Source organism: Eupeodes corollae, chromosome 3 (genome assembly GCF_945859685.1).
Source record: "Eupeodes corollae chromosome 3, idEupCoro1.1, whole genome shotgun sequence".
NCBI classification, from domain to species: Eukaryota; Metazoa; Arthropoda; class Insecta; order Diptera; family Syrphidae; genus Eupeodes; species Eupeodes corollae.
In genome coordinates, this window is record NC_079149.1 from 77,661,155 (window position 1) to 77,727,014 (window position 65,860).

A 65,860-nucleotide genomic window follows, 5' to 3' on the forward strand; every position below is an offset into this window, starting at 1 on the left:
TCAGTGGAGTTGCAAAATTCTTGCGAACAGTTTTCAAAAAAATACCATAGAGATGTTAATGCAGAAGAACCAGAGGTAGAATGCCTACACCTCGTACAGTTTGTAAAAGAATTCAATAAAGATGTAAATGAAGATCTTATTACAATATCAAAATTGTGCAGTCTAATTACAGAAGATGAAATTGGGAACACATTTCCAAATGTAGAAACTGCCTGTAGAATTGTCTTATCTTTGATGGTTTCAAACTGCAGTGGGGTTCATTTTCGAAATTGAACTGGATACAAAATGAACTTAAAAGAACAATGCTACAAGATAGACTAAACAGCTTGTCAGATTTATCAAAATAAATTACTCCAGGAAATTGAATTTGATGAATTCATAATTTTGCAACTGACAAAGTCAGTAAAGTATCCCCAATAATATTTTATTTTATATTAAAACTTACATATTATGTATATCTAAACTTAAAGAAATTAACACGTTCATAAACGAAAATAATTGGGATCACTTTATATTTCGATTGTTTATTATTCCAAAATTTGATAAGTTGATGAGCAAACATAAAGAAAAACAGCATCAAGAATTTTCTTGATAAGTTGTTGATGCCGACGCGATTTGGAGCAAAAATGACAGAAAAAGAAAATTAAAAGTATTAAAAAAAATGTTTAAAAATTAATTGATTTGATGAATTTCAGGGAATACTTTACCAGCGCACAAATTAAATTATTAAAAGAAACCAGATTAAAATATGAAAGTGAATTTATTTCCGGCAGAAAATTCAAGGGAGATAAAATGTGTGTCACCAGATTTTAATTACAATGAAAGTTTTATTAGTATCACACCCAAATGTTGTTTTTAGAGGTAAAACTTTTTGTCAATCAGCATCACATCGTAATTAGCTGAACAACAATCAGAATCGCAAAAAACAGTGATGTAAAAACACTAATAACAAATATGACCTTTGTGAATTTACCCTAATTTTATCGAATATAAAACATTGTTTTTGGCATTAATTGAAATTTTCAATTCACAATTTGTTGAAAATAATAATCTACAAAAAATACTACACAAAATTGGTGAGCACTGATTTTCGACTAGAATGTGTCGAGAATGAATGAAGGTACTCACTTCAAAATTATTTCATTCTATACGAAATATTATTGTTAACATAAGGAAATTTTATTGGAAAAAATCAAATCATAATTTTTTTTGAAAAATCAAATCATCATAATAATCCACCAAGAGTATCACTTCTTTGTATCCAAAATTAGCCACTTTTCATTTATGTGTTCGATATGTTTTGTTGTTTTGTAAGAATTGGATACCTCACTCTAACTTTAATCTCAAATTTGCCACCAACAGTTGTTCGTCCTTCCATTAGATCATATGAAATTCGTATTAAGTTTCGAGTGGCTGTAGTTTAACACTGACCGTTCCGATAAGTATGTCCGAGCGCAGAAAATCGCCTCTTGAATAGACTTCAAATTTAACGGCTTGTCGTTTGAATATCCTCTGACATTGTCTATTGGAACGTTGAATATCTACATTGAATCTTGCATTACATTCCGGACTATCTGTGTCTCGGACAATTGCACTTTTAGCTTTGAAAAGATCTTCCTGAGGATATGGGAACTCAGTTTTAATATTAGTATCGACATCTTTTGAATTTGGTACATTATAGTTTGTCATGGTCAGATATATCCGTATTGCAGTCTCTTTTGTTCATAGTGGAATTTTGGAAACGGGAAATTCTTCCTCTTCGAATATCTAAGTAAATCTAAATCCTTCTGAACAGTCAGAGCTAAATTTTCAAACCTATTCATCCCGGCAACATCACCTTGTGATGATCTCTAGTGTTCTTGCACATCATTAATTGCTTATCCAATTGCTTTTCTAGTCGAACACTTATATCGGATATATCATCATTTGGATCACAGTCTCCTTGGTTGACAATTGCAAAAGATGCTTCTAGGTTTTCTCGTTGTGACGGTGGCAAAGGTAGCGCATGTAAATCCAATGGCAGTCCGGTGCTAGCAGCATTAAGTAAACCCTCAAAACCTTCGTAGATTTTAAGATATTCTTTAGCTTGATCGATTTCTCCAACCTTCTTAGCCTCAATAGCAGCAACTTTGAATTTCTTTTGTTGTTCCAATAGAATTTTCATTTGTTGTTCAGCCCCATTCGTGCTATGTTGATTTCCAGACATTCGTGTAGTCAATTCCTTTTTGGGTGAAGATTTCTGCGTCGGTTTCGAAGTTCCTTCAGTTACTTCTGAATCTCCCTCGGGAGTGACAACTGGCACTGCCGGTTTTGGGGACAGTAGGTACTGGCGAAGTAGCAGCAGGTGCATCACCACTGCTAGGCAGAGTACTAAACCCAAGTGGAGTAGGTAGTTCGTCAAAGGCAACCAGCCTGCCAGCTTTGTAGCTCTTTATGGCATCCTCGTATTGTTTGACTATACGACCAAAACGTCTGGCTTTGCTCAAGTTGTTTTCCCCTTCAACAGTTGTATTCCTCCCCTTAAACAATTCAACCGTAATACCTGTACTGTTAGGAATGCCTATCAGTTTACCCTAGAGCCCAATTTCGGACGTACTGTTAAGTACAGAGATTCTTTCTTTAGCCGCACTACCAATGTGCATCTGTTTCTCCTTTCTAATCCTATCCTCCTTTCCTGAGTACTCGCACTCTCTTTATTTATTATAAGGGTATTTATAACCCCTTTAGTGCGCGCATAATATAAACAAAAACAAATTCTAAAGTGGTGTTATTTTCGATTACCCACTTTTAAAACCTGTCAAATAGAACTCCACTAAATATAACATAATCAACGGAATGACACGGTAGTTTTTATAAACGTTTAAATCAGGTTTTTATTTATTGGAGCTTCAACACTTATTTGAATTTTGTTACTGGTGAGGAATTTAAAAAGTTTTTCCATGTTTTGCTTTTTAACAAGCTTAGAATATTATCTCATATGCATTAATGGTTCGAGGTACGAAAACGAGATATGATGATCTTGTTAAGAGTACTTGAGGTTTGATTATGTCCTCCATTCATAGCTAAAGAACAAAACAGCTTATTTTTAAAATAGACAACTATGTTATATATGTGTGTGTATATGTACGTACAATGTAAAAGTATCAAATATCTGTAATGTGTACGTAGGTTGCATACATATAGAATTGTGTGATATAGGAAAACTTTTATATATTTAATGTGCACTCAAAGTTTTCTATAATCGAAAAAGTATAATTTTGTTTCATGTACATTGTCCCTTGTCCATGTGCAATATGCATGCTGTATTAAAATATTAAGGCATTAAGCTTTTGTATTGCAAAATGAAAATAAACAACAACTATACCTACCTATAAAAAAGGGCCATTTAGAATGTTTCGAATGCGTTTACACAGAGTTTAATCTTGAATCTTGATGGCGTCATTTTATATTTTCGGGAACTTAACTATGTGGGGTTTTATTGGTGTCTGTAACGGGAGAGTACGATAACAAGGTGGCGAAAAATTGATAACGATACCAAATACTTAAAATGCCATCAAATTATACTGAAAGCCAAAGATCTGTTCTATAATATTAAATATTAGTAACTTTTGAAAAACCCAAAGTTTTGATAAAACAAAATGTTTCAAAAAGAATAAATTTTCATGATTGTAAAATGAAGCCGCGAATTCTAACTATTATATCTGAAGAGAACACGAATGTCATCTTCCTTAGTGTTAATGTCACGTTTGTTGAGTTCTTCGACTTTTTTTGCCATCGATAGATTATGGGTATACACTTTGTACATCTATTTAAAATTTGCTTTGTGAATGTACAAATACATACAAATAAGATACAAACTTACATATTAAAAAGCATATACAATTTAGAATTTCAGAAAAAATAAGGGTTTCAATTCGCACTGAGAGTTGGTTAGCTGGATATTCTTCTTTTTAGTTTTCTTAAAATTGTGTAAGAATTCTCGTAAGGTCTCGTGGTCGCGTTGTTGGTTATGAAAAGTTGCGAAAATGAAAAACAAAAAGTGTAAGGTAAGGTTGCACTCTTTTTAAGGAAAAATTTTTAGCAAACTTGATGCTTGATAACTTTGATAAGGGTGTTAACATCATTGTACTAATAAAAGCACAGATAATCCCGAAAAATCGGTTCTCACGTCCATAACACCAAATTATACCGATTTATATATCTCATTCCGAAATAGACCTAATTTTGCCTTCTTTTACTTGACAACAAGCATACAGGGCAATTTAGGCCTTCATTTCATAATTTTGAAAACAAAAAAACTATTGAAACTTTTTTTCTTTTTTTAAAGTAGATGGATAGATAGACACACATTTTACAAGACTACCAAATAGATCTTTTTTACAATAAATAACATAACTTTTTTTATTAAAATTGCCCTAAATACTTAATAGGGTAAAATAGTCCTCTCCTCCGTAGTTATTGTGCTCGTGATACGTATGTATGGCGTAGCCAATTTTAATTTTTTTTTTTCAATTATCATTATTAAATATCATATTCTCACTGTAGGTACTACCTAGCAAAAAATATATGTGTATTCTGTATTATGTACATATATATGTTCAAAACGTACGCATGAATAATAATGCCTATAAAATATCACCACAAACAAACCAATTTTCTGAAAGCCAATTCGTTGTATTTGGTCATAATCATTTTGAATTCCATAAAAAAGGAATATCGTTGGCATCATATACTGGTCATCAAAAGTATCTCTTTCAATTTCCATAAAAAAGATTACACACAAAATAAATCGGTTCGTTTATTCCATACCAAGTTCCATGATAACTCAAGATATGGATCATCCCTTGGAAGCTCTTAAATTTTGTTCATATAAAAACATAAAGCTTGTTTTCGTTAAACATCTCCCCACTCCATTAATAAACTAAAGTTACTTACAACATTGTGGAGTAAATTTTTGATAAAATATTTAGGTTGTTTTTTAGCATACCTTCTGGTTTATAATCCATTTATATTTAAAATTGAAGTAGAGTTAATCCTGTATGATTTAATTACGGCATCCGTAACTTTTTTACTTTTAATGCTAATTTAAGCACTCATAATGATAAGAATTTGCACAGCTTTTCTTGATATTAGCACTTTCATAAGGAGTAAATAAAATTTCAATTACTTTTTTTTTTTGAACACTAGCAAACACTTACAGTTGAATTTTAAATTTGAAAAAAAGTCGATGCGATTTATATTTTTTGCGTAAGATTGAATTTCGAATTTTTAAAACACTTCAGCTGCCGTCATTAACATTTATTATTAAAGGCTGAAAATATTAGTTTCTCCCCAATCACAGAGTTCAATATACCGAATGTTTATTTTGAATCTCAGTAATTTTTTAACACCAATGAATAGATAAACAAAATCGTCGATGGTGACGGTGACGGAACAATACTATGAGTTGGAATTTACAAGGTCATCGTTCCAATACCATTGCCGTTTGGAGATCTGCTTAAGGGAGGAAAAAACCGTTTTCCCGATAGTCAATCTATAGCCAAATAATGATTTACAGTTAGGATCTTATTTAAATGGATGAACATAAGCTTAGTAAACAGAAAAACAGATTTTTCGCGAGATTATGTCAACACTCCCGTCAGTCCTAAGATGACAAAGACCATAGATATAGGACAATTTGATGATGGAAAATTCCATAAAAGAAAAAAAATCTCAAACCACATCAACTAGTATTGTGCTCTACTTCTTTAATGGCATTTTGCTAAAACTTACGAACACATCATAACACCATAAGCCAATAAACTTCGACCGAAAAATACGAATATATCTTATGATAGATACTTTTTCAAAGACCAACACTGCGAACCACGTTTCGACACGATAAACGTTAAATTTCAACTGCTCTTGATTTTCTACTTAATAGTCACAGCATCCATCTGAATGCCGGCAAAACCATTTTTATTAAAGCCAAAGACTTTGTTCGTATGTATGTTAATGTTATACTCTCAGGAGTAAGGGATTCATAACTTTTTTACGTTAGGCGAAACCCAGTTTCCATTTTCCTTACTCTTTTAGAATTGAGTTTTGTTTCTCTTAAACTTTGAAACACATTTTATCCTTACACGGATAAAAGCTCTTTCGGAACTTCACGCAATATTACACTCATTTATTTATAACGCTACAAGTATTAAAGTAGAATTTCAGAAGAAATAAGGTAAAAAATCAGCTTGAAAACGATTGTACTGTAATTGATTGTATTGTAATGTTTAAAAACGTACGATCAAAATTTAAAAAAATATATTGTGATGCGACCTACACTTATAACTTCACATCCTGTTTGTCTATTTGTCTTGTTTAAGCGTTTAGCAAAAATATTCTTGATAATATTTTGTGTGAGATAAATAATATTTGAAGTCACCCATTTTTATTAGTTTTTTCTTGTTTTTGTAGATTTTCGTGTTTTTTTTTTGTCAACTATACACTACCAACTATATTTATTTTAAATAAGATAAAATGGATTAATTTCAAAATCTATTTTTGTCAACGAGATTTCTGTCGAAAACCACTTTAAGTAGAATTTCCTGAAAGTTTTTATTTCTTATATAAAAAAATACAGATTGAATTTTTCTAAGAGCAATTTTGACAGAATGAAATAATTTTGAAGTCAATAACTTTATTTATTCACGAGATACGAGTATCTGTTTTATATATTAGTTTGTATGAACAAAATTGATTTTTGAATTTTAAATTTTAAATTTCGAAAACAATATTTTGTATAAGATAAAATTAGTGTGTAGCAAATATTTTTAATTTGTATTAAGATACTAGCTGACTCAACAAACGTTGTTTTGTCATATAAATAATTTCTAGAATATTTCGCTAGAAACTTATTGTGTGTAAGGATGTGGTATATAAGTGGGAGAGGTATAGAGCACTGTAAACGGTGACAAAAAATTAAAATAACTAATCACCAAATAATTTGTTTTGATTAACACATTCCAATCTAATTCGAAATTAAACGCGTTTGAAGTGAATTGGCAGACCTGTGGGTATAAAAGAGATTCGCGGTAGTAAATTTCACCTCGGAATTTGCCATTTAGAATTATGGCTTCGATAACATTTTTCTTCAATTTTTAACTTCCCATAGAAATTATTGCAATGGGTCCGATTTGTTAAATTGAAAATTTTGACATTTATCGACGTTTCAAGGTCCCTAGAGTCAAAATAAAAGATTTTTAGAGAGATGTCTGTGCGTGAGTGTGTATGTGTACGTACGGAACGTTTTTTTCGTCGTCCATAGCTCAAGAACCAGAAGAGATATCGACTTCAAATAGATTTTGTTATACAGATAATAAGGCAGAGAGACGCAAAAAGGGCTCTCAAGAGAATTGCCTGGGTGGTTTTTTTTTACCATAGCAGTTTAAAAAAAGGTAAACATTTTGGTAAACCCTAAATAACTTATGAACCAATGACGCTAGAGACTTCAATTAAATTTTATATTATATATTGTAACGTGATACTAAATCAGTATATTTAAAAAAAAAAAAAACAAATCAACGGTTTTTTTATAAATAAAAAAAAATAAAAAAAAATTTGTCATTTAAAGAATAAAAAATGATTTTATCTTTGAAACAGTTTTGTTCAACGAAAAAAAAGTTTTTAACATTTGGTAAAATTTAGAGAAAAATCGAATTTATAGTATTTTTTATAAAAAATAAAAACCTAAAAAAAGTTGGTAAAAATTCAATTTCGACTCAATTACCTTTTCAAAACTGCTTTAAGCTAATTTAATCTTTTAAAAAAAATATTGTTGTCAAAATTCAGTAAACTTTTGTGAAATTTTTTTATTTAATTCGTTGACATAAACATTTTTTGCTGCTAAAATTCCTCTTTCTGCCAGTCACTCATGATTTGTATATTATCTGTGTACATCAGGAAATATCTGGTCAATGAATGCATCTTTCGAATCAATAATCGGGCAGAAATCGACCGGTAATTTTATGCATGCTGTTTCATCTGTGGTAACTTTTCCGTCGCCTTTATCTAACAGTTGTTTTGAGAATGTTTCAGCGGATGTATCTTGAAGCATTTTACTCTTTCAACATTACGCCACAGTGGCGATGATTTTAAGCACACGTTGATCTCATTCCGGAATTACGGGAAGTATTTGCCTAAAATCACCTGAAGGAAGTAACAGAATGCCTCCAAATAGTCTGTCATTGTTTTTATATTTTTCAATGTCCTATTCAAAGTCTCAAGTGAATGTTTGTGTGCTATGGATGACTGTTTTTTTATATTGCACACCGAGTTATTTTGAATATTTAGTGTCAGTTTAAATATTAATTGAGCTGTTCTGACATCCAATAAAGTTGACGCAATCCCAAGAAATGCAACAGCCAATGCGGTACCATTATATGATCGTATTTCAGCAAGAAATAACGAAATATGGAATGTTTTGCTGGTGGTCCATTATGACAAAAAAAAAATCCACCTTGTGCCGAAACTGCGAGCATAATGTGGTCATAAATGATTCTTTGTTCTTCATTCATTAGTGGGACATTGTAAGCAACAATAGCTGCTGTTTCTACAGTATTGTGTTGTAGTTCACGATTCAATTCAGTGTCTATTAAATCAGATGCATTTCGATTTGGTGAAAGCATACCGAAATTACTGAGTGATAAGTTAGCAATGATAATGCAAAGATCCTCAATAGCAATCAATGCTTCATTGTACATAGCGCCACTGAATACCTTTGTGAGATCGTTGCACAGTGTACGATGTTAATGCAATTAAACCATAGCACTTAGAAATATAAAAAAAAAAGAAGCTGGGAACGACCCACACTGATAACTTCCCATCCCGTCTGTCGATTTGTCTTGCTTAAAAGTTTGTCTATATGTACTTGTATCGATTTTACCAAATTTGCGTACTATTTTTTATAGATTTTATTTTTTATGAAAAAACGGACTGTTGGATTTTTATATAAAAATCACTGAATATTGAAAACAATATTTTCTGTAAAATAAAATAAGTTTGAAGATAATATTTTGAATTTTTGAAAAGCTATTTGAGTCGAAAGTAAATGTTTACCAAGTTTTAGTATTGTTTTTTTTAGAGTTTTATTTTTTGTAAAAACAACAGTCAATTCGATTTTCTTCAAAATTCTACCGAATGTCTAACTTTCAAGTTTTTGAAAAGATATTTGAATCCATATTCAATTTTTGCCAACTTTTGTTAATTTTTGTTCGGTTTTTAATTTTTTATAAAAAAAATTGTCAATTCGATTTTGTTCAAAATTTTACTGAATGTTGACAACAATATTTTTTGAAAGATAAAAGTAAATTAAAGCCAATATCTCAGAGTTTTGAAAAGATATTTGAGTCGAAAATCAATTTTTACCAACTTTTATTAATTTTTTTTTTTAGGTTTTTATTTTTTGTAAAAAAAACTGTCTATTCGATTTTTCTCAAAATTTTATTGAATGTTGAAAACAATAATTTTTATAAGATAAAATAAGCTTGAAGCCTAAATTTCAAGTTTTTGAAAAGATATTTGAATCGATATTTAATTTTTACGAACTTTGAGTTATGTGTTTTTAAGATTTTTATTTTTTATAAAAAAAACTGTCAATTCGATTTTTCTCAAAATTTTATCAGATTTTTAAAACATTATTTTTCGTTGCTCAAAATTGTTTTGAAGATGAAATCATATGTTAGTCGTTAAATTAATGAGGTGACAATTTTTTTTTCAGTTTTTTTGATTTAGAAAAAAAACCGTTAGATAGATTTTTTTCAAAAAATATACTTCTTTGAGATCACGTTACAGTTTATTATATACAATTTAATTCAAGTCTCTAGCGTTTTTGGTTCGTACGATATTAAGTGTTAACCAAAATTTTCACCTTTTTTTTAAACTGCTATGGTAAAAAAACCACCCACGCAATTTTCTTGAGAGCCCTTTCTGCGTCTTTCTGCCTTATTATCTGTATAACAAAATTTATTTGAAGTCGATATCTCTTCTGGTTCTTGAGCTATGGACGACGAAAAAAACGTCGCGAACGTACGGACGTACGAACGTACGTACACACGCACGCACAGACATCTTTCTAAAAATCTTTTATTTCGACTCTAGGGACCTTGAAACGTCGAGAAACGTCAAACTTTTCAATTTGACAAATCGGACCCATTACAATAACTTCCTATGGGAAGTTAAAAAAGATAAAAACCTATTCTCATTTTTTGTTCGTAAAATATTCAAGGTTGCAATTTTTTATTCCGTTTTTTGTTTGTATTTATTAAAAAAACGCTATTTTCGTCACAATATATAATATTAAATTTAATTCAAGTCGCTAAAATTTAAATTGCTATGGTGACCAAACCACTTTCTCAATTTTTATTGAAAAAATTTTTCTGCATTATTATCTTTTTAAAAAAATTATTTGAAGTCGAAATTGCCACTGGTTCTTGTGATGAGGACGACGAACGGACGGATGCGACGTACGAACGTACGTACTCAGTACACACGCACGCACAGACATCTCTCACAAGTACAAAACTTTGAAATGCATGCATCAGCCATTCAAAACGATACAATTTATTCAATTGTGCAATGCGAAATGTTTGACTTAAGTTGATGTAAATCCTATTAAATTGCCATATGAGAAGGCACTCACACAATGATGTATGTTTTTTAAACAAATATTTTTATTTCGTGACGTGGCATATTATAGCTTATAATTGCAACAGGTTACCCAAGGAACAGGGAAATTACTCATGGACTTGTATTAAACTTTTAATTTTTAATAGCTATATTAAGTCCTTCACTTTGATCAATCATTATTATGCATTGTGCTTCTCACATCAGTTTTTTGATTTGTTGATTTGATTTTGAATCTCTTGATTCTAGCAATAGCTTTAGCTATATGAATATAACAATAACTATAGTTCCATTCAATACGATTTACAATATTAATTGATTTTTCACAAGTTTCAATTATTATTTCTGTTGATAAGTTGTTGCATTTGTTGTATTTGTGATCAAGTAATTAAAAAAAAAACAGTTGTTTTTTTTCTACTTGATTGAATCTTAACAGCATATAATTAAAAGGTTGTAGTCTTAACAGCAGTCAACGTGAAAGAAGAGCAGGTTCTGAAGTTCTGATTGTCTATAACATCTTGTTCAGTTGGTTTCGACAATATTGATACAGTTTATTTTTAAAGTCAACTCTTTCCCATATATTGAAACCCATTACACACCTCGTCTTTCCGGTGAATTGGAAGCGAGCTAAAACCATTTTTATACCGTCCTATAGCTATTTTAAGATTGTAATCGAGTGTTTGAAAAAAATTTTAACATGTAAATATGATAATACTTGAATCACAATGACCTGAAAGTCCAAAACAGTCTGGATTTTGTCTAGGTCATAGCTGTCATAGAACTTATGAATACAATCGTAAAAATAAGGGAGTATGTAGAGAAAAGGAATGTTACTTTCTATTTATTTATTTATTTATTTATTTATCATCAAGCAGAGAGCTAACTCTTATTGGCTCATTAAGTCCATAATTTGTGCGATGAAAATATTCATATAAAAGGTTAGATTCACGAACATACCTCTGAGGAACACGAAGTTTTATAAGATTTAATAAATTAGGACATTTTATGTGATACGTTAAAATATCTCTGATGAATATAACAGAGAAGCAAGTACGCCGAATAGTATCGAATAGTGAGCACCTTGTTTTGTAGGTTGGCATATCAATTCGCCAATGTAGTTTAAAGATTAAATATCGAGTAAAGTTTCTTTGAACTTTTTCAATTCTATTACAGGAGTTTCTATAAAAAGGATTCCAAACCACACTAGAAAACTCCAACACAGATCTTACCAGAGAATTAAAAAGTGACTTAAGAGAATATGGATCTTTGAACTCTCTTGTGTTTCTCTTTAAAAACCCGAGCATTTGATTAGCCTTGTTAACCGTATAGTCAATGTGTGGCAGGAATGAAATTTTAAAGTCTAAAACGACTCCAAGGTACTTTTTACATTCAACGCGTTCTAAATTAACATGATTAAGTTCATAATTGAATAGAATAGGGGTAATATGTCTAAAACACGACATAACTTGACATTTAGAAACATTAAGATGGAGGACATTAGACTAACACCATTCTGTTAATCTAAGTACATCTTCCAGAAGTAAATGACAATCAGATAGACATTTAATTCCACGATACAACTTAAGGTCATCGGCAAATAAGAGACAAGGAGAAGATTCAAAAATTGACCGAATATCGTTTATGAATAGTAAAAATAACAATGGGCCCAAATGACTTCCTTGAGGAACACCTGATGGGATATAAATATTTTCATATTTTAACCAGCTCAGAAGTGTAGAGTGAAAACCGAGAGAATACAATTTATGCAGAAGCACCCTGTGGTTAACACGTTCGAATGCTTTAGCAAAGTCAGTAAATATAATATCTGTTTGTATATGATCTTCAAATTTATTTATGATGTAATTAGTCATTAGAGACAGATTTGTTGTTGTTGATTTACCAGAAATAAAACCGTGTTGATATTCGGATATATAGTTACGTAATTGAAAAGATAACCTGTTGTAAACAATTTTTTCAAATAGTTTTGGCATTGCAGAAATCTTCCTAATAGGCCGGTTATTGGTAATATCCTGCTTAGATCCAGATTTAAAAACTGGGGTAAGAAATGATAGTTTCCAACTATCAAGAAATTTACCCTCGGATAGAGATGCATTAAAAATGTCCGTAAGTGGTTTATGAAAAATAATAGGTGGAATCCCATCCGGACCCTCCTTTTTACTTGCATCAAGCTCAAGCAACGCTTGTTCTACTTCGGAGACATCCAAAATCATACAACCTATTTCAAAAACCTTAGAAACACTTGGTAGTTCCTGGTTTGAAAATAATTCCGAGGAGTAAACCGGATTGGAAATATCTAGCAAAAAGGTTGCAAATTATTTGAACATCACTAGTTGTAGAATCATTGAATTTCATGCAGCTTGTATAACCAATGGTCTTACGTTTAGAATTAATAAAGTTCCAGAAACATTTACTGTTATTCCTCATATTACATTCAATCGTAAACATGTAGGAATTATAACAAAATGTATTTAATATGTCAAATTCGCGTTGAATAGCCTTATATTTAGATCGAAGTTCAAGATTATTATAATTTTGTTTATGTAATTTGAAAGCTTTATTCTTTCTATTTTTAAGATTAATTAATCTCTTATTAAACCATACAGAGTTTGAGCTCAATTTCGAGTATTTACTTGGAATAAATCGATGTATTGCTTCTTTGATGGCTGTCAGTAGATTTTTATTGGCGATTTCTAATTGAATTTTGCTATCAAATAAAAAAACAGAATCCCAATTAAAGTTAAGAAAATACTCATTAATTGCATCAAAATTTGCTTTGCTGAAATTTGGAACATATGTATTATAAACATTATTTTTTTTAATATAATCATAAAAATGAAAGGTACCTTCTAACGCAACATGGTGTATAGAATTTTGTATAAGCGGCAAATCAGACTTTTCAATACTTACTTACTTACTTACTTAAGGTGGCGCTACAGTCCGGGGCGGACCTGGGCCTCAACCAACAAGCGTCTCCAGCCAGCTCGGTCCCTAGCTAGCTGTCTCCAGTTTCGCACGCCAAGTTGGTTGAGGTCCTCTCCCACCTGGGTGCGCCACCTGAGTCGCGGTCTTCCTCTACTGCGCCGTCCCTCGGGATTGGATTCGAAGACCTTCCGGGCTGGAGCGTTGATGTCCATCCGCTCTACATGACCTAGCCATCTAAGCCGTTGGACTTTGATTCTGCTAACTAGGTCAGTGTCGCTGTACAGCCCGTACAGCTCGTCGTTATACCTTCTCCTCCATTCTCCATCTATGCGTACGGGACCAAAAATCGCCCGAAGAATTTTTCTCTCGAAGCATCCTAAGACGCTCTCATCTTTCTTTGACAGGGTCCAGGCCTCAGCGCCATAAATGAGAACCGGGATGATGAGTGTCTTATAGATGGTGATTTTACATGTTCGAGAGAGGACTTTACTTCTCAATTGCCTTCTAAGTCCAAAGAAGCAGCGATTTGCAAGAGTTATTCTTCGTTTGATTTCAGCGCTGGTGTCGTTGTCTGCATTAATAGCGGTGCCTAGGTAGACAAAGTCCTTAACTACCTCAAAGTTATAGCTGTCCATGGTGACGTTTTGTCCAAGACAGCGTTGTTCATTGTCCTTTTTTGATGACAGCATTTACTTGGTCTTGCCCTCATGGACCACTAAACCCATCTTCTTCGCTTCCGTCGCAATGCTCAAAAACGCTCCACTGACATCACGCTTTGATCTTCCAATTATGTCAATATCATCTACGTATCCGAGTAATTGGATGGATCTTTGGAAGATTGTGCCTCTAGTGTTGACGGTTGAGTTTTGCACAATTCTTTCCAGAACGATGTTGAAGAAGTCGCATGACAGTGCATCGCCTTGTCTAAAACCTTTTTTGACATCAAATGCATCGGTAAGATCTTTTCCGACCTTGATAGAGCAGCGTGCATTCTCCATCGTCATTCTGCACAAACGGATAAGTTTGACAGGGATGCCAAAACTAGACATTGCTCGGTAGAGCTCTTCCCTATAGATGCTGTCATACGCGGCTTTGAAATCGATAAAAAGATGGTGAGTATCGATTTGAAGCTCCTGGGTTTTTTCCAAGATCTGCCGTAGTGTGAATATTTGGGAGGTTTTTTTTACCTTTTGGTAAAATTTACGAACCTCATTCCTGTTGTGACATCCCTCTATCTCCTCGATCGCGCGCTTCTCATGCTCTCTTTTTTTCCGTCTAAGAAGCCGGTGTTCCTCTCTCCTCTTCTGCTCGTAGAGCTCGCGAGCAGCTCTCGTCCTTTTGTGCAGCGCCGTTTTGTATGCCTCTTGTTTCGCTGCGTGAGCTTGCCGGCATTCGTCGTCAAACCAGGGGTTTCGCTGTGGTGGCCGTGTGAAACCTAGCACTTCAGAGGCGGCATCTCTGATGGCTGCAACTTTTCAATAACAATACAAAATTCTTTATCAACAAAAACCAAGTCAAGAAGTCTTAAATTATCATTTACAAAAGAGTTGATTTGAATTAAGTCAAATTGACTGTAAAAATCTATGATACTTTCTTCAATTTCGGAATTGACATTGTAAGGAACAAAATATTTTTCATCTAAGTCTAGAATCCAATTTATATTTCCTTGATTAAAATCTCCAATACATATAACATGTTGAAAATTATAAAGATTTTCTAAAATATTTTTACAATTATTAAAATGTATATTATACACCTCAAGAGAACTCCTAGGAGGAATGTAGCTTAACATAACAAAAACTTCAATATTATTATTAAATAAAAGTGCTACAATTAACTGATCAATATAAATCTTTGCTTCACTGATGTTATTATTAGATAGTAAATTTACTTGTTTACATGATAATGAAGAGCGTATGGCAATCAAAATACCTCCTCCTTTTTCCATACCTGTTAATAAATTACATCTATCTTTCCTAAATACAGTATAGTTACTTAAATCAAATAATTCAGATGTAAATTGATTAGATGTCAACCAAGTTTCAGTTAACATTATTAAATCATATTCAGAAGATGCAAAGATGATGTATTTATAAATAATCTAGTTTAGATCTTATGCCTCCTACATTTTGATAATAAAAAGAAATTTTACTTGGAAATTGTAAGGTTTTTAAAGATGAAGCAGCAACATTGTCTGGAGTTCTTGAATATGATGAAGAATTCTTATAATCTGGATTGTTGATTAAGCCAACTGAAGTTATGTTACATCTGCCGATTGACGATCACCTTCGTTTTTTGGCCTGTTTACAAATGGTTTTACTTTCTCAGACCTAGGCCATATAGTTGCGTCATTAAGTAATTGATTAAGACAGTCTGCAGGAACACTCAGTTTAAAGTTTACAAATCTAATGTCTGATGCAGAAATATCTTTTTTAATTAGTTTATAACACTTAAACATATCTGCAGGTATACAAGTTTTTGTAGAGATATGATTAACTAAATCTTCTGGAACAGTATTAGAATGGAACCTAGAAACATGAAGCCACTTCTTAGGAAATAAAGCATTAAGAGAACTTGTGCCTGTTCCAGTGAGTTCACGATGTTGATTTTGTTTAGATTTTTGACCATGCAGTACACTTCGATTTGATTGTTTGATTAGAATTTCATTTATTTTTTTATTTACTTCCCTATTCTGGTTAGAAGAAGAAGCTGCAGCAGCAGAAAGTAGCATAGCAGAGTTATTAACAACAAATCGATTGGAATTTTCTCCTTCGCACCTATTAAGAAAATCATCAGCGGCAGTAGTTATATCTTCGCCATTCACGACTACGACGACGGCAGCAGCGGCAGAATCAGCAGCAGCAGCAACAGCATTGTTATTTCCTGAAGCTATTAGACTTTAAAATAGCATTTGCCACTCTTGACCACAATATTTTATAAATTGAGCTGATGAACAAATTTAACAACAAATATTATTTTTATAATTATCGTCAATAATAAGCAAACGTCATTATTTCTTCCACTAAGCACAGTCGCCCTCAAGGGTCAATTTTGTGATCTCTTTTATTAACATTTTATATAAATGAGCTTTCATCTCAAGGTTTCTAATCATCCTTTCATATGGATGTATGCTGACGAATAGTTTTCCTTTTCCTTTATAAAGAATGGTGCCTTGGATCTAAGTTAGTTCTTACAATTGTCACAACCTAATAGACTGTATTGAATCAAAACTTTTGTTAATAGCTAATTTTTTTAAAGAAAAATTTGCATTCATGATGAAATACAATATAAAACAAAGAACAAAAAAAGAGGCTGTGATGCGACCCACATTGATAACTTCTCATCCCGTTTGTCGATTTGACTTCTTTAAAAGGTTTTTAGGTCTTCGTGTTTTGTTAAAAAAAGCTATTAGTTAAATTATTCTAAAAAAATTAAAAACTACCAACAATATTTTGCATATATACAAGAGCTTGATTTCAAAGCCTATTTTAGTTAACGAGATTTTTATTCGGAAACCAATTTGTACCAATTTTAGTAGCATTTTTTGTATTTGTATATAACCAAATACAAATCGAATAAATAAAATTAATTTGAAGTTAATGTCCTCTTTAATTCACGAGATATCGAGAACCGAATATCAATTGTTACCAATTTTTTGTATATTTTCTTTTGTATGCTATGGTAAAAAAAAACACCCACGAAATTGTTTTGAGAGTCCTTTCTGCGTCTTTCTGCATTATGATCTGTATAACAAAATTCATTCGAAGTCGATATCTCTTTTGGTTCTTGAGCTATGGACGAGGAAAAAACGTTCCGTACGTACACATACACACGCACGCACAGACATCTCTCTAAAAATCTTTTATTTTGACTCTAGGGACCTTGAAACTTCGATAAATGTCAAAGTTTTCAATTCGACGAAACGGACCTATTACAATAACTTCCTATGGAAAGTTAAAAACAAAAATGATCTTACACAGTTTGAGTGAAAATTGAAGATGGGCGAGCTCACTAAATATCAATATAAATAGCTGAAATTTTAACAGAGGTTGAGTAAGATCCCTTTTGCGCCAAGATATAATAAATCTTTTTGGTAGAGGAGCTTAGTACAAGCATTTTGACTATAGGTGGGGAGGTCTTTCAACAATCATTTAGAAGGGAAGGACAATTTTATTACATTTTACTTTAAATCTAAAAACAAATATTTAAAAACAACCGAAAAACTTACAGTTATAAATTGTAGATTTTTCAAAAGCCAGATCTCTAAAATCATACTAATATTATAAATGCGAAAGTAACTCTGTCTGTCTGTCTGTCTGTCTGTTACTGAATCACGCCTAAACTACTGTACCAATTTGCATGAAATTTGGCGCCACGTGGCCTCAAGCCCTCAACGTTTGACGTAAATTGTGGCTCCCACCAAGTGCCACAAATAATAATTTTAAACCTCACACATCAACTAAAAAGTGTATCCAAACCTGCATTTAAATATGTGCAATCGAGAGTGGTTGTGTGAGAGGGCAATTTTAGCTCCAACTAATGAGATAGTTAGCCAGATAAGATTTCATCGAGTACCTCTCAGTAGGCAACGTCATGGACACGGAGCAAGTAACATCATACCCCATATGGTTTCTTAATTCTTTTGAATTATCAGGGTGCCTTCTCATAAGTTGAGATTGAAAGTTGGTGTTCCAGTCCTGTTAATGAGAAATCTTGAAGCACCAAAGTTATGTAATAGTAAACGGCTACAGATTACTCAACAGGACGAGATATTATAAAAGCCATAATCGTGACTGGAATAGCAAGAGGAAAAAATGTTTTAATTCCCCGCATTCCGATAATTCCAACCGATTTGCCGTTTCAGTTTAAAAGAGTGCAGTTTCCTCTGAAAGCAGCATTTGCAATAGCAACAAATAGAACTAAAGGGCAAACAAAAAATAAAAAAAAACTGTTTTTCCCATGGACAATTATATGTAGCGTGCAAAATCTTTACGTTCTGGCCAAGGAAGGAAAAACAAAAACCGTCGTATATAAAAATGTATTGAAGTAACCTATCTTCTCCTTAAAATGTATTAACCTAACCTTACCTAACCTATGACAATCACACTTAGTATGGCCTCATCCAATCTCGGCACTATTCATACATACTTACAAAAAAGTACAGATCAGGTTTTTTCATACTACTATCCAAAAACAACTATCTAATGCGAACAAAGTCGCAGGTAAAAGCTAATGTATAATAAATTTTTAGTATAGTTGTTTTGTTCAATAATTTCATAAATAAATGATTTCAATATTTATGAAAATAAAGTTTTAAAAATAGCCTTGAGTATTATTATTCTCATGATTATTGTTGTGTTCCGAAATAAAACAATTTAGTTTTCATTTTACTTGATTTAATAATTACTTATAAACTAAATATATTTCAATTATGATTTACAACTATTTTAACATTATTCGTAATTTTGCTATCAAGCTGTGTGGATGAGATGAAGAACAACAGCTAACTGAGTTCTTATAACTGAGCTCTTATTTAATTGTCTTATTTGATATAGCTTTAGGGCGTTCATACTCATCAATCATAGATGTTGATAAAAAAGTAATTGATGTAGTTGATAATAGTTTCAATTTGAAGTTTCATTCAATAGCCGACTTTATTTTAGCAAAGGGCGACAATTTCATGAGGTGTCCACGTCGTTTAGTTGCAGACCCACACTTTTTTAAATCAATCAAACATGGGTATACTTTTTTAACATCTCTAGGAAAAATTAAATTATTTGAGATCCCAAGTTGTATATATATTTATTATTAAACCTTATTCTGATTTTCAAGATTGTTTATTGTGTTAGACGTATCAGTTTTGTCAACATATTCGCCTTTACTGTGTTTCGTTCCTTCATGGCTCGTAAGGCTAGAGACATTTTTTTAAACACCTGTGTACTGTCATTCGCTGTCGATACAGATGCGACTAGTTTGTTTTGGTCAAGTACCTAACTGTAGCGTAAAGGGTACAATGGTTTTTGTACTACTTATTGGCACCTTTCATGAAATAAGGAATTTCACAAATACTACTAATCCCTGGCACAAAAAACCATATTTTGTTCATTACATGTATGTTATTCTCCACTATTCTGCATTTTGTGTAGGTTTAATTCATTCTCTGTTCGTTTTTGTCGGTTCAAGAGTAAAGACCCTATGAATTCGTGAAAAAGTGCTTAAAATGCAGTGATCTGGCTAAGGAGACTAAATTTGGTAAGTGTTCGTTTTTGATTATTTTTTTACTTGTTTTGTATAACAATTTAATAAATTCAATATTTTCAACTCTTTTTTTTTGTAAAAAAAATTGTTTAATTTGCTAAAAAAGGGGTGCCAATAATTGGTCCCATGCAAAGTAGTGGTTCAATTATTGGACTGGGATTAGAATTATTGGCACTGCCAATAATTTTGCTTTAGAGACTGCCAATATTTGTACCTTGTATCCGTTATTAATTTTAATGGAAATAAGAAGAGGGTTGATATCCAAAAATGCAGCTTCTCTAAAGTTAAACGTGCCCAGATCTACGTTACAATTTCGTTTAAGCTCTTATTTTTCGAAGACACGTCCCGGACCAACAACTGTATTTACAGGAGCAGAGGAATTAATAATTGTTGATTGGTTAAAAGCGGGTCAAGAAAAAGGATTTCCAAAACTAAAGAAGGAGCTCTTTTATGCTGTGCAGGAGTTCCTGGAACAAAACCAAAGAGAAATTCCATTTGGAAGCGATTCAATTCCTGGAGGAGGTTGGTTCAGATACTTCTTAAAACGTCATCCTTTTGTGACCATCAGAACAGTTGATCCTGTTTCATCGGCCAGCGCAAATGTGTCTGTGACTGATTGATTTCATTGGTTTGACTCCATACAGGACTACCTAATCAAAAACAATTTTTTTTTCAATTCTTTAAGACCCCTGAAACAAATTGTCTACTCTGTCCGAAAGCTAAATCTGTTTTAAGGCAAACTTAACAGTTATGTTTTCTTTCGACTCTTTAGGATTAGGATCAATGTGTCCTCCGATGATAATTTATCCTTTTAAGAGAATAAAGGATGAAATTCGTCAAAGCATTCCCAAAACGTGGGGATACGGCATTAGTGATACCTAACGGTTGGATGACAAAGAGAACGTTTTATGAATATATTTCAAAAGGTTTTCATCCGTTTTTCATTCAGGAAAAAATAGAACTCCCTGTCATATTTTTTGCTGATGGGCATATCACTCCAGGTGAGCCAGTTATGCCTCCAACTTGGAATTATCCTCATTGCACTTTACCCCACCTCAACTCGCATCTTACAACCAGCTGATGTTGCGGCCTTTAAGCCACTCAAAAATTTATGGAACAATGCAATGGCCGACTGGCTTAGACAAAATCCCTGTTAAAAGACGTTGTGGATAAAAGCATTTCCCCCACTACAATACAAAACGGATTTAAGGCGTGTGGATTATTTCCCTGGAATAAAAATTCCATTCGTTTTTCTAAATGTCTGGGAAGGAGTAATTTCCGCTACAACAATCAAGAACAGTCTGTACATGTTCAAACGGACGCGTTTGAAAGTATTTGCGAAGTAATTGGCAAAGAAATGGTTGATCAACTAGAAAAATTCAATTTAGATGACGAGAACAGCGAAGATTTTTCAAAGTGCATTCACTTTACACTTATTTTAAGATGAACGTTTTCAAACTAGTCGAAGAAAAAAAAATATTTGTCAAAGCTCGGACTTACCAGAATTAGTGGACATTAGCGCAATCAACGAATTTTTGTTTGATGAAGACAACATCGACGTTTTAGATGTTAATGCTTCAAATTCCAAGGCAGAGAAATAAATGAAAATAATCCTGTTCTTATAGAAGTAGCCGATTTGTTAGACTGGCCTGAAACACCATCACGCAAAGGTATACCAACGCAAAAACCTAATAATAGTTTTGTTATTACCAGAGAAGGGAAACAAAGGATTGAAAAAGAAGAGGAAGAAAGAAAAGCCCTTAGGCTCGAAAAAAAGAAGCTTAAGCTTTAGAAAAATGAAAACAAAAAAACATAAAAATAAAGTAAAACAAATGCTGCCACCCCCTTAAAAAACATTTCCCTCGGAAACTGTGACTTCCGGTGCTTTGGCTCATCTTCCACCTCTTTCAACTCCAAAGAGGTTGCCTTTGAAAACAATGACCTCCAATGTATTGGTTGCTACGGAGGACTCTCTCGATAAGTGAGCCAAGAAAATGTTGTGAACATGAGCCCACCAAAGTCTGGGAACCACATCCGAAATTTATTTTCAGATCCGACTAAAGACATTGGAAAGAAGAAAGTATGCACTGGGCAGATGTGCTTTATCTGCACAAAATGAATGACAAAAACTATCAGGATGGATAATTCTGGCATAAGATGCTCAAAGTGTTAGATTGACTATCACATTAAATGTCTTAATAAGGGTAACATCGATTATCTGCCATTATTTTGTTGCTCCGTTTGTTTAAACAAAAAAATAATGTTGCACTTTATTTAAAAGAAAATGAAATGTTAACTCATTTCTTAATTTTGGCAATAAGAAAATAATATTAAATATGAAGTTTTTAAGGGTTTATAACTAATTTATTTTTTGTAAGTTTTTATTATTTACTATTAATTTTTAATTACATAGAATGAACTGTTTCTATTGTCATAAATTTGTATTCTTTTTGTTAAGTTTTAATATTTGTTTGCTCTGTTAAACAAGCAATTTAAAAAAAAAATTGAATTTTGTGTTTGTATTTAATTGTAAGATATTTTTAAATGAAGTACATATTTTTAATTTATTTTGTTTTCACTATTTTATATTTTTATTTGAATGAAGTATTTTTGTTATAATAAACTGTTTTTTTTTTATTAAACTTTGATACAAATTTACACGAAAAACAGTTGTATTTCTTTCAATTTTAAGGGAGCCAATAATTGTACCCTTGGGTGCTGGCTTTTCCTATTTTGATGTTTTTATTTAATTCCTTGTTCTAATAGCTTTCGGGTTAGAAATTCTATAAATTTTAATTTGGCATATAAAACATATTAGTAACTCTTTAAATGACAGAGCAATTCACAATTTAAAGTTAAAAATGCCTAGGGGTGCCAACCAATGTACCCGTTACGCTATATTTAGAAAAAAAGGATTGAAATGTACATGATATAATTGTATATATTCAAATGTATAATATCACCTATTTTTTGCTTTAATCCAGATTCCTTAGATACAAAACTAACTTAACATGCATTTATCTGATACAACAGTATATTGTTTATTTTTCAATTTTCTGAAAAATTAAAAAAATTGAGAAATATATAATATATAAAATATATAATATAATAATAGCTTGAATAACATTTAATCAAACCAGCTTTCTCATCAATTACTTCTTTATTGGTATTTAAAATCATGAGAAAAATAATACTCAAAGTGGCGCCAAAGTTATCGTACTCGTACCACTAAACTCTAAGGATTAAAAAGGGAAGTGAAGACATTTAAGATTTTTGTATCAGTCTAATGGAATATAATTTTAAAAGAAATATTGAAATTAGCAAGAAGACTTCCTTGTATAAACGTGTTACTTCAATATTTGTTTAATAATTTATTGTTTCATACAATAAAAATTGTGTTGTGTCATGTTTTGTTATACATTCAATAGCAGTAAGCATACCACAAGACTATTATTAAAACATAAGACTGATATGCAGAGCTCAAAATGAATAATGACTTATCATAATCAATCAACCAAAGCAGAATGCGCTATACTTGATGTATTGATGCGGACATATTTTTTGTTGTTTGTGGTGGCATTCAGCTATTAAAATGTTTTGAAAAAATAAACAAAAACAATTTAAAAAATTTTAAATAAATGTTGTCATCTCTAAATTTGATTTTTATTTAATTTTCCACTTAAATGAAAAGTGTTTTTTTTTTTGTAATACACCTGCATCATATATATGCATTTGTAAGAATATAATTGAGAATGTAAGAATATCATTCAGTAAGGGAGTTGATGAAACTGGTACATTGCCGTGACCTGACGAATATTCCTTCTTAGTTTATATAAAATAATAATTAGAATTACTCATACGTCTCGTAGTGTCTGAAAACCCAAAAGCCTAAAACAATTTTTAGCCAAAGTTCGGAATGCTGTTTTTGATATATTGTGCGTTAAGAGGTAGTTTTCGATAGATTTTTAACGTCTGCACATTGCAACGATTGCGAAGTTATGACCTGATAGTGCATTTAACAACCGTGTAGTGCGGCAAAAAAAATGTAACACTAGTTTAGGTTAGGTTACTGAGCTTATGGTTGGGCTTGTTAATAATATACTTAGGAAAAGCGTCCAATGAGATGAGCCAGTTTAATGGCCCATTGTGATACCACATGAATCTTGAGGCTTCTTCCTAAGCTCAATGGAACCAGCTAGAGTCCCTTACGAAACGTGAGAGGCTGATTATACTGATATGATTTAGATCGTTTAGATCGTTAAAGAAGAATTCTCCTAGGTAATTCTTGCGTTTTTGAGCTAGAGCAGGGCATGTGCAGAGAAGATGAAGAACCGTTTCTTCCTCTTCCTCGTCCATACAGCTTCTGCAAAAGTCATTTGAGAATACGCCTAGTCTCGTGGCGTGCTTTCCTATTACACAGTTTCCGGTTATGACACCTATTATCGAGCTTATATGCGATCTGCTTAGAGAGAGCAAGCACCTTGAACGTTTTATATCCTGTGTTGGCCAGATGTTTTTTGTGGCTTGACACGTGGAGATGTTGTTCCACCTGGTGCCTGCCCTCCTCGCAGCGTCTTGCATTAGCAACAGTTTACAAGTAGCGATTGGTATGCCAGTACTTGCCAAACGTGGTTGGATGGGCTGTACTGTACCTACCGTTCCTGGCGAGTTCATCTGCCTTACAGTTACCTGGAATGTCTCTATGGCCCGGCACCCAGCAAAGGTGAATATTAAACTGTTGCGCCATCTCCATTAGAGATGATCGACAGTTATGGACTGTTATAGAGTTTGTAGAGACAGAGTCCAGAGATTTGATAGCGGCCTGGCTGTCAGAGAAAATACGGATATCAGATGTTGATATCACGTTTTCTTTGAGCCAAGACAAGACTTCCTTAATCGCCAAAAGTTCAGCCTGGAACACGCTTCAATGATTGGGAAGGCGGAATAAGAGACTTAATTTCAGTCGTTCAGAGTACACACCTCCACCAACCCTTTCTTTGGTTTTTGAGCCATCTGTGTAAAAATGGATTGACTCATCCTCCAAGAATGTCCTATCCTCCCAAAAAGATCTTGTAGGTATAGAAATCTGGAAGTTTCTGTCGAATTGTAGTTGGGGGATGGTGTAGTCTGTGTGCTTTATAATTAATTCTAAGTACCTTAGAATTACGGAGTGGCCAATGTTGTTGTTAGTCCACTGCGACGAAGCAATGAGGCGAATAGCAGAGCTTGCAGCTATTTGTTTGCTAAATATGTCAAGAGGTGTAAGGTAGAGCAAGGTGTCCAGTGCCAAAGACGGGGTCGTGCGAAGCGATCCGCTTATACATAGGCAGGCTGAACGTTGGACTTTATTTAACTTATCCCTGTTTATACCTTTCTCTAAAGAAGTCCACCATACTGCCACACCGTACGTTAAAATCGGTCTGATTACCGATGTGTATAGCCAATGCGTGATTCTGGGCTGTAAACGCCATTTATTACCAATAGCTTTTATGCAAGAAAAGAGAGCTACAGTAGCTTTTTTGACTCTTTCCTGTACGTTGCGTTTCCAATTTAGTTTTTTGTCTAAGACAAGACCTAGGTATTTAGCCTCGTCTGAGAATTTTAATTGGATTCCTTTAATATAAAGAGGGTTGACAAATGGAATTTTGTATCTCCTCGAAAATAAGACCAGATCGGTTTTGTGTGGGTTAACACCCAGTCCACACCGATCAGCCCAAAGTATTAGTCTGTCTAAGGCATTTTGTACTTCTACTCTGAACGTCGAAATTGTCGAGTTGTAGAAGCTGAGTAAGGTCAATGATTCTCGAGAATTTTCTCCAGATGAGTCCTGAAACTAAAGGACGCTCTTATCCCTCTACCTTCCCAAGATCATCATCCATTCCCACATAAACAAGGCATACCAGCCTACACTTATGTTACCAACTCCCATCCCACCTCCCACGTTTGTAATGGCGAAAAAGCTAGCAACGGTCCTATCTCCTATACTCCTTCTCACTCTAGGTAACCTAGCTGAATTGCTGTTACTGAATCCCAATCTTTTCCTTACAAGTCAGAATGATGAATTAACGTCAACTGACTCCTCACCCTTTCTCTTCCTCCCCAACCACCTCTCATCATTATTGGGCTGGATCTAAGGTGTTAAACGACCCGTGCCGATGATCAGCCTGGCTGGGGGCCCAATTCAAAAATAGCCCAGTCTCTAACGGAGTATCGGGATACCTGGCGACCTCCGGTTTAACTAGCCTTATCTGTACATGCGAATCTCTGTGCAAATGGACCTTTTTTCTTCGCGTCTCGTGGGACCAACAAATGAACAAAACAAACAACAAAAACAAAAATAAAAACATAAGTGAGACCGGTATCTCTTCAGGACCAGGCGGCAGCTTGGTGTCAAAGTCTGCTGTCGTATCTCTTGCGCCCAACACAGAGAAGGGAGTAGTGGCTAACCATGGACCCTCCTCTGCTGCTGGTAGCAACGAGAATAAAAAGGTAGCGATACCTAATTTCAGTAGTGGCAGGGTTGTGAAAAATGGCCCTACCACTACTACTGAGAATACTTCCAGAAATGGAAAAATCTCTAAAGGTCTTTATAGACAAAGGCGGCAAGCGGCGAAAATCTTGAAGGCCTCTGGTGCATCATCGGGGGCTGAAAAGACACCGCAGCAAACCGCTAGCGTCGAATGGGCCAAAAGCATAATTGGTACAACTAGATCCAATAAGGACTCTACGTCCTCGAAAATAAGACCAGATCGGTTTTGTGTGGGTTAACACCCAGTCCACACTAATCAGCCCAGAGTATTAGTCTGTCCAAGGCATTTTGTAAGAGTTCTTTTAGGATATTAAGATGCTTTCCTGAAACTGCTATAGCAACGTCGTCCGCATAGGCTATCACTCTGAAACCCTCCGCATCCAGACTAGTTAGGATTTCATTCACCACTAGGTTCCAGAGGAGAGGGGATAGAACACCACCTTGCGGTGTCCCTCTACTAACGAACCGTCTGCAAGAAGAGTTGCCCAGTTTTGAGTTAATTATTCTGCTAGCAAGCATTAAATGAATTAACTCCCGAAGCGAACTCTCTACATTTAGAGATGTCAGTGCAGATGTGATTGCAGATGTGTCCACGTTGTTAAAGGCACCTTCGATGTCAAGGAAAGCAACCAAAGTGAACTCTTTATGATGGCGTGTTGAGACGAAGACAGAAGTCTTGTATCGATACGTGCCCTTAAATGGATATCAATCAATCTTTCCAGGGTCTTAAGAAGGAATGATGATAGACTTATAGGTCGTAGATCTTTAGGATTGACTTGGGAGCATTTACCTGCTTTAGGTATAAAAACAACTTTAACTTCTCTCCATGCCGAGGGAACATAGACCAGGTAAAGACAGCTGGTAAAAATTGCCTCAAGGATTGGTGCAATTATATCAGAAGCCTTTTTTAATTCGACTGGTATTATACCATCTGGTCCTGCAGCTTTAAATGGTTTGAAGCTGTTGAGAGCCCATTTTAGCTTATCCTTTGTGATTAAGCCTTGTGGATATGTTGTATTTGAACTTGAACGTATAAAACTGTTGCAAGTTTCGGTAAGAGAACTACCAGGAAAGTGAGTGTCCAATAGTAAGTTCAGCGATTCATTACTTGAATTTGTCCAGGAGCCGTCTGTATTTTTCAAGCAGCTAGGCATAGCTGGATTAGTTGAAAGAATTTTCCGTAACCTAATGGCTTCAGAAGTTTCTTCTATCATGCCACAGAAGGATCGCCAAGAAGATCGCTTGGATTTCCTTAGTGCCTTCTTGTAGATTCTTAAGGATTCTTTGTAGGAGTCCCAATGAGAGGCTAGTCTTGCAGTTTTGGCCCGGTTGAAAAGTTTCCTGCATTCCTTCCTGAGCGAGTCAAGCTCTGAGGCCCACCATTGTGGTTGCCTCTTTCCTCTTATGTGTATAAGTGGACAAGCAATTTCTAGCGATCTGTTCATAGCTGAAGTAAGGTCATTGACTTTGTTGTCAAGTTCGTTAGCGTTAGAGGAAGGACTATAGAGTCCAGGTTCTAGTAAACTCCGTAATGAGTTCCTGTATAAACCCAAGTCAGTTTTCCGATAGTTTTGAAAAGTCAATGGACTCGGGTTATCATCCACATTTATATTGAACTGGATAATATCTATGATCAGAGAACGAGTGTTCTTTGGATACTTTCCAGTCCAAGATCATATGGTGTATACTATCTGAGACAAGAGTTATGTCTAAGACTTCTTGTCGAGTTTTGGTTATGAAGGTTGGTTCATTACCAACATTTCTTACTAAGAGGTTAGCACCAAGAATATAATCAAAAAGAGACTCACCTCTGTCGTTGATATTCGTACTGCCCGATACAGTATGATGAGCGTTAGCATCGCTCCCAATAATTAGGCGGATCCTTTGCCTTTCCGCTTCAGCGACGACTTTCTCCAGGGTTTTTCCAGGGAGAGGGCCAAGGTGGTCATGCCCAAGATACGCCGATACCAGCCAGAAACTTCCTTTGGTTGTTTCTAGCCTAGCTACGGTGGTATCTTTGTCACTGAAACGATGGAGTAAAAATACATTAATGCTACGTTTCACTAGTATGCAAGATCTAGGTTCACCTTTATCTGTCACACAAAGTGTGTAGTATCCAGGAGTCCTGAGTCCTCGAACAACGGATCCTACAATCCATGGCTCTTGGATCAGGACAATCTCTTCCCCGTTACTCGCCAGATGGAGAAGAAGTGAGGCCGAGGCCTTTATGGAGTGTTGGAGATTAATCTGTACTAACTGCAGCATTTTGGCTACAATTAGGCAGATCAACCTCCACCACGGTTTTGTTCTGATCCTCTGAGTCTGTGGATGAACCAAAGAGCTCGTCCTCGCTCAGAAGGATCATGTTAAGTTCGTCCTCAGTCTCCATTAAGGATGGACTGTCCACGACTTTTGTAGAGGGTGCAGTCGTGATTGGAGAAGACAAGGGTGCATCGTCACCCTCTGTTAGGAGAGAAGACGACGTCCCAGGTTCACCAAACGCTAGTTCACCTTCGGTAGTTTTTGGAGGCCCGCTTTTCACGTTAACCTCATCTTTTTAATAAATTCGAATTTTAATAGATTCGAAACCATAGTTTATGGAGCCCTCGTTTAGGGCTAGAGGAGCCAAGGGTTCTTTATTGAGTACCACAATGGCGTTCCTATAAAGACCCTTCACTTCCTCTAGCTTGGCTATTTTCCAGTTATGCGTCGGAAGGGACGGGTTACACACTTTGACCATCTCGAGAATGTCGTCGATACCAGCAGGTTCAATCGGTATCCAGATACGGGCTCTAGGTCTGCTGGGAATGTCTTCCACAGCGACAACCTCGAGCTTCGCACCTGGCCAAACTTCACCTAACCGGCTGACAGCAAGCTTGTAAAGGTCACAAGATCTCTGGTCGCCACAAACCATGAGTTTGACATGGCCTTGATGCCAACCCCCATCGCTTATGGAAGGAAGTGGTCCTGGAAGCTCTCTTCAAATGCTCAAAAAGCCACCCGAGAGCTTAACCTTGACAAACTGCCAACGATCAGCCGATATTGTGCCATCATCAACGCTCCTGTCAATGACCGCAACCACGACTTTGCCCTTCGCGACGTCACTGAAACTGGCTTGTTTCTTGATGGCATTGAGGGGGGTGCTTGTGTTATGCACCCGAGGCCGTTTTGGTGTTGGTGCGGCTCTCTCAAGAGACCTTTCTCTCTTGGACGTAGAGTCCTTATTGCATCTTGTTGAAGCAAGTATGCTTTTGGCCCATTCGACGCTAGCGGTTTGCTGCGGTGTCTTTTCAGCCCCCGATGATGCACCAGAGGCCTTCAAGATTTTCGCCGCTTGCCGCCTTTGTCTATAAAGGCCTTTAGAGAGTTTTCCATTTCTGGAAGTATTCTCACTAGTAGTGGTAGGGCCATTTTTCACAACCCTGCCACTACTGAAATTAGGTATCGCTACCTTTTTATTCTCGTTGCTACCAACAGCAGAGGAGGGTCCATGGTTAGCCACTACTCCCTTCTCTGTGTTGGCCGCAAGAGATACGACAGCAGGCTTTGACACCAAGCTGCCGCCCGGTCCTGAAGAGATACCGGTCTCACATGGGTTTTTGTTTTGTTGTTTGTTTTGTACATATTTGGTCCCACGAGACGCGAAAAAAAAGGTCCATCTGCACAGAGATTCGCATGTACAGATAAGGCTAGTTAATCCGGAGGTCGCCAGGTATCCGGATACTCCGTTAGAGACTGGGCTAATTTTGAATTGGGCCCCCAGCCAGGCTGATCATCGGCACGGGTCGTTTAACACCTTAGATCCAGCCCAATATTGATGAGAGGTGGTTGGGGAGGAAGAGAAAAGGTGGGGAGTCAGTTGACGTTAATTCATCATTCTGACGTGTAAGGAAAAGATTGGGATTCGGTAACAGCAATTCAGCTAGGTTACCTAGAGTGAGAAGGAGTATAGGAGATAGGACCGTTGCTAGCTTTTTCGCCATAACAAACGTGGTAGGTGGGATGGGACTTGGTGACATAAACGTAGGCTGGTATGCCTTATTTATGTGGCAGTGGATGATGATTTTGGGAAGGTAGAGGGATAAGAACATCCTTTAGTTTCAGGACTCATCTGGAGAAAATTCTCGAGAATCATTGACCTTACTCAGCTTCTACAACTCGACAATTTCGACGTTCAGAGTAAAAGTCGGTCCCTAGCTAGATTGCTCCAGTTTCGCGCTCCTACATAGCTCATAGCTACATACTGCGCTGTCTTGTGGGTGTGGATTCGAAGACTTTCCGGGCCGGAGCATTGGTTTCCATTAGCTCTACGTGACTCAGCCATCATAGTCGTTGCACTTCTACACTTCTGAACAAAACAAACAAAATTCACAGGTAAAAACATTCTAGTGGAACCGCAGTCAATGCTGAGAGGAAGAACCACTTCTGCAGCTGATCCGAAGACGACGAAAGCCAACAATCCCGTCCTCCCGACTTAGACAAAGTAAAGATTGCCATATCTAAGCTGAAGTCTAATAAAGCCGCTGGTGCGGATGGCTTGAATGCTGAGCTCTTTAAAGCAGCCTGAAATAAGTTCGTTAGGAGCATGCACAAACTTATCTGTAAGATATGGTTGGAAGAAAGTATGCCCGATGAATGGAACCTCATCAATCCTGAAAAAAGGAGACCCTCTAAACTGCACCAACTATAGAGGAATCAATCTACTTCACATCGCCTACAATATCTTCTCTGCCGTAATATGCGAACGTCTTAAAGCCCATCGTCAACAACCTGATAGGTCCTTATTAGTGTGGGTTTAGACCAGGAAAGTCCACAGTCGATCAAATATTCACATTACGGCAGATCCTGGAAAAAACCCAAGAACACCATCATATTTTCATCGATTTCAAGGCCGCATATGACAGCATCTATACAGGGACAAGCTGTATAGAGCCATTTCTAGTTTTGGCATCCCTGCCAAACTCTTCCGTTTGTACAAGATGGCCATGGAGAATTCACGCTGCTTCATAAAGGTTGGAAACTGTTTAACAGAACCTTTCGATTCCAAAAAAGGTTTTAGACAATGTGATGCGCTGTCATGTGATTTTTTTAACATCGTGCTTGAAATAATAGTGCAGACCTCACACGTCAACACTAGAGTCACTACCTTTCAAAAGTCTGTCCAATTACTAGCACACGCTGATGACATTGATATAATCGAAAGAACTTAGTGTGATGTCAATGGAGCTTTTATGAGTATTGAGGCAAAGGCGTCAAAAATGCCGTCAAGAAAGGACGTACAACACCGACGTCTTGGTCGTTTTGGAGGTAGTCAAGGACTTCGTCTACCTAGGCTCTGCTGTAATCGCAGAAAACAAAAATCCTCCCTCGATTGGACCAAAGTGTCGCTATACTGTCCTATACGGTGCAGAAGCATGGACTATGACAAAAGCGGATGAAAGCACCTTGGGTTGGTTCGAGAGAAAAGTTCTTCGTGTGATCTATGGTCCCGTATGTATCGAAGGGGAGTGGAGGAGAAGATGGAACGACGAGCTGTACGGGCTGTAGAAGGAGTATAGGAGATAGGACCGTTGCTAGCCTTTTCGCCATTACAAGCGTGGGAGGTGGGATGGGACTTGGTGACATAAACATTGATCTGGAGAACTCCAAGTTCCTTTGTAGATGTTGAGGTGTGGAAAACGCGTATTGGCTACCATGACGTTTCGCCCCGCAGCAAAATATATGGGCAAGCTGTTTTTCCCGATTATTCCACCAAAGATGCCTTCCCTTCCTGGGCATTAAAATTGCCCAGGAGAGTTTTTGTTTCATGTTTTGTCTAAAATCTCGAAAACATATCTTTGGTCTTGTCATCTTTCTCTTCTGGTGGGGGCGTGCGCACATATCAGGCTAATAATGCCGAATTTTGCCCGGACCATCCCATCGTATTTCCTGGATGGCGGTAATGTCTGTTTTATAGCAGTCTAGGGCCTCCGCTAATTCTTCGGCCGCACGTGGTCGGTTAAGGGATCTAATATTAAACGTGCATATCCGAAGTTCCTTGTCCTTAATTCGTTTGCGTAGGTTGTCAACAGTAAATCCGTCCGTATCCGAGGCTTGTTGGTGCTTCGCAACTATGAGGGTTTTACGTGGCCAGGAAGTCACCTCGACGGCACAACCCCAACCTGGAGGGCCATATCCTTAGTATATCTCCAAGGACAGTGAGCCGGATAAACCGCTCCTTATAGGCCTAGGCTCTGAATAAATCGTAGAAGCTCTATAAGGTGTTCACTAAGTAATTCAATCTTACTGAAACTGTAGACGCCACTGTTGATTCTCCATGGGGAGGTAAGAGTAGGAGTTGATAGACAGAGGTGGGTTTTGAGAAAAACCTGTGAACGCTTGTGTTCTCTTAAATGCACATGTCTACCATTTGAACATCGTCTGTTCTTGTATGGTACTTGTAATTTTAAGTTGAATAGTCCCCCGGAGTAGTTTCTATTTACTTTAAGCCCACAAGGTTTAGTGGACATCCAAAGCTAAACCGATAATTTTTTAGTGAAGCTATCATATAACCCATCCAGTTATCAGTATCTAGTATCACATTAATCGGTTCAATCCCTACCTGCGGCACCTAAAGTTTTTTCTGCCTGTTACGAGGAATGGATAAATACACCTTTTTTCTCCAATAAGTCGTTGGGATTCGGTATATAAACTATAGGTCCTCTCCTTCCCTGACATTACTCACAGGAATGGTTGAGAGTTGTAAGTCACTAGAATCTACCTGGCAGTTTCCGAGATGTTACATCGAGTATTTCTTTATGTTTTGTTTTCTTATTATTAAAAATGGGTCTAAAAAAAACGTATCGCATAAGTTATAGCAGTTCAATGTGATTTTTTCTTCTTTTTTTTAACAAAAAGCTCAAAACCCTTATTTTAATGCTCTTTCCCAAATTTTGTTTACTGTATTATTTTTCGAAAAATGATAACAGCGATCTTATGATTTAAACTTTTTTTCTTTGAGAAAGATATTGATTGTATGACAATGCTCCACAATCAAGATATTAAGACTAAAACTACGAGTATCATGAATATGACATTGTACTGCCAACATAACCGTAGGGGCCATTTGGCTAACATCCTTTTCAAAAAAAAAATACTAATTCCAACACTTAGTTTAGTTTATGGTTATAATTACTCAGTAAGATAAAATATCTTAGAAATATCAATACGTAGTACTTTTCTATACAATAAAGTATAATGTTGCAAATATTTATTTGTAACTTAATTTTAAGTAAATAATAAAAATTTGAAGTACATTTCTATGAGTTTACCTAAGAAAGTGCATGATGTTGGACTTTTTTTTATTTCTTATCTGTCATTATATAAAGGTGGAATAGTTAGGTATACTAAAAACAGAATATCATAAATGTATGAATTCTTTATCCATATACATACATATATGCATTTAGCTAGACGAATCACATCAACAAAATAACTACTAAATCTACATATTATGTACATATGTATGTCGAAAAAAAAAACGTTTCTATTGAAAAGGACAAGTGAATAATTTTGTATGGTATTTCATAAAAGTTGATAAAAACAAATGAACATTTTTTATTGTATGTAAATCTATTAATATTCTGGTCCCTTATTCAATATAAAATTCAGGTTTAGGATCCTGTAAACAATTATTGCCATCGTTTGATACTATTTTACCGGAAAATACCGCGAGAGCTAATATCTAAACCTCAACCTTTATTGGACCTACAACCACAAAAATATCTTTTTTATCAAAAAAAAAATTGTGAATTTAAATTATTAAGCCACGTTATACCCCATTGTCCCGTTGAGCATTTTATGAACATGTACGTATGTACATATATGTATATGTTTTTACAAGAGCAACAAAATCAATATTAAATTAAATATTTATTTATTCATTTTATCTCGCTCGTATCACAGCAGGTGTAGAATTAAATCAAAGTGGTTTACTCAATTTCGATGTTGGTCGTTATTGTGTGTTTTATAGATACTTATATGTATGAACAACGCTGTGCAAACTAAATTGATAAGGATTTATAATGCAATCCCCCAAAAATGTTTCAAATAATATTTAATAAAATGTGTAGATACCTTTGAAATGTTCACACAAAGTCATTGACTGTAGGATGGAGCTTACCTTAAATTTTTCAAAGAAAAAGCTTGCTAAGCAAACGAACTCAAGAACATCAAAGGCAAAATGATGTTATTTGCATGAAACACAATTTGAATTCTCTACATCATGATGTAGAACCATATTCTATAAATGGTTTCGATTAAATATTTAATTATTCAGTGGTAAGGTAAATTATGTGATTTAAACTATACATATGTTTCAAAAGTAATGATTTTTTGCATACCTATACATTTTTTTAACGATAACAACAAAATAAGTTTTATCAAAAAATAATTAATTATGCTATTATTGTTTTGTAATAGTACCCGTGGAATGATGGTTAGTGCGTTGGATTGTCATTCCAAAGGTCTTGGGTTCGATCCCTGCCTTCCGAAGAATTGACAAATTCTCCACGAGTATTTCTTGTTATGAAAAGTGCTTTCTTAAATTAGCCGTTCGGATTCGGCTTAAAACTGTAGGTTCCCTCCATCCCTGACAACACTCGCGCACAGCAATGGTTGAGAGTTGTAAGCCACTACGCCTTAGTTCTCAACGGACTGTTGCGCCACCCGATGTATTTATTTATTATTGTTTTTGCATTCATTTTTTATTATTATAAAAACTTATTATCAACTTGACCTTTGGAAAAAAACTGTTCTTGAAATAGAACTTAATAAAATATTTAAACATATCTACGAATATGAAATATTTTGCAAATATATAAATTATCGCAGATTTTTCGCATGCTGTACATGTACTCGCACAAGTGTGTGAATCCATTGAATTGATTTATGACTGTCGGGTGCAGTTGTGTGGAAAACAAACGTTGATATTGAATATTTTGTATGTGAACAATTTTCCTTCCAACATTTTTAAAGCTTTAAATCAAATAAGAAGTAAACTGAAAAACATTATTCTGTGGTAAAACCGTATAACTTTAGCACTCAAACAAATTGTTCATTGGATGTCTATCCGCTGTAATAAATATTTGTCTTTACCATTTCTTAATTAAATTGTCTTGTATCTGCATATCAAAGGGTAATTTTTCGTACCTAGATTTTGTACAATTATTCAAAGGTAATATGATTTATTTTGTTCTTTAAACACGGTGTTCCCATTTGATTCTTGGTACCTTGAAACGGAGATAAATTTTGTTGAAAAATAGAACTGATTACATAAACTATAAATTGAAAAATGTCTGTCAAAATCAGAATAATAGGAAACATATTTCGATCTTATGAATTTAAGTGGGTACATAATTCAACTCTGTATGCAATATCCCACTTTAAGGATTTTTGAACAATTTATTACTTCAATTGAAGTACACATAACATTCTTCTTTTTTTCACAATAATAAGTAATCCAAAACTCACATCTTAGTTAATTAATACAAATTCAAAGCATAAGATACTTGGAAAAACAAATTATGTGATAAGTTATCTTAATTCTTAGGAGAAATCTTGTTTCTAAAACTAGCAATTAATTAACGCTTTTCTTATTGTTATATCTTTAATATTGTTTGTAGTTGTCATTGACACAATAATGAGATTTAATATTGGAATATGCACTAGGCAGTCAGTTTATTTATATAATCTTATTTATTCCAACAATATATACATCACTCTTAATTGTTTTATCCTCAAAAAGCGAAGAATAAACTTGTACTGGTAATCTTGCTAATGGTAGGGCATTAGTCGAGAAAAAAATGTATAAAGGACCATTGCATGCAATCTCAATTGTAAGGAATATGGAAGAAGAAAAATGTGTATTTTTGTGCTTATTTAATGTCTCTTAGAGTCATATAAACATAAATATATGTTATAATGTGTGTGCTAAGTGAAATAATATTAAACCAAGCATTATAAAGTATATTAAAAGAAAACAAAAATAATTCTTTCCATGCCTTGCAGGTTAAAATAATATACTCATTTCGGAACCTTACTACATGTCCTTTAATTGTTCGGTATCGACAAAAAAAGAGGCTGGGATTCCACACACTCTGATAACTTCCCATACCGTCTTTCTTTAAAGGGTTACAGATTTTCTATTTTTCTTAAAAAAGTTGTCAGTTGAATTTTTCTAAAAACTTACCAACAATATTTTGCATATATGGTGAAATAGTTTGATTTCAAATATTTTAACAAATTTTAGTTGCATTTCTTTAAAGTTTTAATTTCTCATATAAACAAATACATTCTGGTTTTTTCTAATAAAATTAAGCACAAAATGAAATCATTGTGAAATCAATACCTTCATTTATTAACGAGATAGCCAGGACCGAACATCAATTTTACTAATTTTGCGTACAAAAAAAATTACGATATCTTTCATTATTAAAGAGATATTTGAGTCGAAAAACAGTTTTTACCAACTTTTGGTAATGTTTTTTAAGGTTTCTATTTTTTGTAAAAAAAAGTTATAATTCGATTTTTCTCAAAATTTTACCAGATTTTTCGTTGTATAAAATTATTTCGGATATCTAATCTTTTTTTGTTCTTAATTAGGTTTAAGTAGATATTCTTAGTTTGGTATTACGTCACATAAAACAATATCTATAAAATTTACCGGTTTACCGACATTTTCATTGCTATGATAAGGAAACCACCCACTCAATTTTTCGGGATATTTCTGCATTATTATCTGTATACCAAAATTTGAAGCGATGTATTCACTGGGTTTTAGATGACAAAAAAAGCTACGTTCATGCATCTCTCTAAAAATCTTATATTTAGATTGTAGAGCCAAGGAATGTCAAAATTATCAATTCGACAAATCGGACCGATTACATAACTTCCAATGTTAATAAAACACATACTGAAAAACATTTTGAAGCACTTTTTCGTACCTCTGGGACATTAGCTCGCTTCATTGCGTGAGTGATGTTGGTTTTGATAACTTTCGAGGATTATTTACAGAAAACAATCTAACATTGTCAAATCACATGCACTTGGTGGTCAATAAAATTGCCGTCGCCAAAACATGTAATGACACGCCCAGGAAACATGTCACCCAATAAAGCCGTAAAAGATCGTTTTGTTCGGCTTGTTTGCGAGTCTTACTGTAACCAAATATTGTCAAAGTCTCGGTCTTCAATCACAGCACCAATTTCAGAGTAAGATGTGTTTATATCGATAAACAACCAAAAGGATCGAAAGGCTGCTGGCTCTGATGGTATACCCACAGAATTCTACAGATATGGTACAGATACTCTTGTTGTATCTCTAACAGCAGTATTAAACTAGAGCTTTAAGGAAGGAACCATTCCAAATCAGTTCAGCTTTGATTTTAACAATCTACAAGAAGAAGCACTGAAGTTCCTGAAAACTACTGAGGTATCTCGTTTTTGAACTCGTCATAAAAGATATTTACATAGATTCTGCTCAGTAGTTTGAATGAATGGATAAATTTAATAATCTGCTTAGTGAGTTTCAAGCTGGCTTCAGATAGGGATACTCCATCATCGATCACATTTTTGTACTCCACTCTATTGCTGACTCGTTTCTATCAAGAAATAAGGAGCTATTTGAATTTTCATTGATTTCAAAGCGCTTTCGACACAGTGGATCGCAATGCCCTGTTTTATAAGCTTTTCCAGATAGGAATGTCGCTTAAGTTCGGTACAGTATTGTAAAATTTATACAAGACTACCAAAGCATCAGTGTGGAATGGCCAATGTTTATCAGAATGGTTCCAACGAAATCAGTAGTAAGACAGGGCTGTTCAGTGTGCACTCAGTCCAAGCTTGTTTGCACTCTTCATCTTCATTGGTGATATAGTCAAAGCATTACCAGCAGGAATCGTTAAGGCGAAAACAGCTATAAACGTAGCATGGAAGCAATGCTTTAATAATAAGGAAATTACGCACACCAGTAAATTCAGGGTCTTCGAAGGGTATCGAAATCAGTTATGTTTTATTCGGCTTAAGTTTGGGAAGGTCGGAAATATGAACGAGTGGAAAAACTGCTCAGATTTTACATAAAACGGATTTTCCACCTTCCTTCGAGTACGCCAAACTACATGATCATGCTGGAAATGGGCTTATCTCCTTTATTTATAAAAATTTTTAAGCTGCAGGTTGATTACATCCTCAAAGTTCTGGATATACCAAGTTATCGTCTAACAAAGAAAGTAGGACTTCAAACAATCCAATCATGAAGTGGCTTTTTTAAAAACTGGATAGAACTAGCCACATGATTTACAGTAGACTAGACTACGATCTCAAGGAAAGAAACTACTTCCACGACAAATATACCATCGAACAAATACCTAAACTACATACCTTACCGTGAGGACTTACCTTTATGCAACCCGTGCAACTTGAAGGAGCACGAGGATGTTTTTCATTTTGTTGGATGATGTGCGATATATAGACATCAAATTCTAAATGAAGCATTTTAATCTTAAACTGCACTTTCTTTTTTTATTTATATAAAGCTATTCTTTTAGTTGTCAATCAGGTAGACGGAAATGCCGTGCATCATATTGATCGTATTAACCAAATTATTGTTAAAAATGTGTGTTTAAATAAAATTAAAATCTAATCTAATCCAGTCCAGTAACTCAAGGTGGTGTGTTTCTACTCTGTACAATTATATGCTGAATGGTACCAACTTATTTAAAATTATTTAATAATTTCCCTCTACTATATTTTTTCTTAAATTAAAATCTTCTATAGCAATAGAATGCGACCCACACTGATAACTTCCCCTCCTATCTGTCCAATTGTCTTGCTGAAAACTTTAACAAAATATTCATAACACTATTTTGGATGAGATTTTAAGTCGAAAAAACATTTTTACCAATTTAAGTAGCATTTCGTGAAAGTTTTTATTCCTTATAAATTTATTTTAATTTTACTGAAAAAAATTATAGTTGTATTTTTATAAAAACTTGACTGGAGATCGAAAACAAAACAATTGTTATAGATTTCGAAAGTCACTTTTTGCCAAGGTTTTAGTAATGTTTTCTTTGGGTTTTAATTTTTTATAAAAAAAAAACTGGCAATTCTATATTGTTTTTTTTAATTTAACCAAAATTTCAAATTATTTTGGAGATTAAATAATTTTTTTTTTCATAAAATATTCGAGATAACAATTTTTTTTATTTATAAAAAAAACGCAAATTTTTCACGTCACATAATACAATATACAATTAAATTGAAGTCACCATCGTCGTTGCTTTGAAGGATATTTTGAGTTAACCAAAATGTTCCCTTTTTGTATTTCTGCATCTTTCTGTGTTATTATGTATATATATAACAAGATTTATTTGTGGTTGATATCTCAGCTGGTTCTTGGGTTATTGACGACGTACGGACGTGCGGACGTACGAATATACGAGAAGGGCCGTCTTTACAATTTTGGGGGCCCTGAGCACTTTTCGAAAATGTATGATTATATAAAAATGTTATGTTTTGTTATAAAGGTATACAGAAAAAATCACATAACTTTAAGTTGATATTTGTTCTTTTAAATATTTAAATTAATACTTTTTTTTTAATTCATTAAAAAGATAAATAGTTATTGCAGCATTTAACACATAAACAATCTAAAAATAAAAACAAAAAATAAATATTTCGTATAAAAATTCAAAAATAAACAAAATTTAAATAACAGACAATTAAATAAGTTATTGAGATTGTAATTTAAAGAACAATATAGTGACACAGACTTTATTTTTTCAGGTAAAAGAAATTAATATTTATTGAAGGGGACTTTTTCTTGATTTGAGATTAGCACATCTTCAAAATCGATGCCTCTGAGAATGGCGCTTTCGATTGATATCAGCGACAAACATGTCAATTTTTTGAACTATTGTAGTTCATCTTTAATTTTATTATAAAGCTCTAGAATGCTGTCAGGTTTTTCATTTTCGTGTCGATAATTTTCAACTAGTCTTTTAAATTCAGGCATTCAGCATGTAGTTCATCTCCGTTCACATCTTCGGTGTAAAATATATCAAAAGATTTGCAGTTCTCTTTTAAGTCTTCTGAATTCAGATTTTTTAATAAAAAAAAGTCAAATTGTTGGCCAATCCTCGTATACGAATCTTGTCGCTGTTTCAAATGAACGCTTAGTCTTCTTTCTTTCCCGGCCAGAATTACTGAGGGTCCAGACCCCTCAAAAAAAAAGTTATACAATTTTTGAATGAAGTCAAAGAATTTGGTTGCTTCTAAGGCACACTCAGCGGTATGCACTCCTTCTAAGTTTAATGAATGCCCTGCAAATGGTACAAAAGTAGCAAATTAACATTTTTCTTTTATTCTTGCCTGCAGACCAGAAAATCTTCCTGACATATTTGCCGCGTTGTCGTTGCTTTCGCCTCTGCAATCTGTTAACGAAATATCATGATCCTCCAAAAACTTCAGTATGGTTTCTGCTAAATAATCAGATCTATGTTCGTTAATTGGAATAAAATCCAAAAACCTTTCAACAGGCTCGTGGTCTTTTACGTAACGAATAATAAATGTTAGTTGTTTAACTGAGACAGATCGGTTGTACTATCAACGCTAAATGATAAATATTTTGCCATTTTGACTTCTTTTACAATAGTTTTCAAAACCTCTCTTCCCATGACATGAATAAATTCATTACAGATATTTGCGGAAAGATAACACGCATGACATCTTCCAAATTTGCTTAAATGATCTACGAAATGGAACCCCTCTCGAAGATAAAAACTTTACAACAGCTACAATCCGTTTCAACGGATTTCTCCAGTAACTTACTTCATTTTGATGTGGTGATATTCAGTATCTACTCTACCTGTCACTTTTGTTCGTGCCATGTAGGTCATCATAGATTGTCTATGGGCAGAACTGCTTTCATGTGAAATAATTATTTGATTGATGTGTTTTCATTTGAATATAATTTCGCAGGGAATGTGATTTAAATTGTTCAGCAAAGTTTGTTGTTCAGCAAGGAAAGTACGAATTCTGATAGTTCTTTATGCATCTAGACCAATAAAGTTTAAGTGATGTTTTAGGATTTTGGGGTCCCTGGTGATTGCGGGTCCCTGGGCCTGGGCCCAGTGGTAAAGAAGGGTCTGCATACGAGTACGTATGCACACACACACTAACATCTCTCTAAAACTCTTTTAAACGAGCTCGAAACTTCGAGAAAATTTCAAAATGTTCATTTCGACAAATCGGACCGATTACAAAAAATTTCTATTGAAAGTTAAAAACATTATTAAACAGTTCACAAATGAATACAAATTATACTTAAATAAAGACATGTTTACTTGCAATAAAAAGAATCACTTCAAATAATAGATTCCAAAAAGTAAGTTTAATGGGAAACAGCTATATTGCTCTAAGAATATGTTTCAATGTTTTATACATCAATTTATACTCTTATAGTCTCTAATGTGAATATAGGCATAAGGAAATCCTGCAGTGCGTGAGTTTGTTTATTTGCATGATTGCATTCTATTATTTGAGGCTTTCACCGTAATAAACTAGAAATTCATAGTTCCAGTTGAAATAAACTGCGTTTCGCCATTTCGCAGCTGTGATAATTGGTTATATACCCGACCAAACAGGAATGCATTGTTCTAATAGCAGTTGTTTGCCTCCAATACGTTACGCACTGGGCGGGTTTGTGTGAGCAATTAAAATGTTTTGTTTGTACTAAATTCCGACGCCGTTTTCTTTATCTTATAAATAATGAGATTAAATAGAATCGTGTTATTTCCAATACAAAATACTAAATTAGAAATACTGATTAAAAACCATTCGAAAATTAAACCTTTACATCTGCACACAAAACTACAACTATGCAAAAAGTAAAGGATTTTATGTACAATTCAAAAGCAAATTCATTTCTAAACCACTACAAATAGTCTAAAGACCGTTTCTAAACCTTCAGATGGAGAGTGGTTGGAAACTGCTATAGGAAGATAAGTTGAAACAATTTCAAGTCTATGAATTTAAAATGCATTTAAGAACTTAATCACGCATTCAATTGGTATACCACAGCTTTACTTTTCTCAAAAGACCTCAAAACCATTGGTTTGGAGTGATGAGTGTTGTGTGCTTTATAAATATGAAAGCTTGTCTCTGACTGTGGAAATGCAAATGTTCCTTACTACATTTTTTGCATCTGCAAGTAGTTGCTCAAAACCCTTTCAACTTCTAAAATGTTATCAAAAATTTATCAGCAAATATTAGTTATTGATCCGGTCATATCTAAGGGAAACGCGTGGTTGAGCTTTGTATATTTTCCCAATAAACATATAAATATAATAATCACAGATACAAAAAGTGGTTTCCTTTTCCTAGACAGTCTCATCGTGATTTGCTGCTGTCCTTGTTATTTTATTTACTGAAGATAATTTTGTTGGAAAAGATATTTAATAAGAATATGAGTGACAAATAAACTAAAGGGAAAATATATACATACATAGGTGACATGAGAATGATACAAAAACTTGTATTTTTATTTAATTTACAACAGAACAAAATACCTTTTTTCATTTTTATTATAAAATTAATACATTCGGGATAGCCACCAAAACCTGTAATCATAAAAGCGTGACTAGACGTTTTATCCAGTTCTTCGTGTGATCTACGGTCCCGTAAACATCGAAGGGGAGTGGAGGAGAAGATGGAACGACGAGCTGTATGGGCTGTACAGCCACGTAGACTTAGCCAGAAGGGTAAAAGTACAACGACTAAGATGGGTGGGTCACGTAGAGCGCATGGAAACCAATGCTCCGGCTCGGAAAGTCTTCAAATCCACACCCACAGGACAGCGAAGTAGAGAAACACCGCGGGCGCAAGTGGAAAGTGACCTCAACCAACTTGGATCGCGAAACTGGAGACATCTAGCTAGGGACTGAGCTAGATTGAGAAGTTTGTTGGGTGAGGCCCTAGTTCACACAGGACTGTAGCGCCACCTTAAGTAAGTAAGTAAGTAAGACGTTCCACCTAGTAAGTAGGCATGTTATCGGCCTGTAATTTGCAGGATTTCTTAAGTCTCTATTTTTGGAGTAAGACAAAGTTGGTCCTTTTTAGTGTAACGCATCAATGTTACGCATTATGCGTTACATTTTGTAACATTTTTGTCTGGACCATGAGACTTCCAATTCATAAGTTCTAAATTCTTAAATTCTTATAATTTCTTGCCTCACTTGATGGCGTTGGGTTTTAATATTAAGGCGAATAGATTGGAGGTTATGAATTTGGGACTGCTCTCATACATTTCTATAAAACGTTTTAACATCTTGGCGGCTAAGCTCTGGTCTTGCTACTATAACTTCAATAAGTTTTACATACAATTTTCTCGGTTGCCAGTTAAACGTAAACTAAATGTTTGGACTTTAAGTTCGGTGCTACGATACTACGATAACAAAGAAGACTTTGGCATGCACACGATTTAAATCGACTTAGATGAAATTTAATCCTAACTCTCTAAATTTAACGTAACTGTGCTCGTACATCTGTTTATACATATTTATAACTGCAAGTTTTATTTTTGTGGTAGCAATAGATTTGTTTTGATTTTTGCTCGATTTACTACATTTTAGACAGAAAGTATTTCTGCAAGTAAAGGGTACAAGTTAAAGAACATGGTATGTTACGTGTCCCTATATCCAGCATTGTAGCTTCCGCATTTAGTTGATCTGTAGTGACTGCGTATTATGTATTTGTGCATATCTGTTGACCAAGGTATTCGCTGGCCAGCTGTGGTCATTGGTATTAACACCCGTGAAACAGTCGAAGCTAGTGCAGAGTGGGGTTCTATTAGCTCGCAGTTCTTGTTAGTTTCGGCGCTTTGGACGAGTGGACACAGGTTTGCCAGACCAATGCAATGGTTGCCAATAGATCCAGATTTGATTTAAGTCAGCTTTTACGACAGGCATAACCTAAACAATATTCTAACCATTTATCCGCAGATGTTTGGTTTACTGTTGATTCATATTGGCATTTTCCTTTCATGGCCCCAAATTCTGTGGGTTATATTTCTACTATTTAATTAGCCCTGTTTTTCCAACTTGTATACCAACTCCATCAATATTGGATTTATTTTTTATGAAAAAATTGATTGTTTTATGCAACAGCTTTAAGTTTTGATCATTTGCCAGGGCATAAATCTTTTACAGATGCAGTTTCTAGGATTTATTTGTAAAAAAATAATATATATCTCAGCTCCTAATTTTAATCTTTACCTTAGCGCTGAGTGAAGAAAATCAAACTTATCAAATTGATGCGTGTTTATAAACTTGTTGATATCTTGCAACAAAATCTCCAACTACGTTACCTGACAACCTTTAAATTCTTATTTGTTTATGAAATACAGCTAGAAAATGTTGAAAACGATACACACAGTTCTGCTATAGCGATATGGTTTCAAAAATATTAGTATTTTTTAAAAAAAAATCGAAACCGTTTTGGAAAGTAAGTACAATTATTTCTAAATAACGTTATAATATTTCAGTGGTTTCTAATGGTGATGTTAAAGGTTACAAACCAGGATGAAAAGCTGAATTTACTTCCATCTTGTTTTCAAAATAGCAATCATTTTTAATTGCTTGAGGAGTGACGATCAAGCTTCTTCCATAGTAAAAGAGTGTATATGTTACCGGAAATATATGTAATCCGTCTTTATATATAATTCCCAGGAAATGTATAAAATTCAAAAAATCGCCAGGAAATGTGTGAATACCTTTTTTCTATACACATTGCTCTGGAATTCTATAGATCTCCTAAGTAGCAATAGGAATTGTATATAAATACTAGGTTTTAAACTTCTCCCCTTTTTATCATGAAAAACAGGGCTTTTCACGCTGGCATCAAGCAAACTTCTTATTAAGGACTTTTTTGACGTAAAATTAATTTATGTGTACAGTTACCAAATAATTTCACGCATAACATCGAAATCGAAAAATATTAAGAGAAAATAATTGAAAACCTTCAACAGAATGGTGAAGAAGATCACAAGGCATTAACGGCTAAACTTAATGTAAATATGATACAACCAATCCCAGTCTGAAATAATTTAGATCAATATGAGACCAGCACAGTCCCTTCAAATAATTCATATGATAAGGAATGGTTTGTCTGTTCAAAAGAAACGACCGAAGATCATACTTTTAGACAATACACTTTCTTCTGCAGCAAAAAAGGCAATGAAAGGACGGGGGTCCAAACTACTTTGTCTATTGCGTCATTCTGCTAAGAAAAATCTACAACAACAGGCAGGAAAATTGTTAAAAACAAGTGACAAGAAGTTTTTTTCTGTGTCCAAAGGAATTTCTTTAAGGGTTTCCGTACCAGAAATCGACCAAGGACGTGGTGTCTGACGCCAGAAATATTATGGGTGCAATCTCAAATAAAACAGATAACGAGCTTTATCAGATTAGAACAAAGAAAGGAATCATAAAACATTCAAGATCTGAATTAAGTGTGTGCTTAAAAGGTGTTCTGGATACCAAAGAAGTACCTAGTACCGAAATTTCACTAGGCACAGTTGCGAATATGCAATCAACTTGGACTGGACAAGGATTCAAAAAATGTCTTTGCAAGAAGGGTTGTACCTCATCAAAATGTTTTTGTGCTTCAAAAATAAAATATTATGTTATTCTAAGTGGCACTCCAGCTTACCCTTAAAAATAAATAAAAAACAAATAAGGTCTTTCATTTAAAAATGAAGTAAAACAAAATTAAGAAAAAATCTTTTTAGTTTCCAGATTTTTGATATAAGTACATAATATTAATTTAACACATTTCCTAGCGTTGTTAAGCAGTTGTAAACAATTCCTAGGAAATATGTGTTTTAAATAATCTTTTGTAAATCTTTTTATACATTTCCTTAATATACTCGGCACTATATACATTTCCTAGGAATTGTATATGATTCCTAGGTTTCATACACTTCCGGTAACATATATATGAAATAGATTTAACAGAATCACATCTTGAATATAAGTATCTTACAACACCTCCGGGACATAATAAGAACTAGTAAAAATAATAAAGCTCCTGAAATTGATAAATAAAACTTTTATAATTAATGCGTGCCTAACATTGAACTATTTTCCAAATCATTTTAACAAAAACAAAAGTAGTTGCCATATTTAAACCTGTGAAACCTAAAACAGGTCAATTTAGCTATAGACCTATTAGATTGCTAAGCAATATTTGTAAATATTTTTAAAATATAGTTAAAAACTATGTATTTAATTAATCATATGACACAATATCAAGTGTTGCCACCAAAAATTGTTGTTGTTAAAATAAAAACCACATGAAGGCAGGTTTGGATTCTAAAATGTCTTCTGGGTTAGTTTTGTTGGACACTGAGAGAGCTTATATAAAATCATTATAATATATCTGATTCATAAGTTTGCTAATGCTTACAGCACTTACTCAGAAAAGAACATTGAACTTATAGAGCTAGTATTAAAATCAGGATGTTGTTTTTGTGTAACCTATATCTAACAATAAATTGAGAAACCGAATTACTCTGTTAAGTAAATAATTTACTTGGTATCATGGTTCCATCAATATGATACTTCTGCAGATTATTTTCAACACAACTAACTTGCTTGTGACATGCAATCCAAGTAGAAGAATCTTTTACACACCAGACAACAACAAAAGTGGGCTGAAACTACTTCAACATAAAAGCCTTTAAAGGATGTCTTTGTAATCCTCTTCATTATAATAATGTTTATGTAGATTTCTTTTAAAAATACTGAATAACTTTATTAATAATATTTAGTAACATAATTTTTTTTAGAAAAAAAAAGTGCCAGACAACAAGAAGAAGTAGAAGTAAACAAATTGGTAAACTGATTTTTGACCCGAGTATCTCGGGAATAAATTTAAGAATTGACATTAAAAACATTAGATAATTTTTAGAAAAATACAACCGAATTTTTTATAAATAATAGAAACCTTAAAAAAAAACAATTAAAATTGATTTTCGACTAAAATATCTATGCAACAAAAACAGGTATAATTTTATCAATTGCAAAATATTGTTGTAAAGTTTTTGTTGTTTTTTTCAAAGAAAAATTCAAAAGCCACTAAAACTGATGAACACATACTTGTTTTCGAATCAAGTGTCTTAAAGACAATAAAAGATATGGACTTAAAACTTTGTTTTTTACTTTCTTACTTATTTAAGGGGGCGCTACAGTCTGGGGCAGAAATGAGCCTCAATCAGCATGCATCTCCAGCCAGCTCGGTCCCTGGGTAGCTATTTCCAGTTTCGCACGCCAAGTTGGTTGAGGTCTTCACCCACCTGCGGTCTCGGGATTGGATTCGAGGACCTTCCGGGCTGGAGCGTTGATGTCTATTTGCTCTACATGACCTAGCCATCTAAGCCGTCGTACTTTAATTCTCTTAACTAGGTCAGTGTCGCTGTACAGACCGTACAGTTCGTTGTTATATCGTCTCCTCCATTCTCCATCTATGCATACGGGACCAAAAATTACCCGAAGAATTTTTCTCTCGAAGCATCCTAAGACGCTCTCATCATTCTTTGACAGGGTCCAGGCCTCAGCGCCATTAATTCGAACTGCCTGGAAGTTATAGCTGTCCAAGGTGACGTTTTGTCCAAGACGGCGTTGTTCAATGTCCTTTTTTGATGACAGCATATACTTGGTCTTGTCCTCATTGACCACTAATCCCATCTTCTTCACTTCTGTCGCAATGCTCAAAAACGCTCCACTGACATCACACTTTCATCTTCCAGTTATGTCAATATCATCTGTGTATCCGAGTAATTGGATGGACCTTTATAAGATTGTGCCTATAGCGCTGACGGTTGAGTTTTGCACAAATCTTTCCAGAATGATATTAAAGAAGTTGCATGACAGTGCATCGCCTTGTCTAAAACCTTTTTTACATCAAATGCATCGGTGAGATCTTTTCCGACCTAGACATTACTCTGTAGAGCTCTTCACTATAGATGCTGTCATACGCGGCTTTAAACTCGATAAAGAGATGGTGGGTATCGATTTGAAGTTCCTGGGTTTTTTCCAAGATCTGCCGTAGTGTGAATATTTGGTCGATAGTGGATTTTCCTGGTCTGAAGCCACACTGATAAGGACCAATCAGGTTGTTGACGAATGGCTTCAGACGTTCACATAATACGGCAGAGAGGATCTTATACGCAATGTTAAGTAGACTGATGCCTCTGTAGTTGGCATAATTTAAAGGGTCTTCTTTTTTATGTATCGGGCAAACTATGCTGAGATTCTACTCATCGGGCATGCTTTCTTCTGACCATATTTTGCAAATGAGTTGATGCATGCTCCCTACCAAGTCATTGCCTGCTGCTCTAAATAGTTCGTCAGCTTCAGCAGCTTTGTTTGACTTCAGTTTAGATATAGCTATCTTCACTTTGTCAAGGTCGGGTAGGCGGAATTGTTGATCTGCGTCGTCGAGTTTAAGTGGTTCTTTTTCTATCTCCCTTACAGAGAAATTCGCTTCTTCATCGCCGTTATATAATTTGGAGAAGTGGTCTTCCCATATTCTCAACAAAGACTGCGGTTCTACTATGATGATGTTCCTCTGATCGTCCTTACAGGCTTCGGTTTGTGACTGGTACCCTTGGGAAGTTTTTTACCTTTTGGTAAAATGTAAGCACCTCATTCCTGTTGTGATATCCCCCTTTCGCCTCGATCGCGCGCTTCTCATATTCTCTTTTTTCCATCTAAGAAGCCGGTACTTCTCTTTTCTCCCCTGCTCGTAGAGCTCGCAATGTTGGCCCCTCGGAAAGTTTGTACGTCCCTCCGGTATACCATTTTGCGTCGGCCATATCTAAGGCACGCACCGGTAGAGATATCGACTTCAAATACATTTTATTTTACAGATAATAACCCCTAAAGATGTAGGAAAGACTATTATAAAATACATCCTTGAATATTTTACGAACAACAAATTGAATGTCGGGAACAAAAACAGATATTAAATTCAACTTATTTCTTCATAATAATATATTTTTTATTAGTTTTTTAGAAATATTCAATTGATTTTTTTTGAAAACATATAAACCTGCAAAACAACAAATTAAAAAGAAATGGTTACCGACAAAAGAATTATAAGAACAAAGAAATATATTGAACTCAAATTTTGTTTATCTCTCACAAAATGTTGTTATGTATTAACACTTTGTTAACGTTTTAGAAAATACGAAAGACGGTACAGATGGGAAGTAATCAGTGTGGGTCGCATCCCATCCTCTTTTAATACATATTGTCAGGTTATTTATGTACATAGATATGTATACTTCATATGGACATAAGCGGTAAGCACGAACAACATCATGGTTGGAAAATAATTCGATTCACAGCTTGAAACGAAGTAGATTAATTGGAATAATTGTTTCTTTTTTGGGTTTTCATTTTCAGCCGTGAACTGTTGGTACCAAATAAAATAAATATTTTTGTTTGTATTAAGTTGCAACAAAATTTTGTAGAATCAAATACATATCATAATTCTTACTTTTTTGTTCATCAATAAGACCGACCGGATTTCTGAGTTATTTAAGAAGACCTCGACACCCAAACATGTTCATATCCACAGCTTAGAATGTAAAAAAGAGTAATTCTTGAAGTAAGTAACATTAATTTAAAAAAAAAAAAACAAAGTAAAGAATGTTCTAAAGCATTTGCTTGTTTATTGGATTTTTTAAATTGTGTTTCTTATTTTAGCCAACTCCCATTGCTTAGGACTAAAAACAAGTCTTCTTTCGTTGCAACACTCCTTTGCACTGTGTCATCATCCTCCATCGATAAGATTTTAAATCTATTAATTAATCAGATATCAAAAAAAATCTTTTCTATAGTACCCTCGAAATTGTTTCTTGTTATGTTATTTTACTTATTAAGGAACACACGTTTATACTCTTAAAAGCAGTCACATTTTTGTTTCCTTTTTCTTATTATGTTGTAGTTATATACGCTGCTGTTAAACGTCTCTAATAAAAACAAAATGAAAAAAAGTGCACCCAAGCATTAAATACCCATCCGGAAAAGTAATTTTCGTGTGCGGTTGGAGATTTGAGAATTTCATTCATATACAGTACGAGCTCGCACGTCAACCCCCCGTGTGGTTGTTTTCTGCCACGTAAACAATTTCAAATATATCGAGTGGTTTCTCATATTACTCCCCTAGACACCATATCCTTGAGAATAGTATGCCTGATTTCGTAAACACAAGGCCGTAGTGGGTTTCCCCTCGATTGATTAATTCAGTCGAAACAAGAAGGTGTTTTTCTTTTTAAGCGTTTGAACACTCAAAAGCCGTATTTTGAAGAACAAAAAAGTAACACAACTTCGAATCTCTGAACACACTGAACAGAAAAATAAACGCAATTTTGAGTTTGACAATTCAAATACAAAATTTCTTCAAGAATTCTTATTTCCTTACTTTACTTTATTTAACACTCTTTATTATCATTTTGATATTCAGAACTTTAAACCAATGTGCACTGGTATCTCCCCTTTAATTCTTCCCTAAAGTGCCCCTTAATTATGAAAAAGGAAGTGCAAGCGAAAAAGTAACGTATTTATCTATCCCAATTTTTTCGTTATTCACTTAGAGAAAAACCTCAAAAGCCATAATAACACAATTAGGAATATTCGAAGATATTTTGAGTTGAATCCACATAAGGACTAATCACATGAGATTAACCAACGACCAATTAATGCACGAATATTCGTCCATTATGACATTTATCTCACATGACTTGATTTTATTCGTCAATACTCATTACAGATGCATAACATATAATAGAATGGCTGCGTTCAATCACTTGTAGACTGGTGGATTTTGAGATACCTTATTGAATGAGTGTATACCTGAATCGAGATAGCTGGCAAAAATATAACAAAAAGTTTCAGCTGTTCACAAAAAGCAGACAAACATTTCGATTTCGAGGTCCAAAACTATTGTAAAACTAAATTTTCAAAGCAAGATTTTAATATTTCACCGGATTTTTACCAAAAAAAAAGATACATAATTTAGATCAATTTTCTAATTCCTTCAAATTAAATCCAATCCCCCATTAACCAGAAATTCTTGGACACCTTTGGATTCCGTTTTTTACATCCCGGTTGATTTGGATCAGCTCTTCGTTTTCATGTAAAACTGCAACAAAAGAGTATTCGAATTTCCTGTCGGTTTAAAATGAAATGAAGCCAATGAAATTTTAGGTTAAGATGCCCACTTCACGGAATAAAATATTTATTTGTTTTCTTATATTTCTCTTATTTTTGCAAAGCTAATTTTATTATACATTTAGATCAACTTAAGCTATATATTTCTACCTTTTTGTTTACAATTTGCACAGAATTTGAAGTTTTAAATTGGTTAAAATCACATTTATTCATTGGTCGGTAGTTAGTCATTGGTCGCTTTCATGTGAATAATCATTTAAAGATTAAAGGGCACGGCAATGCTCTTTCCTGTTAAATTTAAACTTTACCACAACTATCAAAACAGTAAAGATGGAATGATTTTTCCCAGAACCAACAGACTTTTAATACAATAACAAGAACTAAGGAAACAAATTTCTTACGGTCAATTGACCGTCAACGAATTCGTTGACAATGTCTCTAAAATTTGGTTTATTGAAAAATTGAAACTCGATTGAGTTCTAACTCAACTCTTCATATAAATTTCTGGAGTTAGAACGTTGATTTTGATCCCAGTCTGAAATAAAACTTCGATTTGTTATACCCTCCAATTAGAGAGCCTAAATAATTAGAACTCGGTTTGAACTATGTAATGATCAGGTAATATTGTTTATTAAACTTGAAGTGTATGTGCAATAATAATAAATTTTTATAAAATATAGTTATGGCCGCGGACAAGTCCAGCTCACAACAACTTTCAGATTAAAAATATCCATAGGTAGACATTTTCTTTGTTTAAAGAAGTCAATTCGTCTGTGTGGATATTATGTCCTTTTAAAAGCCACAACGTTTGTTTAGTTATACTTTGTGTTAAAAAACGATAAACAGTTTCAAATCTATGTTACTCTCATTCATGTTTTAACAACTACGGAAGCTACCCATTTAACCTAGCCACAGTTACTTCAATTTGATTAACGTTTCAAGGAAGCCATAAGGTCAGTAGTCCTTAATGTCCATGGACAACCGTAGATATAATGTAAATTATTAATGCAAAAGGTCTACTCACAGCTAGTACTTCGAAAATGTATTACATCCAAATAAGCAAAACATTATAAAAGCAAAAAATACATAAACGACATTGGTTTGCAGAAAAATAAAATCAAAACTGACAAACATTACTCGATAGAATGTCAAAAATGTATGTCAAAAAATCTTACTGATGGGTGCTATGAAAGAAGTTTATTATTCGTTAGAACTTTGTTTTATTAAACCGAAGAAGAAATGATAGAATTCTAACTATTTTTAAAAACTAATTTAAAGATAAACCGAAAGTTAAAAGATGTTTTTGTCAATTGGCTGTTAAAGTCATTTTGATATATTTCTCAACTTCAAACAAGTAATACATAGTGTGTAGGGTTCTGGTAATTAATTTGTAGCGAAAGACAAGTTCTTGATGAATGCCTATATTTATAACACAGAAGTATACCCTTTTTTGCCGTTTATGTTTATGAAAATCAAGCCTACAATAATATGTAAATATTTTATTAAAATCTACATATATGTGAAAAATTGTATACATTTGTTTCTTATAAGTTCAGATTCTAAGAATTATTAGCTTCGTTAAAGCTGAGTTATATCTTTATATTGTGAGAAAATCATTTTAATTTTAGAACACAACGTATTATACACTTCCTTCTACGGCCTTGCTTCAATATTTGTTCTTATATGATAAACGAGCACGTATACAAAATACAATACACATAGGGGCCTACCTGGGCCATTTTGCTGACAGAACCAATTGTCTGGAAGAAGGAAGCGTGTGTTTATTTGTTTTCTTTTTTATTAAGCAATTTTCTTACAATTCAAACGATTATACCTAACCTATGCTATTCTTTATAACAGCTCTCGCTGTTTGTTATATAAAATACGGAAGCAGTTCGTCATGGCATCTTGATTTATATAAATCTTATTCAGATAGAATTAAAAACGGATGAAGGAGTTAAGTTACTGAACCTTTGAGTTTGTTTATTAAGTTCTGAGTATACAATTGTACATATGTGCATATATCATAACTAAGAATGTTGAATCAAGATGTTTTGTGAATGATGAATCCTTTATTCGTTACTTGGAAACATTCAATATTTATATAGTTATATGGCTAAAATGTATTAATCTAAGTAATTGCTACTCATTTGTTGAAGTATTAACATCTTGCCACAAACATTGTGGTTGGGTTAAGTCAAATCGGCATTTACGGATGGAGGTTTTTTGAATGATTCGTATCAAACATCCGATTACAGTTATTAAGGTAGTTTAACTATTTTTGAGAAGATTATATGGATTTTGAATGCAATTAATTACATGAAATGTTCACAAGCAAATGATTGTAATGATAAGTAAAATACACATAAAATAACATTCAAATATGGGTTATTTAAGCATATTTTTTGTTGTTTTTTTTGAAGTGAGGATTTTATTTCAAATACAATATTTGTTTTGTTTAGTTTATTTCATCAAACAGAGTACAACTCTTACAGACTACTTTAAAAAGATAATATAATATTTAATTTAAATATAATGTATATGTATAAAAATAATAATAAATAAATATGGTAGCATTAGATAAATCTTAATTACAAAACAGATTGCGAAAGCAGACATAACATTTTTTTAAACATCAACAACAGAATTCGTTTCTCTTATGCCACGTGCAAACGGTTCGTTTCTATTATAATTTCTTCTATGAAAAGTCTCTCGCAAAGGAAAATAAGTGCGGCGAGTCCTTGATAGAAAGTACAAAAATATTCGTTCTAACATATAAGAATATTATTAAATCTTTTATAAAAACATTATTTACATTACATTACATTTCACACTACTCTGCACATAAATGTGCAGACTAGAGAACACAGCACCTTGAGCAACTAGGCTATGTAAGGTGATAACAACACAAGACATTAATACAAGACAGAAGGACAGAAGAGAAAGAACAACAGAAAGAAAGAACACATGACAACAGCACGCAGTAGGTTTCGAGACGGTCCCCCATCTTTCTACTAACCACGCTCACTGATGCTTGATCTCGGTGATCGATGGGAACCGAAGCTTTATCAGTGACTAGGCCGTTGCTAAAAAAAAAAAACATTATTTAAAAATATTTTCTCCTTACTTCAAGCATTTGAATGTCAATAAACGGGCATATAGATGGATAAGATGGTGCTTCCATATTCCAATTTAATTTATAGGAAGCATACCTAGTAAAACTTTTTTAATTTGTTTCTATACTATATGGATCAGAGATATAATAGGGTTTCCATACTATACTGCAATATTCCAATACCGATCTAACAAGTGCAATATTGAGGGTGTAGGGGTCGGAAAAATCCCTAGAGTTTCTTTGGATAAACCCTACCATCCCATTAGCTTTACTGACTATGTAATCGATATGCTTATTAAACGAAAGCTTTTCATCCAATCTTACTCCCAGATCCTTTTTTGCCTCTGACATTTGGCAACATTCAGGAGCAACTTGTTAGATTCACACCATTCAGCCAGTTTTTGGATATCCTCTTGAAGATACAGACAGTCTGTAGAAGATTGTATGAGGTGGAAAATCTTGACATCATGGGCATACATAAGATACTTCGAACATTTAAAATTGACCGGAATGTCATTTATAAAAAGGATAAATAACAAAAGGCCAATATGAGTTCCTTGCGGAATACATGAAGTTACATCAATACCTTTGGATTTAAACTTTCCCAATTTTACAAATTGAACCCAATTTTTTAAATAGGAAGAAATCCATTTGAAATGAAATTAGAATGGAAACCAAGCTTGAAAGCTTAGAAATTAGTATACTGTGATTAACTCTATCAAAAGGTTTTCCAAAATTTGTAAAGATATTTTTGAGTGCAACAGCACTTTTATTTATATCAAGACTACCTAAAGCTTCAAAAACATCAGAAACAGTAAAATCTAATTATTAAATTAAATTAAATTAAATTAAATTAAATTAAATTAAATTAAATTAAATTAAATTAAATTAAATTAAATTAAATTAAATTAAATTAAATTAAATTAAATTAAATTAAATTAAATTAAATTAAATTAAATTAAATTAAATTAAATTAAATTAAATTAAATTAAATTAAATTAAATTAAATTAAATTAAATTGGGTGGCGCAACAGTCCGTTGTGAACCAGGGCCTAGTGACTTACAACTCTCAACCATTCCTGTGTGCGAGTACTGTTGTCAGGAATGGAAGGGACCTATAATTTTAGGCCGAATCCGAACGGATAGTTTGAGAAAGCACTTTTTCATGACAAGAATTACTCTTGAGGGACTTGTCAATTCCTAGCAAGAGGCAGTACCCGCGAAAATTAATTTTTTTTAAATTAAGGTGCTACAGGCAGGGATTAAACCCAAGACCCCTTGCATGACAGTCCAACGCTCTAACCATCATGCCACGGGTACTACCACTTGTATCTTTTATATAAGTTGAAAATGTACACTCTACAGTAAGGCATATATGGTGAATTGAGTTTTTTATAGAAGGAAAATCAGTCTTTTCGATATAAGCTTCGAACTCTTTATCCAGAAAAATTAAGTCTAATATACAATTTAGATTATCATGAAAGTTATTAACTTGAATTAAGTTAAATTAACTATAATAATCTATCACTGACGTTTCTACTTCAGTATGAACATTGAATGGCACTAAATATTTTCCAAATCTGGTTCCCAGCTTATATCACCAAAATTGAAATTTGCTAAGACCATAACCTGATCATTTGGACTTAAGTTAGTAAGGACTGATTGATTGATTTTAATAATCAATTTTGATTTGCATTTCAAAACCAAAGTCTAATTTTGTTAAAGTCTTCATTATAAAAATTGGACGGCGTGACAGTTCATTTAGAACTAGGGCCTAGCGACTTGTAATTCTCGACAATTTCTGTGTGCGAGTAATGTCAGAGATAAAAGTTTAATCTGTGCCTGTGCCACCAAGGTTAATTCAAAATTAAACTTTTTATTGGAAAAAACCTTTCCATAGTATTTTGCTCCTCAAAATTAACTGTCCTCACTTGAAGTAAAATTACCAAAATATCCTTCATTGACGGCCAATTTTTTAACAGAGTTGTAGTCTTAAAAACTCTGTTTATTGACAAATTATAATTCGATTGAGTTCTAACTTATTTTATCATCAAGTTCTCAATCGGATTTAAATTTATTATATTTGGGGGTCTAGGATATTAGAACTCTGTTTAGATATGTTTTTAATTCTTTTAAAGGCCTAAGGGCAAAAATAAATTTCTGCTTAAAAGTCCATGTATAAAATGTTGTGGATGCAGACAGTTTCATAAAGTGTGAAATTTACATAAGCATTTAAACCCATTAAACTTTATACTTTTCGTGCATTTTTAGTTTTACTTATTTTTAACATCAAACTATACATATCAGCGTTTATAATAACCACGACTATTGAGTCTGCACAAAAAGGCACAAGAGATATCAAAATTATGTCGAGAAATAACACCCAATCTAAAAAAATCATTATTCCAGTTAAAAATGTAGATAAATCTGTTTATAGAAGATTAAACTTTTATCAATATTGTTGCATTTTTCATTTCGACAATAATGTTTTGAATGAATCTACTGAACACAAAATTTCGTGAAACTATTCAACATAATAGAGACAACATAAACAGAATAGATACATTTATTGCTGAAGCTTGATAATGGTCGCATTGCGGAAGCGATGTCTTCGACTAACAGCTTCATATTTGGGGCTTACTACCCCAGCAATGAGTACTTCGAAAGTTCACGTTTAAGCGGCAACATTCCGCCCGAATCTTTCCTTAATTTTCACAATCGAGGGCTGATACAGGATAAAGAGGCTGTTCCGCTGGTCTAACACGTCAGTCGTAAAACTGTATCTACGACTCCTTTACTTTCGAGACGTCGGATCCAATCGCCTTCGGTTCAATAGGACTGTTTCAGATAAGGGCCGCAGACATAGGGTGAGGCAGAGTAACCAGTTTTGGTGGCTTCAAATTGAGAATGTCATTTCAAGTTGTCTAGGGCGTTTGGTCTTGGCCGGCTTATTTAAGTATTAGGTTTGGGACAGTCAGGATGGCGCCAAAAACCACATAAAAAGCTTACTGAGGCTGTTCTAGTTTTAAAGTAGTTTTTTTTTTTAATTTTCTTGATTTTAGTTATTGTTATTTAGAATTAAAATTATTTTTAAGCCAGAATACAGTAGTTATAAGATAATGGATTAACCTATAGTGCCCGCATGGGACCAGTTAGATATTTTTAAGTTTTTGATATTTACGCTGTTTTTTTAAGAATTTTTGCCTAGGTTTAAGATAGTTTTTAGATGTTGATGTAAAAAAAATTGTTTCTATTATTGCATGCATCATTAATCAATTAATGGTTCAAATTCTCAAGAAACAGTGAAAAAAAGAATTCGAAACCAATTTATATTTGTTTTTATTCAGGTCAAGATGTTCAGCTACACAATTATGTGCATATTTATAAAAAAGAACATCTTAAACAAAATCCATTAAAACAAAAAAGCACAATTTGTACTAGGAAAAAAGTGAGAATATTAAAACCAAATCCTTAAATAAATGTCTGCTCTAACAAAAACTGATAGATGTAACATTGTTAGTAAAATTAGAATTTTGAGTCACAACTATTTTACAAAAAAAAAAATGCTGATTTTATCTTCAAAATACTTTAATGCAACGAAGAATAACGTGTTTGGCATCTGGATAAATTTTAAGAAAAATCTAACTGACAGTTTTTTTACAAAAACTAAGATCCTTAAAAAGAACAATACTAAAAGTTGGTAAAATTGATTTTCGACTAAAATATCTTATCAAAAATTAAAAAATATTGGTTCAAACTAGTTTAATCTTCACAGATAATATTGTTTTCATTCAGTACATTTTTTATAAAAATCCAGTAAATTTTTCCTATAGTCAGTTTTTTAGTAAAAATAACTGAAGCATACGAAAAATAGTAAGCAAAATTAGTATAAATTTATGTTCGTTGGGGCGTTGCCCCAAAACTGTAGGACAATTTTTTTGGGGTTATGTGAAATCATTTGTCAACGTAACCATCTTATGATGGTAATATAACCAATCAATCTAAATGCTCTACGTTCAATACTATCCAAGAGGCTTAAGTAAGTTGCAGGAGAACCAGCCCAGATATGGGAGTTATACTCAATCTTGGGACGTATATAAGTATATAGAGGGGGAGAAAAACTTCTTGCGTCGCCTTAGAAAACCCAAACATCATCGCGTATGTGATCGTTCCACAAAAGGTGGTTAGTGATACACATACCGAGAATATCGAGATGTTCAGTCTCCTCGATGCAAGTGGCATTTATGGATATAGGCAAGGGGGGTATATTTTGATTTAACGATACAAGACAGCATTGGGGTTTCGAAGCATTAAAATCCACGCGGTTTCTTATTAACCATTGTACAATGCTCAGTAAATAATTATTCAGTGTTTCCATGACCTTGGAAAGAAGGGACGTAAGAACGGTAATTAGACGATGAGAAAGATACGCCTTTTTTGGGAATAGGCTGGACAAATGCGGTTTTCCATCCGCTCGTAGGACAGATCAAAAAGCTTACGCAGTGCTTTTGCCAGCGTTGAAGAACACCTCTTCAGAACAATAGTGGGGATACCATCCGGACCAGCGGATTTGTATATTAAGATCTTTTAGGACTATCGCTACAGTACGAGTGCGAAAAAAGGTTTTCCCCATAGAATCACTTACTCGCTCAAGTACAGGCGGAGTCATAACACTCACTGGCAGCAGGCAGCGTTGAATTGGAAATCAATAGTTTAAAACACGGTAGACTGGTTTTTAGATGAAATAAAGGACATACATTTTTTTAATTCTAATTCTATTACTCTGAAATTTTGTATCGTATGGAACTGCCTGCAAGACAAAAAATTTAGAATGTTTGTTAAAATATTTTACGCCATTTAATTGGAACTTTGGAAATTCCTAACTTTTTACATGTTTCAAACACTAATAAGAGGAAGATACTCATATATGCAAACCGATAGGTATAGACTAAACTATACAAACAATATTTTACTAAATAATTGTTATTTAGTTATTTTTGAAACGAACTTTATTTTAAAGCGGTATAGCTGCTCATTTAAAACACTCAAATAAAAGCCAAACCAACATTGAAAGTTATAGACTGTGATGTAGATTCACACACACAAAACACTTAAAGTATATGTACATAGATTGGAATTAAATTCTTACAGATATAAAAGAAATATTAATATTGAAAATGATTTATTGTTTATACTTTCCTGTAAAAACTTCACCTACAACTCAATATTCAAAGTTCTACAAAAAATCCACCAAAACAAAGACTTTGTTATGAGCCATAGCTATTAATCACTTCAAACTCTTCCCACCTCAATTTTCTTAAATTGTCCTTGCCATTACTTACCTTAGCCTTTTGTGTTTCCATTTCAATATAAGTGAACATAAAGGATAATACCTAACCTATACATAAAAAATAGTATACTTAAGGTAAAACAAAACATCATCTTAGGAACAAATGTCTTCAATCAAACCTTTGTCCTAACGAGATTAACGTCCTAAAATTAATTAACATTTACATCGACCATTAATAATGTTGCAGGTTTTTAAGTAAAAATCCATGTCCTACATTCTCATTTGGACATTTAAAAATCTATGAATTATTACTTGAATAAAATATCATAACTAACCATAGAATAAAATATTTACTATAAATAAATACTGTTTTGCTTAAAAATTTATTTGTAAGAGATTCAACCCGTACCAACCCGATAATTTGTTGTGCAACATTTATTTTCCTGTGTTTTACCAATCGTAGTTTCTTACCTTCAAACTTTGTATAAATTACTTTAAAGACAAAACATTCATTTCAACAGCGATTTCAACGATTGGTCATTCTTGATAATAGTCTGTTTAACGATTTTGTCATTCAAAATCTAAAAGTCCGAAGTAGAAAATAAAAAATACTGAACAAATTATTTTCAGGTGGGGTCAAAACAAGTTAAGAATGCATATTTTAAAAAATTAAATTGGGGTAGCGTTCTTTTGAACTCTTATTTTGAAAAAAAGTTAAAAAACTTTTTGAAAATCAACTCTCTCGAAAACAAGAACTGCCAAAAAAAGTTTATAAAAATAGTGTTTTATTTCTTCATCCTTTACAAAACATAAATCGAGCACTTTTTGATAACAATTTAACAAATTAGTTTTTGGAGGGGCATAAATACAACGAAATATAACGGGTTATCCATTTTTCGTTTTCAAAAGTTTAGGGCTGGAATATGACATCTGTCAAACTACATAAGTTTAAAAACCAATTTTTGTTTTCAGTTGAAAGTTTGGCATTTACGAAAATGGATCGCTTAACTATTGTACAGCTTATACAAATTGTTAAAACCTACAAAAATGGTGATTCTGAAACAACCACATATCGTGCATAATGATTATGGTTGCAATTGGTAAAATTGTGAATAAATTTAAAGAGACTGGATTCGTTACAAATATTGTAAGGCCTGTTTATTATCTTTTCGCCCGAACCACTGAAAATATCGCTGCTGTAAGTGAAAGTGTTGCCGAATAACCGAATGTATCGATTGTTTGTCGTTCTCATTGATTAGGACGGTCCTACAGCCTGTATTATCAACTGGCCAACAAGATCATGCGATTTGACACCGATGGACTTTTTTTGAGCCTATTTGCCTAAATCCTTTTCGTTATTTTCCACTACGATTAAAAATAACGAGTTATAGAGTGAGTCACAACAGGAATGAGGCTCGTCAATTTTACCAAAAGGTAAAAACAATCACTTAAGGGTACCAGCCACAATCCAAAGCCGGTTAAGACGATCAGGATTATCGTAGTAGAACAGTAGTATATGCTGAGAATAAAGAAAGACCACTTCTCTGAATTATAAAACGCTGATGACTGATCGAATTCTGCTGTAAGGGAGATAGAGATGCTGGAGCTGACAGTATTGCTGCCGAATTATTCAGAGCAGCAGGCGGTGACAAGATAGAGAGCATGCACCAATTCATCTGCAAAATATGGTCGGAAGAAAGCATGCCCAATGAGTGGAATCTCAACATAGTTTGCCCAATACACAAGGAAAGGGACCCTTTTAATTGCTCTAACTACAGAAGTTTTAGTCTCCAGAACATTGCATTTAAGATCCTATCGACAGTAGGTATTATGTGAAGGTCTGAAGAAGTTCGTTAACAAGCTGACCTGTCCTTATCAGTGTGGCTTCAGACTAGGAAAGTCCACCATTGACAAAGTATTCACATTATTCGGAAAATATCTCACCGAAGCATTAATGTCAAAAAAAAAGGTTTGAGGCAAAGCGATTCACTGTCATGCGACTTCGTCAATATAGTTCTAGAAAGAATTGTGCAAAATTCAACCGTCAACACTAGAGCCTCTAGTCTAGAGGCACGATCTTCCAAAGATCCATCCAATTACTCGATACATTGTTGATATTATCGTAAATCGAAGATCAAAGCGAGACGAAAGAAGATGGGTTAAGTGGTCAATTAAGGTAAGACCAGGGCTAGATTGAGAGCAGGGCAACCGGGTGGAAGCCCTGGGGGGGCCTCCACAAAAGGGGGGCCCACAATAGAGAATTCGGAAAATTTTTGTTTCAAATTCCAACTAGTAAACAATTGTAAACATCTTTTGCTTGTATTTTTTTTTCCGCTGGAAAAGGCAGCTGCTAACTCTTGTCCATCGGCTGTTCAGTTCTTTGATTTCGTTTAAAATTTGTACACGTTTTTCATAGCCAGTACAGAGCGGCAGCGAATTCTGATTAAGAAATTATCGGAGAAGAAAAACGGCCAGTTTTCAGTTTTGAAAAAGCTCAGCGACACTCGTTGGTCTTGTCGAGCTGAAGCTACAAAAGCCTTAGACAACGGCTATTTGGAAATCGAAGAAGCCCTAATTAACCAGCATATCTTCCAATAAAGATCAAAAAGACATAGTGAGGAATGAAGCAACCCACCTTCTACAGAGAATGAGTGGTCTCGAAACCGCTTTGTTTGCAATATTTTGAAACGATATCTTGGAGCGATTCAACATTATTCAAACAAGATGTTGCTTGACCCGAAAATGATTCTTGAACTGTGTACCAAGTGTATGATGTATTTAAAAAAGGACTTGGAAAGACGACGCCTTGGACAAAACGTCACCATGGAGAGCTATAACTTTAAAGATAGTTATAGGACTTTGTCTACCTAGCCACCGTTATAAATTCAGACAACGACACAAGCGCTAAAATCAAACTAGTAACTCTTGCAAATCACTGATTCTTTAGAATTAGAAGGCAATTAAGTAGTAAAATCCTCCTCCGAGCATCTTAAAATACCATCTATAAGACAGTCATCATTCCGGTTCTCATTTAGACAGCTAACTAGGGACTGAGCTGACTGGAGAGGCATGTTGGGAGAGGCCCAGGTCTACCCAGACTGTAGCACCACCTTAAGTAATTTAGTAAAGAATAACAGTAGTCTTATACAAATTTTTTGGGTAAAAATTGAAAATTAGAAGTTTCTCAAAAACGAACATATACATTTTTATCGTGCCTTCTTTTAATGCAAACAAAATGTATTGTTTCAGAAGGGTACCCCCTGTAGAACAGTTATTTGTTTTTAAGTTTTCTCAAAACAGATTTCAATAATTTTTTTTTCTGCACAAGCTCTTATAGCTTTAATAATATTTAATGATTAACAATGTCATTGTTTTGGTTTTTAATTTTTGAAAAAACATATAAAACATTTTTTCGGTTTTCGATATTCAGATATGGACCATGGTTATTTTTACGAAATTCAAGTGTATGACGTATATTAATAGATTTTTGATTGATTTATTTCTTTTAAAGTAATTTTGATTACATATTTAACATTAGTTATTTAGCGTACAATCCTTCTAAGGTATGGCCTTGGCCGTCACCTCAGATGGCAAGTAAAATAATATTTTCTAAAACAATTTGTAATAATACGTTTTTTTGTTTAAGAAAGAATTTTGGTTTTTAAATAAATAGTACATAGGTTGGGCATTTTAAAGTAGCTGCTAGCTACAGAGCCAAAATAACTGTAGCTAGCAGCTTCCTTACAGAATGCAGCAAGCGGCTTCCATCCTTCACATCCATTTAAAATATTTGTTATTCTCTCTAATGTTATTTTCGAGCTGTCGAAAAAAAACCTTTTTATCTCACTGAGAACCGGGCATATTGCTATTAAATGGAATACATCCTCTCGTGATCCAAGGTTACATGTGGTTTGAAATTCAAGTTAAGCAGTAAAGCTCTAAAAATGGTTGATATGTTGAATGTACTATTTAAAGTGTTTATTATATATATATTATGTACAACCAAAAGAGAACACGGAGTCAAATAGTTTTTAGGTCTTTAATGGTTCGCTTCTTCTTATAGACTACTTAATCTAATACATCATTCTTATATCTACTTAAAACTATGATAGTATACCTACTGTTGACATATATATATTTATATTAAATACATACGCAACACTCCCTTCACCTAAGATATAAAGTCAAATTACATTAATTTTTTTTTTCATTTACTTTTTTTCTTTTTTTTTTTTTGTATTAACTACAAAAGATTAACTGACATAAATTTTATATTGAATGTCATTAGTTTGTTTTAAGTTTAATTCATTTATAATTCATTTCATCAATAAAACATATCTTACAAAGATATGTTAATAATACATGATATTCTATAAGAATTCAATACAATAATTTGAGTAAATTCTTTACAAATTATATTACGTACATATATATTTTCAAAACAATTTAAGCGGATTCTTTACAAATTATTCAGTATATTTTCCAAAATTATATTTCTTTTTATACCAATTATCTTGATATCTTAATGGTGGTTTTGAAACTCTTCTATACTTTTCTCTTTGAGGTAGAATAGGAATAAACTCATCGCCTGAATTACTACTATCTCTTTTCCGTTTCCTCCCTTCCAGCAAGTCTTCGCTTTCAGGGGGTTCAATTTGTTTTGTTTTTATAATTTCATTTTCGTCATTTAATTTTTTTGTAGTATCAAAATGTACAACTTTGCTAACACGTTTTCTTAATTGTTGACCGTGAACCTTACGAAAACCATAGTTATCGATTATTACAATATAAACCGATTTTGAAATTTGTTTGTGAATTGTACCCGATTTCCATCTAGCCGTGTTATTATTTGTTACTCGATACCAAACCCAATCATTTTTTTTAAATAAAACATTTGTTTTTGAAGGAATTGTTACTCTTTCACTGGTTTTAGTAATATTTTTCTTTGGAGCTATATCAAGTGATTTGCTTTGCGAATTCTTTAGAAAGTCTAATTTTGTTCTTGGAACAAAATTAAAAACTTTTAAAGATGGCGTTAAATTATCACAAGTTGTTGGTGAATTCCTATAACGAAACAAAAAATTATCCAACAAAGTTTGGATAGGCCAAGAATTTGTTTTAGAATCCAATAAATACTTTTTTAACGCTGTTTTAACAGTCTGAACAGCACGTTCAGCGCTGCCATTGGATTCAGGATGATATTATGGTGGTGTCTTTGTCAATCTAATATCGTTTGCTAAACAAAATTCTAAAACTTCTTTTGACCCGAAAGGTGGTCCGTTGTCACTTACAATTTCTTTTGGAAGCCCAAAAATGGAAAAACAACGTCTGAATGCAGATATAACATCAGAAGCATTCGTTCCGGTCATTAAAATGACCTCCATCCATTTTGAAAATGTATCAAACATAATAAAAAAAGTTTTTCTTTGAAAATAAAAGAAATCTATGTGCAACCTTTCAAATGGGAACGAGGTTTGTGGCCAACTAGAAAGACCAATTGGGCCACTTTTCTTTTCTAGCTGCTGACAAACCAAACAACACAAGACTTTCAATGTCTCGGTCTATGTTCAACCACCATACACTTCCTCTCGCTATACTTTTCATTCTCACTATACCGATGTGTCCTTCATGTAAACAAGTAAGTATTTTTTCTTTAAAACAACCAGGAACACCTATCCTACTACCCATCAATAAACATCCATCAGAATAACAAAGTGAAACTCTTTTATTATAAAATTATTGAAAAATGTTATCATTGAAAGAACTTGGCCAACTTTCTTTAATATATTCAATAATTTT

The 65,860-nt window shown here is 33.8% G+C and overlaps 1 pseudogene; it reads right to left on the bottom strand.

Annotated features, from left to right (window-relative positions):
- Window positions 1–1,247: 1,247 nt before the first annotated feature.
- Window positions 1,248–60,134, bottom strand: LOC129950627 (coiled-coil and C2 domain-containing protein 1-like; annotated as a pseudogene).
- Window positions 60,135–65,860: the final 5,726 nt, after the last annotated feature.